The sequence below is a fragment of the Mesocricetus auratus genome, unplaced genomic scaffold (genome assembly GCF_017639785.1).
Source record: "Mesocricetus auratus isolate SY011 unplaced genomic scaffold, BCM_Maur_2.0 Super-Scaffold_100004, whole genome shotgun sequence".
Taxonomy (NCBI): Eukaryota; Metazoa; Chordata; class Mammalia; order Rodentia; family Cricetidae; genus Mesocricetus; species Mesocricetus auratus.
Window position 1 is genome coordinate 110,382,150 of NW_024429189.1, and position 71,059 is coordinate 110,453,208.

The 71,059-nt window shown below is 44.3% G+C and overlaps 2 protein-coding genes and 1 non-coding gene across 7 annotated transcripts; 1 reads left to right on the forward strand and 2 right to left on the reverse strand.

Moving 5' to 3' along the window:
- Positions 1-26,721: 26,721 nt before the first annotated feature.
- Positions 26,722-45,661, reverse strand: Snx5 (sorting nexin 5). Of its 2 annotated transcripts, XM_040746400.1 has the most exons (14): positions 45,524-45,661; positions 45,207-45,289; positions 36,967-37,071; positions 36,308-36,418; positions 35,168-35,289; positions 34,323-34,446; positions 33,656-33,751; positions 32,401-32,506; positions 32,241-32,316; positions 31,156-31,195; positions 30,971-31,057; positions 29,576-29,735; positions 28,204-28,289; positions 26,722-27,407 (listed from the first exon to the last, which is right to left on the reverse strand). In XM_040746400.1, the coding sequence occupies exons 2-14, from the start codon at positions 45,255-45,257 to the stop codon at positions 27,357-27,359; spliced, it is 1,215 nt and encodes a 404-aa protein (XP_040602334.1). In that variant the 5' UTR covers positions 45,258-45,289; positions 45,524-45,661; the 3' UTR covers positions 26,722-27,356. The 2 variants fall into 2 exon arrangements, with proteins under 2 accessions (XP_040602334.1, XP_040602335.1); XM_040746401.1 differs by lacking the exons at positions 45,207-45,289; positions 45,524-45,661 and adding an exon at positions 44,065-44,094.
- Positions 41,391-41,628, reverse strand: LOC121140601. Its single transcript, XR_005877525.1, has one exon. It is a non-coding gene; the product is annotated as a small nucleolar RNA SNORD17 (small nucleolar RNA).
- On the forward strand, positions 45,603-55,684 carry Mgme1 (mitochondrial genome maintenance exonuclease 1). Of its 4 annotated transcripts, none has more exons than XM_040746404.1 (5): positions 45,603-45,719; positions 46,547-47,112; positions 51,844-52,060; positions 54,338-54,470; positions 54,792-55,684. In XM_040746404.1, exons 2-5 carry the CDS (start codon positions 46,608-46,610, stop codon positions 54,951-54,953), a joined length of 1,017 nt encoding a protein of 338 aa, XP_040602338.1. In that variant the 5' UTR covers positions 45,603-45,719; positions 46,547-46,607; the 3' UTR covers positions 54,954-55,684. The 4 variants fall into 4 exon arrangements, with proteins under 4 accessions (XP_040602338.1, XP_040602337.1, XP_040602336.1 ...); XM_040746403.1 differs by having other exon boundaries at positions 45,631-45,760; XM_040746402.1 differs by lacking the exon at positions 45,603-45,719 and adding an exon at positions 45,773-45,890.
- The last annotated feature ends 15,375 nt before the right edge of the window (positions 55,685-71,059 follow it).

Genomic DNA, 71,059 nt, shown 5'->3' on the forward strand with positions numbered 1-71,059 from the left:
TAATTACATATCTTTTGTCCTCTGCCCAAACTTAAAGCTCCAGTCGGTACACTGGAGACAGAACAAACCCTTTATTTCTTCCTCCTTTCAATCCATTCATTAAATCTTCTGTCACCAGGGGGAGGTAGCCACTCTGGTCACCCCTAGGATCCCAAATCTTCCTGGGACATAGCTTGAGGCACAAGAACAGGCAGAGTGACACCAGGAGCTTGTGGTTTTCTGCTGTGGTGCTGAGCCCTGCCCAGACCTCCAGGGAACTGCTGAGCTGCCTGTTAGAGGAAGAAACCTTCCAAGGGGCAGCCAGGTCCTCCTGGCTGAGGTCATAACAGGCCAGTCAGCCCTGGCTGACCACCAGCTTCGTCCACAAGAAAACCCAGGGAATCAACAGAACCCAAGCAGAGACCTTACTGGCCGACTTGAGACTAAAAATAAGCTCAAGTGCTTTACCAGTGAGCCACTCCCACCCCCACAGTGGTTTCCTAAGAAGCATTCCTGTGCCAGTGGGTAACCAATAACGTAAAACAGGACAAGGAACTAACAGTTTCCAACCCGGCACCTGAGGCGTGTGATCATCAACTCCGTCTTTTTTTTTCCTTCATCAAGCTCCTTCTTACTAAGAATGAGCGAAGTGAGCACGAACAATTCTTCTCAAATCTGTCACAGAACTGAGGCTCCAAGGCAAACTACCCTACCCATGGGACAGTCAAGGCTGGGGACCCAGCTCAGTGGAGCAGGGCTTGCCTCACATGTGCAGGGCCCTGGCTTTACTCCCCAGCATCAGGGGAAAAGCTCAACACACAACAAAGGCAGGCCAGGCTCTCAGTGTGCCCTGCTGCGGTGAGACCACCAGCGGAACCTTCCACGGCAGCCAGCACGAGCGCAGGACGACCTGGAGGAAAGCGTTCTGAGCCTGCGCATGGGTGGAGGTGTAGGATGGGAAGCTCGGTCACTCTGAAATATACCAGAGCATTTTGTCCTTTTGAACCAAGTCCGCCTCCAAGAGAAACTATTTTACCACAGACTAATCTACTGAAGCCCAATCAGAACCCAGGTTGAACTGACCCAGGGGAAGGAAAAAGGCCAACCCCAGCCTCCTGCAGACATCCTGTTCCACTAAATCAGAGGAGAAAGCTGAAGCTGGCTTGTGCATTCACAGCCTGGGGCACAGGCCCACTAAAAGCCAGAGACCAATCATGGAAATTCAGAAGGCCACCTCCACCCCACCCCACCCCCACCCCAAACACTTAAGCACTGTGCTATTAGAGGCCTTCTGCCACAGGTCCTTTTACCTGGTACGTCATGCCCGTTTCCAGAAAACCCTACAAGGCTGAAAAGGCTGAAGAGATGAGAGCAAACATCAGAATCTGATATGGCAGAAATGTCTCAATGACCAGACCAGGGCCTAAAAAACAAATTGTGGAGCTGGGCTTGGTGGAGCACATCTGTAATCTCAGCACTTAGGAAGCTGGGAGAATAGAGAATTAGAGACCAACCTAGGCCACACTGAGGGACCCTGTCTCAAAAAACCAAACACACACACACACACACACACACACACAATTAGAAATAATAAAAATAAATCTTAAAAATAACCCACTGTGCCGGTCGTTGGTGGCTCACGACTTTAATCCCAGCACTTGGGAGGCAGAGACCAGCCTGGTCTACAAGAGCTAGTTCCAGGACAGCCTCCAAAGCCACAGAGAAACCCTGTTTCGAAAAAACCCAAATAAATAAATAAATAACCCACTGTAACAGAAATGAAGAATATCTTTAATGTCACATTAGTAAGCCGGGTGTTGGTGGCGCACGACTTTAATCCCAGCACTCGGGAGGCAGAGGCAGGCGGATCTCTGTGAGTTCAAGGCCATCCTGGTCTACAAAGCGAGTTCCAGGACAGCCTCCAAAACTATACAGAGAAACCCTGCCTCGAAAAACCAAATGTCACATTAGTAGACTGGACATGGCTGAGAAGAGCCTCTGAGACAGCCAGGCATGGTGGTGTGTGCCTATCATCCCACAGGAGGAGGTTGGAGGACCAAGAGTTCAAAGTCATCTTCAGCTACACACTGAGTTCAAGACCAGCCTGAGCTACATGAGACTATAGAAGCCACCAAAACTTGAAAGAAAAAGGTTAATAAAACTGGGGGTGATGAGGGCTCAAATAAAACAAAGTATAGAACTCTGGGTCAACCAAGCAAGCTGTGGTGTGTGTCTGTGTGTGTGTGTGTGTGTGTGTGTGTGTGTGTGTGTGTGTGTGTGTGTGTGCACATGCGTGCGTGCAGGGCTATCAGGGAAAGAAAGAACAGACTGTCTTAAATAGTATCAAGTATGAATTTCTCCACTGAAAAATACAGATCCAGAAAGCTCAGAGAATGCTGAATAGAAAAAATGTCTTAAAAACATTTTTTTTGTTTGTTTTTCGAGACAGGGTTTCTCTGTATTGTTTTGGAGGCTGTCCTGGAACTCACTCTGTAGATCAGGCTGGCCTCGAACTCACAGAGATCCGCCTGCCTCTGCCTCCCGAGTGCTGGGATTAAAGGCGTGCGCCACCAATGTCCGGCTCTTAAAAACATTTTTAAGAAAGAAAAGAAATAGTATAACCAAACTGCAGAGAAACAATCTTGGAAGAAAGCAGACGAAAATGCTGGGAAACCATGTAAACAAGAGTGAATGAAATGGGGATGGAGAAACTGCCAGAAAGAGCATCCACATGGCAGCTCACAACTGTCTGTAACCCCAGCTCGGGGGATCCAATGCCCTCTTCTGACTTCCATCGGCACCGGGCATGCATGTGTTGCACAGACACAAATGCAGGCAAAACATCCGTGTGCATAAAGTTAAAATAGTTTAAATTTGCCGGGCGTTGGTGGCGCACGCCTTTAATCCCAGCACTCGGGAGGCAGAGGCAGGTAGATCTCTGTAAGTTTGAGACCAGCCTGGACTACCAAGCCAGTTCCAGGACAGCCTCCAAAGCCACAGTGAAACCCTGTCTCGAAAAACCAAAAAAAAAAAAAAAGTTTAAATTTATTTGTAAAGGAGTGAAACACCTAAATTGGTCAAAGGAAATAAAACTAACTTAGAGTCCTTAGTCTTGTTAAATTATTCTTCAAAAGAGGAGTATCCTAGTTGGCTTCTCTGTTGCTGAGATTGAAAAAACAAACAAAACCCTGACTAAAAACAACTTGAGAAGGACAGCACTCCTCCCTCTTATAGCTTCCTGTCCACCACTAGTGAAGCCCAGGCTCGAGCTCAGGGAGGCTGGAAGGAGGTGCCCTCTTCGCAGAGGACTTCAGTGTGTGTTGAGCTGACCAACACAAGCCAGCACAAGGACAGAAAGCATAGTGGTTCACACAGATATCCCAGACTCCAAAGGGGGAGGCAGGCGCTCCGAGTCATCCTGACGACATACCGAGTTCAAGACCAGTTCAAGACCAAGATTCTGTCGAAAGAAAGGAAGAATGAAAGGAAGAAAGGAAGGAAGGAAGGAAGGAAGGAAGGAAGGAAGGAAGGAAGGAAGGAAGGAAGGAAGGAAGGAAGTCTAGAGAGATGAGATGACGACTCAGGGATGACAAGCACTTGCTGAGCCAGGAGGATCTTGAGTTTGAAGCTAGTCTGGTCTACAGAGCAAGATCCTCACTCAAAAAAAAGCAAAACATAACAGACAACAGGAATTTCTCAAAACTGCCAAGAGCATATAAGCCACTTGCCAGGAGAAAATATTTGTGAAAGATGAATTGGAATTTGATAAATGATATATCTAAAGTACACAAAGAACTTTTAAAACTTAACACAAATAGCCAGGCATGGTGGCACATACCTTTAATCCCAGCACTCAGGAGGCAGAAGCAGGTGGATCTCTGAGTTCAAGGCCAGCCTGGTCTACATAGTAAGTATCAGGACAGTGAGGGCTATGTAGAAAGACCCTGTCTCAAAAAACTAAAAAACATAAAAATAAAAATTGCTGGGCAGTGGTGGCGCACACCTTTAATCCCAGCACTTGGGAGGCAGAGACAGGTGGATCTCTGTGAGATCGAGACCAGCCTGGTCTATAAAGTGAGTTTCAGGATAGCCAGGACTGTTACACAGAGAAACCCTGTCTTGAAAAGCCAATAAATAAATAAATAAATATAAAAACCTCAACAATAATAAAATAATTGAATTAAAAAAGAAAAGAGCCTAATGCTAATGCCTTCACAGAATCATCACCAACTAAGATAGATAGCAAATAAGTGGTGTATCACTGTGCAGACTGGGAGAGCCAGTCAGAGCAAGAAAGTGCCGTCTGGGTCAGATGGCAAAAAACGTGGCTAACTTTGTGAGAAACCGCCATGTTGTCTTCCCAAATAGCTGTGCCCTTTCCCAGCATGCTTCACATGTCCTAACAGCTTCTGACGTTCCTATCAACATTTCACATTCAAACTATAGATGCTCAAAACAACAGCATCAAGATTAAATATGAAAGAAACCAGTTGACAGAAAAAGACTAGAAGGCCTACACCACCTGGGCCTCATACTATAAACAGAGCATGCGCAAGAAAAACCTCTCTCACACACACACACACCCCAAAGAGGCAGGCACTATGTAGGCGACCTAGGTGTAAGGGGCATGGACTTGTGGCACATCCTGCTTTGAACTTTTCTTCAGCTCACTGGTCCCCTTCCATTCCTGGGGGTGCCGTCCCTCCCTTCCTTCCTGTCTGTCTTTCCTCCTTTGGCAGATTTATTGTTATTCTTTTTAATTGTGTGTATGTATGTGTGTCTGTGTGTGTATGTGTGTGTGCCTGTGTGTATGTATGTGTGTCTGTGTGTAAGTGTGTCTGTGTGTGTATGTGTGTGTCTGCGTGTATGTATGTGTGTCTGTGTGTATGTGTGTCTGTGTGTTGGTCTTTAATGTATGAGCACAGATGCCCATGGAGGTCAGAAGTGTTGAATCACCCGGACCTGGAGTTACATAAACTGTGAAATGTTCAGTGTTGGTGCTGGGAATCAAACTCCAGTCTTCTGCAAGAGTAGCCTGCACTCTTAACCACTGAGTTGTCTCTCCAGCTCTCTTTTTTCTTTTTATAGCAGGTCGATGATGGTGCATGCCTTTAGCCTCAACCCTTGGGAAGCAAAGGCAGGTGAATCTCTAAGTTCAGGGCCAGCATGGTCTACAGAGCAAGTTCCAGAAAGTCATCACTACACAGAGAAATTCGATCTCGAGAAACAAAAATAAAACAACAAAAAATTTTTTATCATTTTTTAAAATTGTGAATGTGTTTGTCCCTTGGATTATTGTGTGCATTGCTGATGGGAACATGTCATTATACATTGCTTAAAATCCAGAGACTGTACACCAGTGTTGTGGCTATTCTTGTTTGTCAACTTGACTACATCTGGAATTAACTAAAATTCAAAAATGGAGTGTGCACCTGTGAGGGATATTTTGCTTAATTTGAAGTCTGTAGACGCACTTCCAATCCAGACCTCTGAGGCAGGAAGACACACCCCTTTAATCCAGTTCTTGAGGTGGAAAGACACGTCTTTAGTCTGGGCTGCCTTCTGCTGGAAGCCTGTAAAAGGACCTGGAAGGAGGAGCGTTTGCACTTTGCCTGATTGCTCTCACCTTTCTAGCAAGTTCATTCCTTCACCGGCATCGGAGCCTACACCTCCGCATTCCAGCTTCTACGGAAGACCAGCTGAGACATCTATCCTCATGTACTGAGCAACTACTAGATTCTTGGACTTTCACAGCCGGCCACTGTTGAATTAGCTAGACTAAAGCCTATAAGTGATTCTAACAAATCCCCTTTCTACATACAGCAAAATTCATTCTATAAGTCCTGTTCCCGTGGAGAACCCTGACTAATACGCCAAGAATGAATGCTAATGCAGACTACAGACTGCAGATGCTTCACTTATAACAATCTGCTGCAGGGGGCCCTGACCATGTACAAATCTTTGGAGGAGGAGCTACACAGCAACTCTGTATTTTCCTCTCAGTTTTGCTGAAATTGCCCTAAAAATTTTAAATCTATTTAAACAAGGTGTGAAAAAGTCTATAAAAGAAACAAATCAAGTGCAAGGAGATTAGAAGGAAAAGAGACAGAGGAGGCAGAGCCCTTGGAAATCTGGGAGTTTTTAAGGTTTTTGAGAAAGGGTCTCAGTATGTAGAGCTGACTAGCCTGGAACTTGATATGTAGGCCAGGCTGGCCCCAGACTCACGGTGATCCACTTGCCTCTGCCTCACAAATGCAGGGGTTAAAGGCCTGTGTTATCATGCCCAGCTCTCTGGGCTTTTCTTTTTGCCGAATGAATTCCAGAACAGGTGCCTGAGAAGACGAAATCTGTACATGCAAACAAACAGGTGCACTAGTGGGGGAGGGGGAGGGGGAAAGAAATACAACACGGAGAGGAAGGGGGCGGGGGAGAAGGGTTGCTCTCTTTAGCCAAACTATTAGAGGAAGAGTCTCACAAGAACAGTTGGGAAATAAAGTATACAAACCTCCCAATCTGAAAAGACTTTTTTTTAAGGAAAAGGACCAAGATGAAAGTCTCAGAGACCCATGGGACTGTGATCAAAGAGCTGACATCCTCGCCACTGAAGTCCCGAGAAAGGATGAAAGGTTGAAACTGAAAAGCAGCTGAAAAAATATGGCTATACTTTTCCCAGTTTGGTTAAAAGGGGAAAAGAAGCTAAAAGCATACTGTTTGCAGCTCTGTGTGCTGGAGAGATGGCTCAGCAGTTAAGAGCTTGTTAACTGCTCTTGAAGACTGAGTTTACCTCCTACCATCCCTGCTCAGCTGCACCAACTGTCTGTAACTCCAGTTCCAGGGGGTCCAACACCTCTAGCCTCAGAGCACACCAGAACTCACAAGCATATCTCTCTCTCTCTCTCTCTCTCTCTCTCTCTCTCTCTCTCTCTCTCTCTCTCTCTCTCTCTCTCTCTCTCTCTCTCTCTTTATTTTTATTGTTTTGCTTTTTCGAGACAGGGTTTCTCTGTGACTTTGGAGCCTGTCCTGAAACTAACTCTTGTAGACCAGGCTGGTAGTGAACTCACAGAGATACACCTGCCTCTACCTCCCCAGTGCTGGGATTAAAGGTGTGCGCCACCACCACCACCACCCAGCTACAATCTTTTTTAAAAAGAAACTCCATGAACCCCAAACAGGATAAACACGAAGAAATCCATGATACACATCATAGTAAAACTTCTAAAAAGCTGTTGGGTGGTGGTAGTGCATGTCTTTAATCCAACCACTTGGGAGGGAGAGGCAGGCGGATCTCTATGAGTTCGAGGCTAGCCTGCTCTACAGAGCAAGTTTCAGGACAGCCTCCAAAGCTGAGAAATCCTGCCTCAAAAAACAAAAACACTTCCAAAAACTAAGGACCAAAATACTAATAATAGTGATGATAATAAGATTGAAAGGAGCAAAGCAAGGGTGCATGGCCTTCAGATGAACAGTTGGAAGATGGGACATTTATTACCAGGAACTCGGGATGCCAGCAGAAAGTAGCATATTTGTCAAGCATTTAAAAGAACTACCAACCTAGAGTCCCATGTTCGTGATATATTCAGAACTTCAGTGGGGGCACTCTCAGACGCAGGAAACAGCATTTGTTCCCTGCAGGCCTGGACTGGAAGAACAGTTAAGTTTCTGAAGGAAAGAAATCGGTCACAGAAGAAACCTTGGAGCGTCAGGAAGAGGAAAAAATACCGCAAGCAGAACGCATCTGCAGAAACACAATGGATCCCATTTCCTCTCCTAAATTATGTCTGACACTCCAGAGGACATTGAGAGTTTCCTGATAAAAGACTACACTTGTCTCACAGACGCCAGAAGTCGTTTCCACCCTGTTAAGTTGTGGCATCCCATCTTCTTTTGTAGGTATTTTGGGCATCCGCACACGTGGGGGACAAAAGTGCCCCCTCGCAATGAATAAACAGATCCCACTTAAGGTCAGCCCAAGCCTCTGTCCACCTTGTCTCTCTTCAGCTGCTTGTAAATCCGCTAACGAAGTAAGCCTGTCGTGTGAAGGGTGCATGGAGTAGGGTGTGCGAAGGCGCATTACAGAAACCGCTGAAATGCCTCTCCGTGGGTGGAAAAGAAAGTTTTTTCACATTGCCAAGGCTATCTCTCAAAGGAAAAGCAGAGAGAACGGGACAGGGTAAATCTTGAGCGTCATAAAGAGAACCAGAATCTGGGAGGAGGGCAGGTTAGCGGGAACAGTCTGGGATGGGGCTCTGATCTGTTGGAGGCTTGTTTGAGCTGACAGAGAATTAGATGGCCTCTCCATAGGTTGGGGCTGTCGGAGCAGATAAGAGAGTAATGGCTCTTCCTGACAAACAGAAACCCATTGTACAAGGTTTCTGAAGAATATTGAGTGCTTGCTGGCTCTAGCCTCAGCGGAGCCCACATTGTCATTAGGGGTGGAGGACCTGACAGTAAGTGTATACAACCATGTTATAGGGAAAGGGTAAGGGAACTAGCTAATTAGCCTTTAATAACGAACGTATCTGATGCAACTAGAGCAACCATGGGAAAAGGCATGCAAAGAGGAGGATTCAAAACCAGAAGCCAGGGCCGGGCGTTGGTGGCGCACGCCTTTAATCCCAGCACTCCGGAGGCAGAGGCAGGCGGATCTCTGTGAGTTCGAGGCCAGCCTGGTCTACAGAGCGAGTTCCAGGACAGCCTCCAAAGCCACAGAGAAACCCTGTCTCGAAAAACCAAAAAAAATTAAAAAAATAAACAAAACCAGAAAGCCAGATCTCTTTAAATAAACAGATAATACATGACTGAACATGCATGAATCCGGTAGCTTCGATGAAATGTGTGGTGTTATTCAGGCTTCTACTCCTGTAACCACTTCTCAGGTGCTTTCTTTCCCTCAGCATTTCAGAGCTTCCAGTCATGGTCAGCTGTGTTGACTGCTTTGAGCCTAAGGCTAGGCTGAAGATCATAGCAACAGGATTGTAGGACAGGAAAAAAAAGCTCACTTCATAGCTGCCAGGAAACAGATGCACCTGTGCTCGATGTAATCCTCCTTCTTTAAGTCCAGGGCCTCCGGATTATTGGGTGTGCAATTCTGTCGCCTGTAAGATGCAGCACTCTCAGCTGCAGCACCACATCTGCCTGCATGCCGCAATGCTCCCTGTCATGATGACAATGGACTGAACCTCTGACACTGTAAGCAATGAAATGTTTTCTTTATAAGAGTTGCGATGGCCATGGTGTCTCTTCACAGCAATAGAAACTCTAACATAGACAACAACAAAAGAACCCGAATAATAATTCCAAGAAAGACAAAGCTGGAGAAACTGAAGATCTACAGCAGTATTGGGGAGGGGATAGACAGACAGGGGAGTCGAGCACAGCAGAGAACCAAATGCTCATGGCCCAGCCAGCGGCCTGTTCAGGGAGGTAGAGAAGTGACACGGGAGCAAACCGGCACCCACAGGTCACACATGATACAAAACTCACCACACACTACTGAGCTAGAGAGGCAGAGCACAACAGCAACCATGCTTGGGAGGTTTCAGAGGACCCTGAAGTTCAACGCTCACCAGGCCAACATAGCAAGACCTTGTGCAAGAAATAAATTAAAAATGGGCTACTGACTTATGTGAAAAGTGTAAATCATAACCCTTCAGCGATAGCCCAGAACAGCTCTGGGGTTCAGCACCTGAGCTTTATATGAAGGTCACTATCCACAAATGGTCTAATTGGACCTCGCTGGCACTAACAACATCTCCTCTGTGAAAGACCTTGTTAAAGGGATGGGAAGCCAAGCCACAGGGAGTGAGATAATGTTTCAAACTACTTAACCAACCAAGAACAGAATTCACAGAGCTCCACAGAAGGAAAACAAGCAGTTCAATTAGAAAATAGATTTTAAAAAAGAAAAAGCAGACATTTCTTTGAAGAGGATATCCAGACAGAAAACAGGTACATCAAAACATGTTCTGCACTATCAGTCACCAGGGAAATGCAAATTGAAACCACGGAGACACCAGCAAACACTGCTCCTCTGTATGACTGTAAAATGAGCAGCTCCCCCGGAGAACAGGTGGCAATCTCTAAAGAATTCGAGCGTCCCCACTTAACAAGAGGAAAATCATGCCTAGCACTGGACACCAGCTACCCAGGGCTATGGAAATCACAGAGGAGAACCTCCAACTGCCACCTGACATTTTACTAAACCAGCATAATCCCTAACTACGTTCTAAACACTTGTCCGTGTACCCGCAGACGAGTGTAGTCCTCACCCCTCATCAAGGAAACTTCTCTTTGTAACAGACAGAGACCATTACAGAAAACCACACCCATGAAAATGCAGCTCAGTCCCAACGGATACATCTACAAAACCACCGCTCCTATGGCTCAAGGAACATTGTAGAGCCAGAGGAGCAGGGAGTCTGCTCTAAGGTTGTGTTTCCTAAGAATGTCAGAAGCTACACCCATGAAACCTCACCAACATGGCTGCCAAAGCTTCCCTGAACAAGGATGACAACAGACATGGCGTGTGGATGGTGGAGAGCGCATGAGGCCTCAGTCTACACAAAGAACTGCTGGCAGCTAAGGAATGCTGAGAGTGAGAGAAAGAGTCTTCTCCAGGGCAGAGCACACAATTGTCATCCGGTACCAAATGTCAGCCCTGAGTACATGCAGTAACATTATACAGACTGCAGCTTGTACTCATGTATGTAGGCATTTATATGTACATGGGTCTTTAATCTCAGTACTTGGGAGGAAGAGGCAGGTGGAACTCTGTGAGTTCAAGTCCAGCCTGGTCTACATAGTGAGTTCTTGGACAGCAGGAGCTATGTAGAGACCCTGTCTCAAAAAGAATGAGAAAAAAATATATTTTTAAAATAAAAGTATAATTCAAGTGCCAGGGATAATGATGTACACTCTTCTAACCTCAGCACTTTGGAGGCAGAGACAGAAAAATTGCAAGCTGAAAGCCAGCCTGGACTGCATAGTGAGACATTGCAAAAAACAAAAAATGTAAACATGCAATTTATATTTGACCCAGTGATTGCAACTGTACTTTTGTAATTATTTTAGAGAATAAAAAATTTATGTTCAGGTATAAATTATACAGTAATATCAATTAAAAAAGTGTTATTTGGAAGAGCCAAAATTAGAAACAAGCCTATCTCCTTTAAGAGGCAAGCTCTTACAGGAACAATGGTACACCCATGTCATGGAATATTATTCTGCAATAAGAAGAATTAATTCTTGATAACCTGATACACTCCCCGGAGAATTACACTAAGAGAAAAAAATTGGGGGCTATACAGATAACTCAGTGGTTAAGAGCTAATGGTGATTTACCACAGCAATAGAAACCCTAATTAGGACAGAAATTGGTACCAGAAGTGGGGCATTTCTGTGACAGACCTGACCATGGTGTTTTGGGGAGGGTTGTGGAAGAAACTTTGACTTGGGCTAGAAAAGCCACTGAGTCTTCAAAGCTTGATAAACTATTTTGTGGGAGCTTGGGGGATAAAAATGATGAGAGCAATGTGGATGATGGAGGTCTGACTTGTGAAGTTTCAGAGGGAAATCTGAGAGTCCCTTAAAGACTCTACCAGGGGCCATTGAATATTATGAGTTAAGAATCTGTGGTTCTGGCCGGGCGTTGGTGGCGCACGCCTTTAATCCCAGCACTCGGGAGGCAGAGGCAGGTGGATCTCTGTGAGTTCGAGGCCAGCCTGGTCTACAGAGCCGATTCCAGGACAGCCTCCAAAGCCACATAGAAACCCTGTCTCAAAAAAACCAAAAAAAAAAAAAAAAAAAAAAGAATCTGTGGTTCTGGAGTTCGAGGCCAGGCCGGACAGACAGCCTCCAAAACAATACAGAGAAACCCTGTCTCGTAAAAACCAAAAAAAGAAAAAAAGAATCTGTGGTTCTAGTTAGCTGAGGCTGAAGAATCAGCTGTGATTAACAAGCGACCAGCACCACTAAAGCAAAACGTTGCTTTACTGGGACATATGATGCTATTAAGCAGGAGCTGAAAGATTAATGGTGATTGAAAAGAAACCAGCAGCAGGGCAGTGGTGGCACACGCCTTTAATCCCAGTACTTGGGAGGCAGAGGCAGAGGCAGGCATATCTTTGTGAGTTCAAGGCCAGTCTTGTCTACAGAGTTCCAGGACAGCCAGGCTACACAGTGAAACCCAGCCTCGGAAAAAAAAAAAAAACAATAAATGATAGATAGATAAAACTAAAAATAAAAGAGAGCAGCATTATTGAGGCAAAATCTTATAGTGTTTCCTCAGAGTCAGCACACAGAAGCTGTGTTCCAGAGGTGGTCAAGATTGTACCTGGTGCTGGCAGCCAAATGTAGCCATTTGTAAGAGTCTCCTAGGGGTACTGGTTTTGAAGACATGAAAAGGCTATAGAGAGAAACTGTACACGGAGAGAGGCCAGGAGAGGCCATTAGTGAAAGTGCAGCCTCCATGAAGGGGTCACACAGAGAGATGAGGCTTGGCACCAAGAAGAGGCTAGGAAAGGCTATTGGTGCCGAGCCCAGTTGCATCAGGAGACCCCAGAGTTTTTGAGATGCCAGTACTATGGCAGGACCAGCAAGAATCACAGTAACCATTGAGACTACCCAAGCTTAGGAGACAAGCTATGTGGGCTGCAGAGGATGGAGTCAAGTAAGTGACTCAGGCCCTTTGGATGAGCCCAGATGATTATGAGTGGGTCCCAGACACTGGACACTGAGTTATTTATGCTACTGGAGTTTCATTTTGTTTTGTTCAGGATGTGACTGTGCCCTGCTTCTTCTTTCTTGAAGTAAGAAAGTATATTTTACAGGAGCCCACAGCTGATTGAGAGACTTTTGGTTTTGGTTTTTTTGTTGTTGGTGGTTTTTTTTTCTCTCTCTCTCTGTAGCCCTGACTGTCCTGGAACTCACTCTGTAGATCAGGTTGATCTCAAACTTACAGAGCTCTGCCTGTGTCTGCCTCCTAAGTGCAGGGATTAAAGGTGAACACTACAAAACTGATTGGTTCACCAAGCAGGAAAAAAAAAAGGGGGTGTACACTACTGCCTGACACCACTTTCTTTAAAGAGAAAAAGGAAGAGTTACCATTTTGGAAAGACTTCATAGGACCACTGTGTACTGTTGTAGGCATAGTTTTTCATAGGGACCACAATCAGCTCTGTTCTACCAGCTGCTTCCCAAATAACCATCCAGAGACTTACTAATAATTGTAAATGCTGGGCCAATAGCACAGGCTTATTACTAACTAGCTCTCACAACTTAAATTAACTCATTTCTATTCATCTATGTGCTGCCTCGAGGCTCATGGTTTTTACCTCACCTGCATGTTCTGCTTCCTTTCCATCTAGTTGGTAACTCCTCTGACTCTGCTCTTCTTCCCAGCATTCTCTCTGCCCCAAAAATCCTGCCTAGCCATTGGCCAATCAGCTTTTATTAACAAGGAAAGCAATACATATTTACAGTATACACTGTCCCACAGCATATTGTTTCTTAGAACTATATGTAAATCCAGTTTATCTATGTCAAAATAAAAATGTCAATTGAGAAAAAAATCAAATGGAAGCATTAGAAGCTAAAGACAATATTTTTCAAAAGTAGACGTTCACAGGACTGGAGAGTTGGCTCAGTGATTAAACACACATCCAGGTCTTACAGAAGACCTGAGCCTGTTGGCTCTCAGCACCCACTTAGGGCAGCTCACAGGTGCCTGGAACTGCAGCTCCAGGGAGATAGCAAGTCTCAGGCCTCCACAGGTACTGCACTCAGGCACACAATTCATGGGGGAAGTCCTTCTGTGTATGTGTTAATAAAGCACTGTTGGCCAATAGGAAAGCAAGGTAGGTGGGACTAGGAGACCAGGAGGATTCCAGGAAAGAGAGGCACAGACAGTCACGATGTAGGACGCAGGTGAAGTAAGAGGTCTGGACCCTTTTCTACGGTAAGACCACATGGAAATACTCAGGTTAGCAAATATGGGCTAATAATAATCAAGTCAGAGCTAGCCAATTAAGAAATCACAGCAAACGGCCAACAGCTTTATAGTTAATATAGTGTCCTGTGTGTTACTTGGGGGCAAAGACAGCAGTGGGACCCAAGCAGCTGGCAGGAAGAATACACATTACACACAATAATTAAAAATAAAGTAAGTCTTTTTAAAAAGTTACTAATAAAACTAATTTTTTTTTTGGTTTTTTGAGACAGGGTTTCTCTGTATTGTTTTGGAGGTTGTCCTGGAACTCGCTTGGTAGTCCAGGCTGGTCTCGAACTCACAGAGATCCGCCTGCTTCTGCCTCCAGAGTGCTGGGATTAAAGGCGTGCGCCACCAACGCCCGGCAATAAAACTAATTTTTAAAAAGTAGAACATCATAAAAAACTATTTTTAAACAAATCAGAAAGAAAATACAAGCAGCTGGGAGGGGTGATGCCTGACTTTAGTCCCAGTACTCAGGAGGCAGAGGCAGGTGGATCGCTGGGTAAGGCCAGCCTGATCTCCAGTTTCAGGACAGCCAGGGCTACTCAGAGAGACTCTGTCTCAAAAATTCTACCCCCCTCCAAAAAGCAAGATCCAGCATTAACCTAGGTGGTCTGACCTCCCAAAAGTTCCATTACATGTCAGTCTCACTTGAGCTGTGAGCTGCCCAGACAGTTGCAGGCAGAACATAATGTCTTGGTGTTTTCATAAGTGATTGGCATTTACAAGTGGATTGGGTAAAGAGGTCACCTTCATTGATGCAGGCAGATGGACAAGGGATAAATTCACTGTCTATCTGTAAGTGAAGGCATTCATTATCTGACCTTGGACACAAGAGAGGGGCCAGGAGAAAGAGAGGGTGCAAAGGAGACTATCTCAGAACTTGGCAGAGATCAAGAGTCATCTAACCCAATTTTTACCCAAATCCGTAGGTTTAAGAACAGCTCTGCCCTATTTCTAGCCCTGGGAGAAGTCCTTTGGCTTCTCAGCACTTTGGTTTCTTGGTTTGCAATGGGAGTCTGTCTGTAGTGGGACCATCAGTATCTCCCCCGCATGCTGGCCTTCATGGACACAGGAAGGGAGGATGCAGCACACTCCAGAGCAGCCCCAGCCCCAACCAGGGACCAAGAGGAGCTATAACAGACTCCTGGACTCCCGAGGGCAGGCGGGCCAGAAAAGCTGTCCACATGTGTGCCAGTGCCTGTTGCTCATAGTGATGATGCATTTGATCACTCTCTTATCAGCTGCCTTCTGTCTTGTTTCACCTCCCCGTGAACCCCCACCCCTGTCATATAAAGTGAATTCCTGTCACAGGGTCAACTTCTGGAACATCCCAAACCAAGAGACTTCCCTATGATCTCACTGTTTGGTTGAAATCTTGGCACTGTTCTGTATGCAGGCAGAAGGAGCTGCATTTGAGTGGGTATTTGGGAGTTTTTCCATCCACGATGCTATGTAGAGACTTTAAGAGGGATATATGCAACAGAACATGGAGACTGGGCACGTAGCTCAGAGGTGGAGCTCTGCCTGGCTCCCACCTAGTTTAATGGCTCCCAACAGACTCATAACTTCAGCCTCTGACTTTCAAAGACCCAGCCCAACAACACACCAGACAGCTAATGGATGTGCTGAGCAGCTCTGAGGCAGCATTACATTCGCTGTCAAGTGAGTGATATGATCTGTAGCCTGGAGAGAATTATCTACAGCCAATCCTGGAGCCTCACGTGGAATCAGGAAGAGATGGAGTTTGTTGACAGGGAGCAGAAGCCCCAGGGGAAGGTTCCCAATGGCTGGGGCTGAAGGACTATGAACAAGAAAATAAATGACAGCATCACACTGTGACCCATAGGATAAAATACGTACCCATGAGTTCACACTCAGATACATTAATATTTGGTTAAATAAATTGCTAGAGAAGTGACAGATCTTCTTTGGGGTGGAAATACAATCAGATAATGTGGAAGGATGGAGGAAAGGGGAAAATCGACATTAGGCAAATCACGGTAACTGGGGACAGGAAGGTTTGAGAAGCAAAGTAATTTGCAATGTCTCTTCCAGGACATTGCTGGCAACAGCGGCCAGGACAAAGGGGAGGCAGAAACACAGCACAGAAGCCCCTAGGAGACCCCTTGACCAGGAAACAAGGCTATCATCACAGAAGTGTGACCCCAATGCCACATGACACAGTGCACATCTGCAATGCATGACCAAGATGCGTGTACCTAATGAGAGAGACCACAGCAGAGTATTCAGCAAAGCAACCAATCACTTCTCTCCAGGGGTGCTAGGTCCTAAATGTACCAAATGACAAAGGAAAAGCTGCAGGAGGCAGCACACCAAAGGGGGAAAACAACTGCATGGCAAAGGGAGACTCTGTGCACGGTTGCAGGGAGTCTGGCGAAAGAAAGGAATGGGCCGGGCAGTGGTGGCGCACGCCTTTAATCCCAGCACTCGGGAGTCAGAGGCAGGCGGATCTCTGTGAGTTAGAGACCAGCCTGGTCTACAAGAGCTAGTTCCAGGACAGCCTCCAAAGCCACAGAGAAACCCTGTCTCGGAGAGATGGTAATGAGAAAACTGGTCCAAGGCTTGACTAAGGGTGCTGGTCGAGGATCATTTCCGGGATCTGATTCTATTCCTGTGGTTTGTGAGGTTAGAGGCTAAAAGAGGAATGTGCTTTCTTTTTGGTTTTCTAGACAGGGTTTCTCTGTATTAACAGCCCTGAATGTCTTGGAACCCAATTTGTAAAATAGGCTAGCCTCTGTCTCCTGAGTGCTAGCATTAAAGGTGTGTACCCTCACCCCTGGCTATTTTCTTAAAAAAAAAAAAAAGATGTTATTTATTTATATGTGTGTGTACAATTTGTGTTCAAGTGCCACGGAGACCAGAAGAAGGCATCGGATCCCCTGCGCTAGAGTTACAGGCAGTTCGAACCAGAGTTACAGGCAGTTGCGAACCACCATGTGGTGCTTGAAGTGGATCCCAGGTTCCTGCAAGGACAGCAAGCAATCCCAGTCTCTGAACCATCCTCCAGTCTCCAGATTCTTGCAGCTTTTCACTTCTTGTTTTGTTTTCTATGTGCCAGGGATAGAACCTAGGGTATTGTGCATGTAGGGAAGGGTTCAACAGCTAAGCTACATCTCCAGCCTTCCTGTTACTTCTTTTACTACTATTTTTCCCCAAAGTACAAATGTAATAGACATGAAGAGGGAGAAAACCCAGCAGCGGTGGCCCAGTTTTCCAGCAGTGTCTCACTGTTTGTGTTCAATGGTGCTTGACACCAGGGCAACAGAGCTCAAAATATTTTGACTGTGGGAGAGAAGAGGTCAGAACTTAAAAATTTTCTCTTTAAAATCACTCCCTGGGCTTGGGAAGAGGCAAACTCACAAAATTCCAGCTGAACAGATGGGGTAGAAAAGATGCTGGGGTTTGGTCTGGGACCTGTCACTCACTTTTCCAGAGCGTTGATGACTCCACATTCCCAAGTCAGGGCATCAGCCACGGCCAGGTTCTGATTCCCCAGGTGTCTGCACATCTTCTGTAAACTGTGCATCCCTGGCCATGGCCTTGTTGCAGCTCGTTCAAATTTGGATCCAGAGCCTATGCTGCAGCCAGCAGTGTCTCTGGGGTTGTAGGCATATTCTGAGGACCTCTATTCTAGGCCATGTGGATAGAGTTCAGCTTCTCAAGCGTTTGTTACTCACAACCCCTTTAGCTTGGGAAAAATTTTTTCTGGTCTGAAAATTTTTTCTATGATCCTGGGTGTGTGTTATCAATAGATATGGAGGTAGAGAATTAGGTCAAAGATTAAGGGGAACTGCTTCTCAGAGGACCCATGTTTAGTTCCCAGCACCCACATCAGGTGGCTTACAGCCAGCAGCCACCTGTGACTCCAGATCCAGGGGGTCTGACGTCCTCTTTTAGCCTCTATGGAGACTGCACTCATGTACACAAATCCATGTACCAACACACACATACACATAAAATTTAAAAAATACAATCTTGAAAATAGGTATAGAAATCAAACATTTGCTGATAATAAACCACAGACAAATTTATTTTAGTCCAGGCATAGTAGTACACACCTTTAATCTCAGCTCTGAGGGGACACAGGCAAGTGGATCTGGGAGTTCAAGGCCAGCACGGCTTATATAGTAAGACACTGTGTCAAAATAAAAACGGAAGGGTCAGGGTAGAGCTGGAGAGCAGGCTCAGCACTTAAGATGCTTTTTGTAACCTCTAGAACTCCTGCATACACATTGTACACAACATATACTCACAAAAAAAACCCTAAATATATATATATATATATATATATATATATATATATATATATATATTTTATGAGACAGGGTTTCTCTGTATTGTTTTGGAGGCTGTCGGTCCAGCCCGGCCTCGAACTCACAGAGATCCGCCTGCCTCTGCCTCCTGAGTGCTGGGATTAAAGGTGTGCGCCACCACCGCCCGGCAAAACCTAAATATTTTAAAAATAATTTTATTTAAAAATTTTATTTAAAAAATCTAGGGGCGGGAGAGATGGGTAAGAGATTAAGAGCACTGGCTGCTTTTCTTAAAAAATAAAAAAAATAAAAACAATCCAGTAGCAGGTAGATCTCTATGAGTTCAAGACTAGCCTAGTTCCAGTCAACGCTACATGTTGAGATCCTGGATTAAAAAAAAATTTCTCCCAAGGCATCCAGTCCTCCTGACTAGAAACACAGGCCTGCTTTGAAGCCTCCCTGCAGAGAGTAGATGACTCCTTCCTCACCCCAAAATACCCAGCAGGAAGTAGTTGCAAGACAAGAAGAAGGAAGGGTAGCCAGGTCTGCCCCTGCCCTTTACACAAACATCAAGTTGTTTGAGGCCAGAAGAGAAATAAATATTGACAAAAGACAAAATAGCATGCTGGAAGGGACTGGATTCTATAAGGCTGTCCCAGGAGAACCCAGGAGACACTTGAGGCCTGAGCTGCCCTCCCCAGGGACCTCTCTTACTGAGGCCTTCTGTGCCTTTGGATGGCACTAGTCCCTGAGGATTTGGAGTCAGGCCTCCGGGTGCTCAGCTGCTACTGCTGGGCAAGGGTGTGGATCCAGAATCTCTGGGGGATGCCATGGTGAGACGGCCTTGGGATAACCTTGCCCTGCTGTAGCAGCAGTGAGTGTGCCCCTCCACCCACAGACTGTGCTTCTTGATGCCTGGGCTCAAGGCATCCGGGTTGCTGGGTTAGGAGGTACATTCCAGAGTGTCTCCACCCAAGCTCTACGCTCAACCTCGGGATGCACCTCAGGATGCAACACTTCTCAGGTAGGCTTCTGGACCATTAGCAGAGGGCCTAGAAGAGGAGGCCAAGGTGCAGAGAGGGGACAGAACTTTCTGTAGCTCCCTAAGCTGTGAGGGGCTCCATGTGGCCTCACACAGCCAGGACAACAGGAGGCATGGGTAACCCATTCACTTCGGAGCAGGTAATGTGTCTTATTCATCCAGAAGGTCTGAAGACCCAGCTTTCTGCTCACCTAAGTGTGACTACCCACCAAGTCTGCCCTACCCCGGCACAGTGGCCACCACAGGACCCAGAAGGTTGAGGGAAGCTCTAGAGTCTCTCTGGGATGTCAGCCCTGACTTCCCTACTCTGGCCCTGCAGCTTTGATGTCCTAAGCCCACAGGCCCAACACAGGCTGCCTCCTCAGTGTGATGGGTGACACACAGAACTTTCCAGGGAAGAACACTTCGGCCAGGCCAAGCGCTCTGATCTCGCCTGTGTGCAGGGGGTAAAATCAAGGTCACCAGTAGGGCCAGGACTGGTAACAGTGGACAGACATCCTTTAAGAGAATCAGGGTGGTTATCCCCTCAAACAGGACAACACCCGAGTCAGCTGACCCAGCCTCGGTCCACTTAAGACCTCATACCTCTGCCCACCGCATAACCAGAAAGCTTGCTGGAACGCAGGCAGTGTTGTGATGCTGCCTCACTGTTCACCAGACAGCTCTGAACGTTTGCTGGCTGCTCTCATGACCCCCAAACATGGATTTCAATGCATTATGGGATTTTCATACATACAAGAAAAACATACTTTGACCAAACTCTCCCCCTCGTCACCTTTCCTTGAGAGAAACCATGTAATATCTATCTTTCTGAGTCTGGTTTATTTTGCTTAATGCTAATGATCTCCAGTTCTTGCTTATTTACATGGGTTCTGGGGATTTAACTGGAGTCCTCACATTTACAAGGCAATTTACCAACTAAAGTATCTTCCCAGTACCCCATTTTTTGGGGGGGGTTCGAGGCAGGGTTTCTCTGTGGCTTTGAAGGCTGTCCAGGCTGGTCTCGAATTCAGAGACCTCTGCCTCCCAAGTGCTGGTATTAAAGGCATGTGCCACCAATGCCTGGTTCCCCAGTACCCCATCTTAACCTTTTTAAAATTATGCTCCATGACCTTCACACTCTCTCTCTCTCTCACACACACACACAAAGGTTAAGGTGTCAGCTTGTCTGAAAATGTTATGCTATCCATCCCTCTGAAATCATGTCCTTAAATTGAACATGCTCTTAAATGGGCCCAACTTCACATGACTCTATACAGGCTTCCTGAATAAAATTCCCACTTCCTGTTAGAGGGCACTAAATTGAATTAACACTGCAAATAGATATATTCACCAAGACGCAGTACAGTGCACTCAGTGTACTGTAACACTAACACCTCCATCATTAAGCACTGCTGGGGTGGCAGCCATAGCTTTTTACGTATGTACTAGGGTTTTGCCTGCATGTGTGTCTATGCTCCACATATGTGCTTGGTGTGGTGCCTGACGTCAGAGGCCAGAAAAAGGTATTGGGTCACCTAGATCTGTAGGCGCTAAGAATCCAAACCCAGGACCTCTGGAAGAACAGACAGTGCTCTTATGCCGAGCCACCTCTTTAGCCCTTACTGAGGCTTAATTAGTTCCCTTTCAGTTTACAGCTCCTTCAGTGAAACAGAAATACTGATACTGTCACCCGAGATAGTACCAACATCCCTGAGCCTCTCACCAAGTAGGAGCCTGACCCTTCATATCCTGATACTCTTTGTACTTAGAAATGGAATAGGACAAGTACCAACGTCCCAGAGCCTCTCACCAAGTAGAGGCCTGACCCTTCATATCCTGATACTTTTTTTTTTTTTTTTTTTTTTTTTGGTTTTTCGAGACAGGGTTTCTCTGTGGCTTTGGAGGCTGTCCTGGAACTAGCTCTTGTAGACCAGGCTGGCCTCGAACTCACAGAGATCCACCTGCCTCTACCTCCCAAGTGCTGGGATTACCTGATACTCTTTGTACTTAGAAATGGAATGGGACAATTCCACATGGCTCACTGAAATCAGGGAGAAGCAGCGACAGGACCAAGTCTAGATGGTGTGAGCACTGAGTTCTTCATGGGATCCTAATTTGTAGACGCCATCACACAGGCACAGGGAACACCTTGAGGATAAGAAGTAAATGTAAGACCACAATGTGAAGGCAGCAGGACAAGAAAGGGCTAGCATTCCACACACAGTCATGGAGGCCATTACCTTCTGCTGCCTTCTAGAAATGCCCTACCACCCACTCCCTTTATGTCCTGGAGTTCAAGGAGTACATAAAAAACATACTGGAAGGGGCTGGGGGTACTCCTCAGTAGAATATTTGCCTAGCATGTGTGAGGGCGTGGGTTAAGCCCAGCATGGGGTGGAAGTGATTAGAACAGCATTTCGTGGGTAGAGGCAGTGTCCTCATACCATTCCTACTCTTCTGGGCTTTACAAATGAGCCTCTCCATTGGGCAGTCAGCAGCAGGGAAGCTGACCCTTCCTGAAGTCAGAGAGCAGCTTCCAGGGGTAAGAGACAGCTGAGAAGGCAATGAAATTAGAGACCAGCACTATGAGTAAATTACAGAAATGAAGCTGCAGGCCAGGGAGCCTTTCATTAACTCGCTGGAAAGAGGCCTAGCTAAGGGGAGGAAACCAAGAAAAAGATTGTTACATACCTGGGATAGAGGGGAGGTGATTGGGAGTCCCTCCAAAACCTAGAGGTCCATAACTGTCTAGTTAGATCCTGTCCCTTCACTGCTTGGGCACCTGGCCTAGTCCCCACATGTCATCTTTATCAGCTGTAAAATGGAGCTGACAAATCCCATCACATAGCAGATGATGACACTGAGGGAGCCAAGCGGTCCAGGCCCGGCTCACAACTGCACGCCTATCAACCCAGCAGACATACCGGTGCCCATCTGTAATCCCAGCACTAGGGAAAGGAGGTCAAAGTCTGTGAGGCTACAAAGTGAAGCTGTCTCAAACTACCAACACCTAGGCCGTCTCCTCTACCACTGAAATCTAGATCCTGAAGGGTGGCAAGCATTGGAGCAGAGGCTCAGATGCACGAGGTGTCTTAGGAACCTGAGACTGTGGCTAAAATGAGCATGGGTGGGGCTAGCAGAAAAAAGAGGGTTGAGGATTTCCAACTACACTTGCTAAGAAGCCACTGAGCATGAAACCGGCACTGCTTCATTATGACATGACCATGTGGATGGAGGCCACACAAGGCTGAGTGGAAAGGTTTGTCCGTATCACTCAGTGTTGGGGGCTTCAGTTAGGAAAATATGAACATCACAGGATTTAAGTGTGCCTGGATCAGACACACTGGGAATCTATATCAACAGCTGGGCATATACTCAACAAGCATAAGGTCCTAGTGCACACGCACAAACACATGTGCCTCCAAATTAAAATGTAAACTAAAAATGATGGGCTGGAGAGATGGCTCAGGTTAAGTGTACTGGCTGCTCCAGGTCCTGAGTTCAATTCCCAGCAACCACATGGTGGCTCACAACCATAAGATCTGGTGCCCTCTTTTGGCCTGCAGGAATACATCACTGTATACATAATAAATCTTAAAACAAAAACAAAGAAATCTAAACTTTTGCTCAGCTGCACTAACTACATTTCAAGTCTCCAGTATAGAATTGTCACTCATCAAATAAAAAATACAAAGAAAAATTTAAATCTCAGATAAAAAGCAAATACTACAATAGGTTATATTACACTAAAGAAACACTCTGTGGTTGAGCAGTGGTGATGCACACCTTTGATCCCAGCACTAGGGAGGCAGAGGCAGGCAAACCCTTGTGACTTTGGGGCTTGACTGGTCTACAGAGTGAATTCAGCCAAGGTTACACAGAGAAAGTCTGTTTTGGAAACAAAAACAAAGACGGGTGTTGGTGGCACATGGCTTTAATCCCAGCACTCGGGAGGCAGAGGCAGGTGGATCTCTGTGAGTTCTAAGGCCAGTCTGGTCTACAGAGTTATAGGACAGTCTTCAAAACAATACAGAGAAACCCCCCCAAAAAAAGACTGTACCTCCAGAAAATTTAATCTAACAGGGTGTTCTGGATTTTTTTTAAAGATTTATTTATTACATATACACCAGATTGAATTGTAGATGGTTGTGAGACACCATGTGGTTGCTGGAAATTGAACTCAAGACCTCTGGAAGAGCAGTCAGTGCTCTTAACCTCTGAGCCATCTCTCCAGCTCCGGGTGTTCTGGATTTTTACAAAATCCCAGCATTCCCTCTCACAGCAAGGGACTCTGCTATGGAGATCTCATCACTCACCCAGGATGACCTATAGCCAGGACTCCAACAGGAGACAGGTCTTACCCACACACGTGATCAGCTCCTCACTGGGTTCCAAGAGGAAATAACCTCAAACAAGGTTTTCTCTGCTCCTCCCCGATTTCCCTTCATGGCTTGCATTCACGTCCCTAGAGCAGACCCAGATTCTAGGAAGTGGGGTCTGGAAGGTAACTTAGATTGACGCCAGCCTTAGGCTAGGCTCAAGACTGAAGCCAAGTTGTTGGTAAAAGAGAAGTTGGTCTGATCCCACTTTTTTCTAGCCCACTCCGATAGGACCCTTCCAAGTACAAGTGCCCTCAGCCCTCATCCCTCACTGAGACAAGTAGGGGGTAGTTCCATTCCTCCTGAAAGGAGTCACAAAGCCTTATAGACATCATGCAGACTTGGGACAAACACAAAGTTCTTCTGGAATTTATTGCAAGCTTTCAGTCTTTTCTCTCCAGTGGTCTTTTCACACAGCCTGTGTGCATTCTCATTGGCTCTGCCCTGTTTCTATGGCGGAGACATCCTTTCTATTCTTGACAGATTTTCTGCCCAGTCTCCCACCTCCTACTAAGGATCTTGATACTATCAACAAACCCAAGGAGCCTAGAGGCCCTGTGGTGGCCTCCGCTGGATCCAGCTTGGGGATTCCACTCTCCAGTACAGCACTAAAGGCATTGCAGGAATCTCCCTAAGCTAATAAACAAGGCAAGGCAGATATGAAGTAGGATTTTTAGTATGCCAAGAATTACAAGCTTTGGGGCTGGGTCACTAATACACTGCCTGACAAGGCAGCAGTTTGCATTTGCTGCTTTGGCTCTGCCATGTTTTGGGGCTATCCATCAGAAGTACAAATTATTGTTCCCCCCTATGGTTTTGCAACATGAAAGACCCAAGGCCATTTCTTTTTCTTTTTTTGAGACAGGGTCTCTCTATTGTTTTGGAGGCTGTCCTGGAACTCGCTCTGTAGAGCGGGCTGGCCTCGAACTCACAAGAGATCCTGTCTCTGCCTCCCGAGTGCTGGGATTAAAGGCCACCGCCGCCACCAGGCAACCCCAGGCCATTTCTAATCTCACCCAAATTATAGGAAAGCCCTGTGGCAAACTACAGTCAACAGTGCTAACAAGGAGCCACCCATCACATTATCTTCAAACTCGCTAGCTGGAAGGGCAAACTCTCCAACCACCCCTCCATACTATAAACCCCTCTAAAAGTTGCTTTGTTCTGTTCACCAGATGAATTACAGCACAAGGGCAAGAACTGAAAAACCAAGCCTGGCATTTGTAGCGCATGCCTTTACTCCAGCACTGGGGAGGCAGAGACAGGTGACTTTGTGAGTTGGAGGCCAGCCTAGCCTGGTCTACAGAGCAAATTCCAGGACAGGTTCCAAAATAGAGAAACCCCAACTTGGGGGAAAAAAAACCCCAAAAACCCACATCAGGACTACATAAGAGACCTTTTCTCAAAAACTAAAGTTAAAAGCCACCTGCCTGTGCCACCACTTCCCAGCAAACTACCAAACTTTAAAGGTTTGAGAGTAGGAAGAGTAGACAGTTGCTAAGTGTTTGAGGCAAGCCTGGTTACTTCCCTTCCCTCCTGACAACTGCAAGGATATCCAAAATCTTGAGTTGTCTTCTGACCTGTGACACATGGGCCGAAACCCACACAAGTTCCCTAGGCCTCTGGAGACATTTTTGGGGTTACTCCAAGGGGTAAGGGGCTTGAGGCAGAGCACAATGGTAGACCTAGTTTATACAACACCCTGGGTTTGATCCCCCACCCTTTTCTCCAAAATACCCTCTATTCCATACGGAGGGAACAGTTGGAAACATGCAGAAACTATGCTGGTACCATAGACCATCTTCTCCCAAGATGTGAACATGGATAGCAAAGAAGTCTGGCAATATTTCAAGCAGTGTATCTCCTAGCAAAGCAACATGGTTTTACTTTGAATGTCTGGTACCTTACTGCCATTTGAGTTCCAGAACAAGAGCCTTAGCCAGGAAGACTCCTTCTTGCCTAGGAACCTCAGACTCACTAGTCATTCACAGTAGCCTGAACTAGTGGAAGACGCAGGTGATTGGGCATTTCCCTTCCTGTTATGACATTACATGCATACCAAGACCAGCCAGCCCTAACTGGGCTTTGCCTGCTGCCTACAGGCAGAAAACTGAACTTGCAGAGTACTTGGCACCTAACTTCCTCTGCTGAAAACAACTTCCAATGAATGGTAGGCAACTCAAAATGAACCACCAATGCCCAGCAAGTTAGGCAAGACTCTTGTGGAACTCACACTCACTGGGTGGAGCATGGTGTAACTGACCCTTTTAAATATGAAGTTTTGTGTACAAGCCATGTAGTTGCCATTGAGTTAATCCAGAATTGGGATGCAAGCACCTTGCAAGCTGTCTGATGCACTACATTTTTTGGGAGGGTGGGGATTGAAACTGGGTTTCTCAGTGTATAGGCTCTACCTGTCCTGGAACTGGCTCTGTAGATCATTATGGCCTGAGAGGCAAGTACCACCAATGTGCTGTATATAATTTAAATTTGTAACTGGAGTTAGAGACAGTTGTGAGTTGCCATGCAGGTGCTGAGAATTGACCCCATGTCCCATGATCAGTCAGTACTTTTAATCCCTGAGCCATCTCTCCAGTCTTTTTTTGGTGTTTTAGAGAGACAGGGTTTCTGTGGCTTTGGAGACCAGGATGGTCTCGAACTTAAGAGATCCACCTGCCTCTGCCTCCCGAGTGCTGGGATTTAAAGTATGCGCCACCACTGCCCAGGACACACTGCCCAGTACTCAAAATTGGAAGTCAGTTACATGAGAAGTCATGAACCTGAGGTCAGTGAGTGAGCTCTGCTGGTATCTGACACTCATGGGACCCCAAGGTGTGTCTCCTTCCTCCTAGCTCTTTATGCCCTGCCTTCTCACACATACCTGTGACCATACCGGGAGCTGAAACATTGCTCAATGGCAAGGCAGCCATAGCTTCCTTGAAGCCCTGGGCTCAACCCCCCAGAACAGGTAAAGACTACAGGCTTGACAAGGAAGCCTTCCTATCTGTGGAAATGCCAACTGCAATCAAGGGACGTACCCTAGAGTCTTGTTTTCTGCAAAAACACTCCATATGGTAACATGAATTATTTTATTATATACTTTATATAAAAACATTCAAAGCACAAACACAGATACATGCCCCACCATCAGGAAGTATCAGAATCCTAGATTCTCCCTTTCCCTCAAGCAATTATATCCCAGTCACAAAAAAGCTCTAAAGAATGAAATCTTGCTTGCTACTGTACAAGCATCTGAAGTTATCTTGACAAGAGGGAGTAAAATCTACCTAATAAAGAACAGTGTCTGCCACCTACCCACAAGCAGTTACCATTTGTTGTAACTGGTACCTGACATGTTTGTAGGGGCACAGGAAATGTTGAGACAGACATGGGCCAGGCTATTGCTTTCTCTATACCAGAAGGCACACATCTCCATACCATTTATTAGTAATTCCTGACAACCTATAGGAGAATCTGTTAGATTCCACCTACTTTGAGGTATTAAATGCATAAGAAAAAGGATTAGTTATGTCCAAGTAACATGCAATGAAAATATTTTTAAACCAACATGGTTAAATGTTAAGATTTTTAGAAATCAAAATATTTATTCACATGATTTTTAAACTAGTCAAAGCTATTTCTTTTGCAATAGTGATTTAAGTGCAAGTGATGCTGGCTTTCACATTGGTATTCTTCAGAGTAAAGACACATCAGTTGTTCTTGAATAAGTCAATGCAGCTCTGCAAGAGGGAGACATTGTTCTAGGAAAAGAAAAAAGGAGGGGAGTATGTGTGCATAAATGAATGAAATAAATGTAGACAAAGTTTTCCCTCCTGAATTCTCAATCTGAAGTAGTCAAAGCAGGCTGACACTCTTCCCCAGCACCATCCATCATATCCCATCTACCCACTCCTACTTCCAACATGATCATACCAACCACACACTTGTTCTAACAACTTATTCTATAATGCTGAAAGCTGAGAAAGACTTGATAAAGGCCTGGACAGGTTGCCCCAGACTAACCAACCACAGTATACTGAAAAGCTTTCCAAGGATTATTGCTATTAGTGGGAACCAAATCTATGCTCGTCATTTGCTAGGGCAGTGATTTACCACTGAGCCCAACCTGAACCCAATTGGGAACAATGCATTTTTAGTTTTTACATTTAGTGCAAACACTTAAAGAGGCTGGAGTAGGCGAACCTGAGTTCTACACCAGCTGCCAAGGCTACTGGGCAAGTTTCCAGCTATATATATATAGTTCAGACATCTCAAAACACAAACAAAAAAAGAAACTATAAAGACACTAAAATGCCCTTTTGATGTGACTGCATGACAGGCTCTCATTGTATAGTCCAAGTTGCCCTCAAACTTGAAAATTCTCTTGCTGATATCGGCCTCTTATTACTCAAGAGACATTAAGGTTTGAACTACCACACCTGGTTCTGAAGTGCTTACTAATAAAACTCACAGCAACATTGACCACAATAAACAGTTGGACAACCAACTGGCAAATAAACAAGCCCCTTAAACATCTGGTTTAATATAGGTACTCACTCTGGCATGCTTTATTTCCAGTTCAGACATTTCAATTAGGTTCTTTCTAAATGCTGCCACTCTCTTCCGTTTGAAGTTTACCAGTTCTGTGGGAATATAGAGTCAAAATCACCAAACTATAAAAGACCAATTTTCCCACTCAGAGCTCCCAAATAACTCCTTTCACAAATGACCACCAGCACCTTCTTACACAGCCAGTCAGGACACACATTATACGGGCCACCACCACTCAATCACTAAGCATGCCTTGGCTAGACTGTCCAAATTTGGGTTAATCCTTATACTTGGTAGGAATCCAGACATGGTTTACCTTCCTTATGAAAACTTGAGGGATAAGGATGAATCAAGCCCACTGTCCTATCGTAATTCTATTTATGCATTTGAGGAGATACATTCTAGTATTTCAACTGGCTTTGTTTCATGCCCACCAAGACAGGATACATAAGTCTCCCAGGAAGACCATACCCTGTATTCAAGACATTGCCAGTGAGCTCCAGGATCACATCGGGAAGTGTGCTTAACAAAGGTGATGGATCACATTTCTGCCTCACTGGCCAATTCCTCCTATTGTGTCTGGTGTGGAGGCATGAGCTCTCCCCTCAAACCCCTCTCATGTTGATATTATCAGTCCACGGCATTAGTAACATTCTTGTAATACATTCCTCATTCTCCAATAAGTAACAATCTTTTTGTATACTGTAAATATGCATCACTCATCGGTCAATAAAAAGCTGACTGGCCAATAGCTAAGCAGCAAAAAGGCTATGTGGGACTGGGAGACAAAGAGATGAGAGCAAGTAGAAGAAAGGTGGAGTCATGGGGAGTTGCTAAGATGCAGAGAAGCAAGATGAATAAGTATGCCATACTGGAAAAAGGCATCATCACATGGCAGTGTAGATAAGAAATAAGTCGTAACAAACCTAAGCTATCAGCTGAACATTTATAATTAAGTCTTTGTGTGGTTACTTGGGGAGCTAGCTAGTGGGACAAAAAACAAAACAAAAAAACCCTCAACTTTGTGTTGAGTCTTGACTGCATGTATGTGTGTTCATCACATTCATGCCTGGTGAAACCAGAAGGGGACATCAGTTCTCAAGACTAGAGTTACAGATGGCTGCTGTCAGCTATCATATGGGTGCTGGGAACTGATCCCAAGTCCTCTGCAAGAACAAGTGCTTTTAACTACTGAGTCAACTCTCCAGCCCATGCAATCTAACAGGAACAATTGAGTTTTCTTTAGTGTTAAAATTCATCTTTCTTGTGTTACTCGGGACAAGTCCATAGCCCCACAAATGCCAGGGCGTCTGTCAATGAGAACTGTACACCAGCCCAGGGAGTTTCTTCTCTATGAAATATACAAGAAATGCTCAACCTTCTTTAGCAGATTCAGAAAGCTGCTCAAACTTCTGGCAGCATTCCTGCTGGTGAGTCTCAGCCAACTTGACATCTCTGCTTTTTAACCGGGCCTTGTCCAAAGCTTTGTTTGAATTTTCATAGTCAATTAGGGCTTTTGTGCGTCTGTATAGGAGATCCTGGGAAGAAAATTAACAGCCATGACATAATCTCCAGAGAACCAAAGAAAAATATCACTTACTGAAAATGAATGTTTAGGCAGACATGCACACAAAGTCTAAAAAATACCCACAGTGCCAACACTTTGAAATGGCAAAAACCAAGACTGTAGCCCATTTTCTCTAGCATTAAGATTTTATTTTGAGAGCCAGGCGGTGGTGGCGCACACCTTTAATCCCAGCACTCCGGAGGCAGAGGCAGGTGGATCTCTTGTGAGTTCAAGGCTGGGCTGGACCAATAGCCTTCAAAACAATACAGAGAAACCATGTCGCGTAAAAGATTTTATTTTGAGCCGGACTTTGGTGGTACATGCCTTTCAACCCCGCACTTGGGAGGCAAAGGCAAGAGGATCTCTGAAGTTGTAGGTCACCCTGATCTACACAGAGCAAGTTCCAGGACAACCTCCAAAGCAATACAGAGAAACCTTGTCTTGAAAAACAGAAAGATTTTACTTTTTTAGTTATATGTGTATCTTTACACGTGGGTCGGGAGGCACCAGGTCCTAAGAGAAACCATCTGACATGAGTGCAGGACAAACTCTTAATTGTTGAGCCACCCTCCCTAGTTCTTTATTCATTCAGTATAATCTTAAAAACTACACAAGGGACTGGGAATGAAGCTTAATGGTACAATACTTGTCTAGCATGCTCTATGTTTGATCCTCAGTAGAAATAGAAGGGAAGGGGTGGTGGTGACAAAAGAAACCCCACCTCCAAAATGAGGGTGACCAAATCAACATTTTAAGATGTTCGTAATCATTATAGATGAAAACTTCAAGTTGAAACAATAACTGAAGTTATACCAGATATCTATTTACTGCTAAGTTAAGCACTGAGACACTGAGTCATAACCTTGGGGGAACATCCTACCCCTTAAATCCTAGCTCTGAAAATGTGCACCAAGGATATACCTATCTTGAACTAAAAGCCATGTGTCGTTATCCATGAAACCTATTGTTTGAGTTCTAGGCCAGTAAGACCCCTGTTTAAAAGAGCTAAAATGCATGACACCAAATGAAAAATAAAATTCACAAGGTTATTCACAAACATGCACACACAAAAAAAGATATCTTGAACAAGTGTACCCCAGTATAAAACATCCCTTCTTAGCCCAAAGGGACTACCTTAAGCATTAAATTTCCAATTGAGCAAGGTAAGCTAGTGCTACTAACTGGCTAAATTAATTTCTACCTTACCTTTGCAGCCTCTATATTCAGCATGTAGTATCGGAGAAGCTCTGTGAGTTTTAAATCTTCATCTGATGAGACTCGACCTTCCACTTTCTAGTTTAAACAAGTAAAGGTCACCAGTCACCACCTAGGCAGAAATCTAGAAACTTTAACTAAATAAATATTACCAAGATCAACACAAAACTTCTTACCCTCAGCTTTTCAAATAGCTCTGCAACCTTCAATAGGTACCTGGAAATATACAGAAGTCACAATTCTCTATGAAAATTATCAATATACTTAAGAGCACCAGTCAAGAATCATACATAAGGTTAGTTGAGTGGCGGTATAGCATTTGAGGCTCACAGAACTCATTGTTTGAGAGTCACCCTGGACTAGAGTTGAGTTCCAAGACAGTCAAGGATACACATTGTCTCAAGCCTGAGAGAATTTATCAAAGTAGCTCTTTATTTCAAACAGAGAGAATGATTGTAAAACTGAGTATATCAATGATTCAGTTATCACTCTCAATCTCCTTTAGTCATTCTGTCTTGAGATGATCCAAATCCTAATAGGTTACCAAGATGAGTGTATTGAGTCACCATCAGAGGTGCAAAAAGATTTAATAAATGCACTCTGCCATTGAGATTTCTCATGAAACTTCTATTATAAAAATCATGTGTGTAGCAGGGTGTTGGTGGCACACGCCTTCAATCCCAGCACTCGGAAGGCAGAGGCAGGGAGATCTCTGTTGAGTTTGAGGCCAGCCTGCTTCTGCAGAGTTGAGTGTCAAGACGGGCTCTAAAATACAGAGAAACCCTGTCTCGGAAATAAAAAAAAAAAAAAAATCAGGTGTGTAGGGAAATATCCCTCCTCACATCTGAAATGTTCAGAATGACTAAGAATCTATCAGTGTCATATATTCTCATAATCAAGTCTCCTAAAAAGTCCATCAAAAAGAAGTCAAAGAATAATACCCCCAATAAAGAAGGGAAGGGCATTTAAGACAGGGATGCTAAAACAGGACAGAACTTAAAACCAGCATTTGTGTCAAAAGAAAAGGTCAAGTATCTACGACTTGCCCTAACCAAAGGAGCGCTTTGAATATCTGATTCCCCTGCCTCCTGATGGTAGACGCATAGGCATGAATGCTAACCAGCCTGGCACCCTCTTCATTGTGCCTCACTGTAACATTTAATGAGAAAATCGGGGACGAATAAAGGCCTATGGATTAAATAAGGGCCATGAATAAACTAGGGAAGCACTTTGAAATATAACCTCAGTCACCCAAACTTACTTTTTGATTACTGTGGGTTCTTCTAAAGCCAGACTATGCAAGCACGCTGCAGTGTGGATGTAGTCATCAGCAACACCTAGAGAAACAAGCACAATCTTGTTACCTGAGAACAACACATACACAGCAGAGCTGTAAGGGCCAAGTAGGTAAAGGTATTTACTTTTGTGAGATCTGGTCATTTTGTCAGCTTTAGCACAGGAATCCTTGATCCTGTTGTAATAGTTAATAAGGAAGTTCTTCTCTTGTTCAAAGAAGTCATCCACCTCCTAAAAAGGAGGAAAAGAGAGCTTCAGCAGAAATGTCAAGAAGAGTATGCATTATATTGGAGAAAATGAGCAATTCAGCACACTCAGGGCTGAGACACAACCCTGAAATGAGTCTAGCTGGCACTGAAGTGAGAACCTGCCTACAAACCAAACAAAATAGTTATTAATAATCATAATGTTACCCTGTATAGACTAGACTGTCATAAAATCTGCATATTTATAATTCCCAAGACTGGCAAAAATAATCAAGTACTAACAGGATGCATTCATTACATTAGGAGAATCACTTTCAAGAGCACTTTAAATAGACGGTAAATGCTGATATCCTCCACAACCCAGTGAACCTTGTGCAGCAATTGTCAGCTTGGACCTGCCACCTAGCCCTGAATACTGTTTGTATTCACTATTTTGTTTTTAATTTGGCTGATTTCAGACGGACAATTTGGGTATGCCTGGTAGGAATGCCAAAAGACCCTCAATGCATAAAAACATAACCCACAAGATACTGCCTAAGTAAGAAACTCCTCCAATCTTCCCTTTCTCTCAGCACCTATGTTCTATGCTCCCTTACCAAGTCCTGGAGAAGCAAGCCAGACAGACATCAGATAACTGTTAAAATAAATAATATTTACAATAACAGGAAGGCACTAAGTGTGAAGAAATAAGGCACTCAGTGTGAAGAATGGGACTTGCTAAGTAGCTCTGCTCATTCCCCCAAACAAAAAAGCTAGTTCCCACAAGATCTGGTGGCAAAAAGCTTTAATATCAGTGCTTGTGGGGAAAAGGCAGGCCAACCAAGCCTGCAAAGTCGAGGAGAGGAAGGGAGAGGAGGAGGAGGGAGGGAGACCCTGAGAACTAACACTGACTTGCATATTAGGTTCATTGCCTTGTGACACCATGTTCTGGATAGCTTATTTTCTTTTTAAGTGAGTAACCTACATCCTTCCCCAAAAGATTCAAGGATAGAAAAGTTCATGTTGTAGAAAGAGTAATCTGAGGAAGTAAATGAAGGTTAAGTTGCCGGGCATGGTGACCCACACCTTTAATTCCAGTACCCAGGAGGCAGAGGCTAGCAGGTACTTAGTCCCAAAGAAAATCTATCCATTCCCATGAAATCAAGAATTTTCTGAATCAGCCCAAGCTTCTTACCTTCACTCCAGAAAAAAGGACTTCATCAGCACTCTTCACCATACTTTTAAAAAAGCCACCAAACATCTCTTTGGTATTTTTTCGCCTAACACTTAGCTAAAGGAAGGAAATTCCAAAAGAACAGTTTATGATGATATATGGCGTGTTTCTGTTAGCATCACAAGTAACATGTTTTAGTACCATAGACACACCCAAGGTACTTTAATCCTTCTTCAAACCACTAAATCTAAAACATTAAGTGGCTAATAATAATAAACAGATTGTCATACTCTTAAAAAGCTAATCTGACATTTCCCAACCATGGAGGCACCAAGTCCTAGGGGCTTTTTCAATTCCTGGTAGAATTGTTATTTGTTTCTATTGAAACCGGGCCAAATAATTTAAAAATATTTTGCTTTTCAAGACAGTGTATGTAGTTCAAGCCCTCCTAAAACTCAGTATATACTCACTGGCCTCACAGAAATCTGCTGGGATTAAGGCTACACAAATTCTTCCAAAATTAAATAGAAGGGGTGTTTCTTTCAGTAGTCTTTAAAGGTGACCTTTATAATGAATCTAAGCAGGAAGGGAAAACATTGCTTCTCTACCCCTTTTTCTGTATTGGTAAATAAAAAAAGAAGCTCATTTTAGAACTATTTCAACTATGAAAATGAAAAAATTGCCTTACATCCTGATCATATTCCAGGAAAACATGAAAGTTTCGGTCTTTACTAAGAACAGGGTGAGAAGAAAGTCGTTGAAGAAAGACTTCATGGGAAGACACAGTCTTCTTAAAGACGGCGAGATACTCACTGAAAAAACATGTGCACAAAAATTCAGTTGGTTCAATTCCTGCCCAATACAGTTCCCTCCTTAACTCCACTCTTCTGCTCATGACCACTAAGGCAAACAATGTAACTAGATGATTCAACTGATGATTAAATAAGGCAGCTGCCATTTTGGAATTTGTAGATTGAACCAAAGAAGGTAAAAAGTGCTGCTAGTGGTCACTGAACCCAGTCTAAGACCCAAGCTTATACGCAATTAATGCTGTGGTCAGCAAGAACAAGACATTGTTTTAAAGTAAGGAACATCTATTTCATTTTGCGGAAACATGAGCACTACTGTTAGTACAGGCTTGGTAATAAGAGTTCCTGATGGCAGAAGGGAGGTGCGCTTCTCAACCACGATAAAAAAAATCTAATTGGTAACACCCCTAAGGGAAAAGAGCATAAGGTGCTTCTCTAACATTTCAGACACAGAAGTAGCTGGCTTGTGTGCAAACTTTAAGATGCTACAATCTGTGAACCTGGCCTCCTCTTTCAAGGCATCTATGTGGCCTAAAGAACACTGCAACAGCATTTGCTACAATCTAGCAGTTTCAGGAGCACATCATAATATGTCACACACTCTACAAAAATGTAGTTTTAGAAAATGGCACTAGGCAATAAATGGTTCTATTTTTAACATCAGGTCTTTCCCATTCTGTCTGTCCCTGTGCACTTTTTATAGACAGCAAGAAAATTCACTTACGCTTCCAGTTCTTGCTTCATCTTAGCAAACTCTTCTTTTGTCATAGACCCTTCCCCTTCTCCCAGTTTCTGCATCTTCTCTCGAGGGCCATCAAAGTCTGGCTTTGTAGGAGCGGGAGGGATCTGTAGCAGAGGCAGGTAACCTTATTCCTATGGCCATATATATGGTAGTTGTCACTTCAACATTTCTGCCAATACAGATGGGTACCCCAATGGAGCTAAAAAAATCAAAATCCTCACAGTAGAACACACACATGCTGCTTAAAATAGGCACAATTAATGCTAATGGTGACAATTATTCAGAATGAGGCTTCCACATATCCAAAGTAATTAATTCTTCACCCCATTTCCAAAGGCTCTCATTTTGGTGCTGGAGATCTATCTCAGGGGTAGAGCTCCTACCTAGGGTGTTTAATCCTCCGTATCACAAAATTTAATCATCTTTTAATTAACAGAACATTCCTGAGCAACAAATTATCTAATCAATGTATGAAATTACAGACAGCTATGGTGTACAGCACCTGGAAGCAGACAGGACTTACTCAAAGAATTCCATGTTTTCTTGGGCTATGAGGTCCCATGTCAAATAACCAGAGGGAAATCAGTAATTGGCAGTCTTCATTCTACCCAGCTTGACAGGATGCACATTTCAATTCATTTAAAAAAGAGCCTTGAGCTCTGTCTCCTCCACTGAGGAGTTTTACTGGATCAATTCTACTGGTGCCTTGGTGGTTGTGGAGGGAAGATACAGAGGGCCAGAGAAATGGCTCAGTGGTTAAGTTCACTTCACAGCACCCATTTGCTTACTCACAACCCTGTGAACTCCAGGTCTAGGGCATAAGACACTTGCTGACTTATGGGCATCCATATATACTCACAGACACATAACTTAAATAAAAACAATGAAGAGAACAAAAAGGTAAGACTTTGTCTTACGATATGCATAAGCATAGACTTAACTGTACTCTTATCATCACTTACGTACACATATTTTAAATATTGCCAACAATTTATAGACAAAAATAGGCAGAAGAAATGAGATTTTACAAACCACTGTAAAAATATATAAAGTCTCCTTAAATAAAAAGCAAGGTACAAGGAAATAGTTTAATTATCTGATTTTCCTTTAAAATGAACTCACAATTAGCCCGGCATAATCTGTTGTTTCAGTAAGAGTGTCATGCAGCCACACAAAGTCTTCATGTTGCCTTGTAACTGAAAATTCTGGGCTCTGGAATGTAGGCAGTGTGGTCTGTAAGGAGAGAGAATAAGTGGTAACCAAATATCTGATAAACAAATGGCTTTAGATTTCCTAGGCTATACTTTGGGAGTATCACAATCAGTATCACAAACCTAGGTAGCTAAAACAATTTCATTTCTAGGAAATTAAGACCTTTTGAAACTTACTACACATAAAACAGCAAAGATCAGTAAAGTTTTAGGAAGTTAACAGCTTTCACACTGAACGTTCCCCAGTCATAAAAACAGAACAGCAAGCATACCAATGTTAAATGGCTTCCTCTTCATGCCAGTGATTTTAACTCATATGCAAATGGAAACCAAAAGGGAGAGGGTTAAAGCTGAGGCCACATACTTGCTTGTTAAGGGCTCCACCCCAGTAGAAAGGAACTATCAGCACATGACATGGAGCCAGAAACAGGAAAGACAGAAGCTAAAGTTCTCAGGGGTTTCCCACACTGCTCTTAAAAATAATAACCATTTCAGCTCAAGAAATCTTTCTATGGTCCCCTGAAAATGCAACCTAGTAGTAGGTAATACTAAGGTTATTCTGTTACTTACCTTGGTGTGCACTGTAAATTTGACCTTATCTCTTTCACTGAGTGCATCAGGTATGTCGATCTGAAGTGAAGGGTCAACATTCAGGTCTACAGACACAGATCTCAGCTGAAACACATTATTAGTCACATGTTTAGTATTTCCCACTGGGAGAGCTATCAAGCATTCTTTAATGTGAAACACAGGCCAGACCATCCAAAGATCTTAAAGGTCTAGTTGAGCAGGACATGGTGGTACATGCCTTTTTAACCCCAGCACTCACAGATCTGTTGAGTTCAAGGCCAGCCTGTTCTACATAGTTATGTTCCTAGACAGCCAGAGCTACATGGTGAGTGAGACCCTGTCTCCACCCTCTATTACCCAGTAAAAAAGATCTACAAGAGAATGGCATAATCTTGAGATGTCCCTCTCAGGTACGAGCATCCTGGGTTAACTAGGTCTCTATTTAAATCTGGAAGTTGAACCTCCATCATCACCAAAACAAACTCTTTTCAAAATATTCATTAAATCTAGCTGAGTTTGGCAGACCCCATTCCCAAGATCAGCTAGCTAGTTAATACAAACTGGACTTGATGCAGGGAGAAAAAACATCTCAAAGTTGGGTTTGGCTATGCTAAGGAAGAAGCAGGTAGGTCTCTGTTGAGTTCAAGGCAACCTGGCCTACAGAGTGAGTTCCAGGACAGCCAGGGCTATACAGAGAAGCCTTATACAAATGCTACCATACCACCATATACAAACAGTTCTGACATCTTAGCAGAAGCACCTTTGTTTTCCCAAATGCACTGTTCAGTTTCTTACATGCCCACGAGATCCCTGAAGACAGTCTGTAGCTAAGCAACATGCATACAGATATAAGTTTACTTTTAGAACAAGTTTTCTTCTATATCCAGAGTAAATGTCAAGAGACTGGATACATTTGAAAGCCCGAAGGCCAAGAATTTTTAAAATCACAATTCTGCTTAGTTCTGACATTTCTGATAAAGCAACCCTTGCTTCTGTGAATTACCATAGCATAGGCACAGCCTCCAAAAATTATCAACATATAAACTGCAAAGGCAAACTGTCACCCCGTATTTCTTGACTGTTACGATCAAATGGGCTCTTACAATTAAGAATTAATCCAAGTCAGCCCTTAGAAATGGTAGCACTGGTAGGTACACACAGAGTAGCCAATCTTTGGGACGTTCTCTCTCTTGGCTTGAGACAGGATTTCTCTGTGGGGCCCTGGCTGTCCTGTCCTGCAACACACTATATGTAGACCAGTCTGACCTTAAACTCAAGAGATCTGCTTGCTTCTGCTTAAAGGTGTGAGCCACCACTTCCAGGTGGTTCCCGATTTCTAAAGAACTCACAAACCCTAGTTACTAGCATAGTTAATGTTATGCAGCGGTTATCAATCTCCCTAATACTGCAACCCCAACATGAAATTATTTTGTTGCTATTTCATAACTGCTATTTTGCTACTGTTAATGAACTGGAATGTAAAAATCTGGCATGCAACCACTGTACATGACACAACTAGTCAACCTTTGCTCACGACACTACCAAAACCAGTAGCCTATGAAAACTCATAAGACTACCTTTGGTATTATGGTAGGATGACCTAGGGGGCAAGTGATCAAGTAAATAGGGTTTCTCCTAAGTACTGTAGGCAAAGTAACCATGGAGTCCACTGAGTTAACTATCATCTGGTTTTATCTTCTTACACTGACACCCACAAAGGGGCTCCTACCACTTAATTTACATGCAGCAGTAAAAAGTTGTGCAACACTTAGAAGTCAGCACCACCAAGCAGATTAAAATTTCAGCATTCCTGTTTATGCTTAGCTAGCAAAACCAACACCCAGTAGTTAAAACCATAGACAGCATTTGCTAAATAAACCAGGCCCAAGGATAGAAAACGGTGGTAGACATCTTGTCCCCTACTTCATCCCATGAATCTTTTAAAATTAGAATGCAATTAACATACCTCCCCTTCCTTCCTCCAAAACAGTCCTATATAGTCCTTATTCTTCAAATACATGGCCTCCCTTTTCAACACACTCAGCCTATGTTACTTGTGTTTTCAGGGCTGATTATTTGGTATTTATTGGATAACCAATTGGTGTGTTCCTCCCCAAAGAAAGACTATTTCTTCACTTAGCACTCCTCAGTTTTCTCTATGTAGTTCTTTTGGTAGGGCTGAGGACTCCTGGACTTCCCGTCCGTATTAAACATGTCTATTGTTCAAGTCATGTTGGTGAGGCTTCATAGATGTAGCTGACATTCCAAGGAGACACAATCTCAGAGTAAACTCACTGTTGCCTAGGATCTTAGCTTTCTGCGCCTCTTCTGCACTGAATGATACATATCAGTCTTACAAATATAGCAGTTGGGACAGGCCTCCATAACTCTACATTTTGATTGGTTGTGATTTTTCTATTAATGGCCTATGTATTGCAAAAATTAATTCCCTTAATGAGGGGTGAGAGTACCCACACATACCTGTGGTTACAAGGACAAATATTTAGAATGTACTTAGGGATTGTACTGGTTTAGTTTAAGTTGTAGGTATTCCTCAAATTCATGACTTCACTGGCCCTGAGTAGATTGCTAGGTTTCCAATATCAGAGAGTGCCACAGCTAGGTTGGAATGTTGATTGCTTCCCTCCTTTGGAAACTTGCACAGCACCAGCTGGTACCATGAAAGCTAGTTCTCAAAGAAGTCCTCCTTATCAGGTCATTTCCAGCTCATTGGGCCTCTGGTGTCTTCAGCAGTATGGACTTACCTTCCACCCCTGGAACAACCAAGGACAACATCAATAGCCTGTATTTTGGGGAGTCTCTTAAGATAAGCCCAATTAACCTCTCAAAGATGGTAGGCATGCTTCAGAAACCAGGTTTCTCATGCCTGCTGGTGTTGCAACAAGACTCTTGGGGGTATCACCAGCTCCGACCTCATGAATGTTCTAAAGAAAAGTTAATTTTAGTGTCTGTCAATCCTCTTGTTCCTAAGGCCAGATCAGATTCTCTGGAGCTAGTATCACAGCAATGAGCTGTTGACACGGATGCTGGAAACTTAATTGCTAGACTCTGAAAGTAAGCCCTATTCCACCAAGCTGAGTTAGCCCCTTTCCCTGAATCTTGAAGCATGAAGGTACTGGCCATTTCACAATATTGACCAACTATGGGCCTAATTTGGGCCAAATGCTTTGGGGACAGAGGGGGAAATTTTTTCTTAAATCAGAAGATGCTAAGCATGCTTCAGAACCAAATCCAACCTTGGGCAAGTCAGACTTTCATCATCTTGTTAAGACCCCTTAAACTATTTGTAAAACAATATCCACTTCCACATAAACTTTATACTTACCCACCACGCCTATCTCTCAGCAAGTGTTAGTAATATTCACCCATTTAACCAGGGTAAAGAAACATTATTTTTGAGGAAGGTCTGGTACTTGCTATTTAGTCCAGGCTGGCCTTAAAAATCAAAGAGATCTATCTGCCTGCCTCTCCTGGGGTTAAGGATTAAAGCACTGATAAGTATTAGTTCTTGGTAAAGGAAATTTAAAACTGTTCGAAGTAAATAAAAGGCACATATGTCTATAGTCTTAGCACTTAGAAGGCTGTGGCAGAAGACCAGGGATGAGGCCAGCTTGTCCAAGTAGCTGGGATGTCTTAAAGCATGACTTCAGAGAGAGGAACAAAAATGAGAATGGTAACTGCTTAGGTTGTCACAGTACTTGCAAGTTTTCCATTAGAACCGTGCCATTCACTCAAAATGCTTTGTTAATAGAACCACACAGAGCCAGGTGTTGGTGGTGCACCTTTAATCCCAGCACTGGGGAGGCAGATGGATCTGAGTTTGAGACCAGCCTGGTCTACAAGAGCTAGTTCCAGGACAGCACCCAAAGCCAGAGAAACTCTATCTCGAAAAACCAAAAAAAGAAAAGAAGAAAAGGAAGAAGTCACACAGATAGGCAGTATGTGTGGATTCGTTAAAAGCCAGCCTGATATGAGCATGTTCCAGCAGTCAGGGCTACACAAAGTCCTGTAACTTGCTTTGTAGACCAGGCTGGCCTGGAACTCACTGAGATCCTCCTCCCTCTACTTCCCATTTCTATGCAGGGAAAAAAATGTATACACACAGGAAAAACAGTCCTAAATTCAAATGTTGGTATTAAGTGAATCAAATCATCAGTTTACTCATATTCTGAAGATAACTAAATGTCGTGTCAGCGGGTCTCTGCTCAAGGTCTGGTGTCCCCACAACTAAATTTACGGTATTTATCATGTCAACAATACATGTGGTACTAGTGCACAAAAAACTGAAACTCCCCATTTAAATGGCTCAGCCAGTCAGGTCATCTCTTACCTCAACAGTGGGAAATGTACACTCACACAATATAAGAAATAATTATGAACATGAACTAGAAGGGCTGCAATAAGTGATCAGATTTGCACCACTCATCTTGGTGAGATGGAACCCAGAGAGACCCATCCCTGCTGACACCAGCCATTCTTACCAGTAATAGTCTACCAACACACAAGCAATCGCAGTAGAACACTGCAGACAGCAGGGCATTGGAGGCTACTCAGCCCCAAGTTCCCAGAACAGGAACTGAGGCTGGGAAGAAGGTCAGTGCAGCGCACTCAGCGAATGGATAAACAAAATCATCATTTCACAAGGCTGCAAGCCCAGGCACTAGAGATCTTAGCTATCTGAACTATACTCAAATAATCACAAAACTTCCATTTCCCACTCTTAAAAGGATCTTCAATGGCTCACCAGAAAATAGGTGCTGGGGTCAGCAAAAACTGCACTTGTGGCCAAGCCTGATTACCTGAGCTAGATCCCTTGATGGCCCACACTGGAGGAGAACAAACTTCCACATGCCCACACAAACTTAATTGAAAGGGGGGAAGGTACATACATGTTGGCAATTAAGTCACTTTTGGAAGGTTAGATTATACAGAAAAATCTCTCAATTGAAGTGTTACTTAGGTTTACTACATACAAGATGTTTGCCCTGTATGTAGTTCCCTTCTGTCTAAAAATAATGAAAACTGCCCTCTCAAAAAAATTGAGATATCCTAGCACCTTCCAGAAGGAGGCAAGTGGATCTGCAGGTTTGAGGTCAGCCCAGTCTACAGGCCAGCCAGGGCTGTTTCTTGAAAAAGAAACCCTCTCTTGACAAAACAAAATGGAGATGTCAGCCACTTGCAGCAACAGCAAGACTTTATACAACCAATCAGCAATCCATTTCTAGGTGAATTGCATAGAGTTCTGTAATACAAGAACTTCAGGTTCCCCAAATCCAAACCTAGCATCACTCACAAAGATAGCAAGCACAGCTGTACTATTGTAATGCCAAATAAAATGCAAAGAACTTGAAGTCCACCCTTTATTACCTTTGATGAAGTTCCTCATATCTGGAAAAGGTTTCAAATGCTCAGCAATTCAAGTTTAGCATAGCCTGTTATTTTCTTTCTCAACCCATCAATCATAGATTTAAACCTCTGCAATAAACCAGCAACCTTCACCCCACTATCACACTATTTTAGAGAGCTGCTTTAATCTCATGATTGATGCTCAACTAAGGGTAAATTTGCTCAGTACCAAAGAACACCTGAGAGTGTTTTGCAGCCAGGAGAGGTGCCTACTGCCAACTCCACTGAAACTATTAGCAGCCTACAAAGGAAAAGACAGGCCCCCAAAATGGGTTTGATAGAAAGCCTGCCTTAAAATTAAGACTCTAGACTTATAAAATCTCAATAAGCACTTAGATAGATCATAGTAATCCAAACCCAGAAAATCCAGTTGGCAGGCTACTTTCTGAGGCCAAAACCTGAATACAGCATAACCAGCTGAAGTGTTCACAAATGGGACGGTCACTAAGACACCATGTGCAAGTTGCTGATCCAGAACTAAGGCGTGGGCCGCTTGGAGAAGTCACACTTCCTGAGTCATATGACTACACTGCAAAACTCCACTCCACAAAATTGATAAATTTACACTCACTACAGTACTGATCAAAGTTCAAGGCTGTCTATACTAACAATCAGTTAACGTAAGTATTTATAAAAAGTTTAGTTTTTGCCACTAGGTCTGAGCACAGACGTCCTTTTTATTAAGTTCACATAACCAACCCTCCAGTCAAAGTTCCAGTCAAATTATAGGCACTAAGGACTGGATTCAGGGCATTGCTCATGTTAGACAAACAAGCTACCACTGCTACATCCCCAGCCCTCCAACAAAGAGAATCCCTAGTTTTAAATGGCTGTAGAATAGCCATTTGAACTTATTTCAAAGTTTTCTTTTTTGGAGACAGAGTATCTATACAGCCCCACCAGGCTGGTCTCCAGAGATCCTGCCTCTGCCTCCCAAATGCTGGAAATTAAAGGCACAGGATACCATACCCTTTCAGAGCTTTCTTAGGAGACATGTGTCACTATCTAGTCCGGGCTGGCCTTGAAGTGAGCCTTCGGGACTGTATGCAAACACCACTTCCATCTAGTCAAAAAACAAAATCAAAAACAAAAAAACAAATACCTCAAACTTTTCAAAATGGAAGAGATACCTGGGACAATGAGAACCCAACACAAACAATACTGTTGCACTTGATTTACCCTAAATTAGAAGGACCCCACCAAGACACAATCTGGTATGTCAATTCTAATGACTATCAGTATCTGGAAGCCTGACCAAAAAGGTTCAAGACACATGGAGATCTAGTCCCAGAGTTTCATTCCCACCACCATCCTCAAAATCTTAAGAATCAATTCTAATTCTTTATTAGTTTAACTCCGGGGACTAGTCACTAGATGAAATACAAGAATTACACCTTCATGCAAATGCCAAGCTAAATAATTAAGAATATCTAAAAATAATAAAATATATTAGCTGACAATTTTTCTCAACTTGAACTCCAGTTCCATTTTGAATTTGCCAATTTTCTTCAGACTTCTACCACCTAGACCAGCTCTGCCACAGCCTAGAACAGATCAGGCAACAAAAAATGAAACCACGTGCTGTAAGCAGTAATTTACCTCAGGGCTTCTCTAACTCAAATGAGAAGGAAGCAAAGTTTTCTCCGCTACAGGTTATGTGTTTGTACTTACTAAACCCTTAATCATCTCCAATTCTGGTGGATCAAGGTTATGGTGAACTCATTTTTAAAATCTATTAGCAATTAATAGGTGGTCAAGTCATTTTACATAGCTGATTCTGCTTGCTCCAACCTATAAGGAAACAAGTATCAGAAAAAATAGCCATCAAAAACCCATTCAGAAAAAAAAACAAAAAACAAAAAAAAACAAAACCCATTCAATATCTATTTAAATGCTAGAGAAAAGGTGCTAATTCTTCTAGTGTAAAACAAATAAAACATCACCTACAAAGCTCTATTTCAACACAGCACCCTTGTTCCAACGATACCGTTATTGGAACAATCCAACTGGAGCTCCAGACTGGTATTTACTTACTAGATGACAGTTTGTTTCAAAGATAGTTTTTAAAAATCTAATTCAGCTCTTTAAAAAAAAAAAACCTAAGAGCTCCTAATATACTTTTTAGATTCCTTTTAAACTCACTTGTTGGAAAAACTATACTGATGAGTCTTCATAAATTATGACTCTTAAATTACTACTTGTGCAATGGAAAATTCAAATTTAAAGTACCAATAAAACTGGGATTTTTAGTAGCCTACATATTAATCTCCGGTTATTGCATCAGACCAAGATATTTGCAGCTCGGGGCTTACATCAACCACAGACAGGATTTACTAAAAATTACAACTCTCGCAAGGACACTAATAGCTTTGAGTTGCAAGAAACATACTACAGATTCCTGATGGAATTTTCCCACTTGCTTAAATGAAAAGGCCGTTTTCTTAAAAGGGGGGTAGGATCGCCAGCGAACCTCCGACTCACTTTCCAATTACCAAAAGCCAAGTTTTGGGGGCCTTTAAATTTGCTCCAAAGGTCTCCGAGATTAGCCGCACTCAAAATGACTGGCAGAGTGTCTGTCGGTTCCGCACCAACACCAATCGGCTGTCTGGTTCTCCTCGGTCAGAGAACGAGGGTGCTCTGAGACCCCACAATAAAAGCATTTGTAAAGGGCGGTTGGGAATGGGGTGGAGGGAAGAGCGGGTCTGGCAGATACTTTCCTAGTGAAGACCTCCCGCACCCCAGAGAAGGAACTGCCAGCCCAGGGAGGCCGGCGGGACCTGCGACTCGAGGGAGCGAAGCAGGGAGGACCTCACCTTGCTGCGGTCCTCATCCTGCTGCTCCAGCAACTCGGGAACCGCGGCCATGGCGACGCGGGCCTCGAGCGGAGGCTGTCTGGCTGTGCGAGGAAAGAAGAGGCTGGGCCGCCGCCGGGGCGCCTTTCAGGGGCGGCCGCGGCCCCGCCTCCGCCGGCCTCCCTGCCGGACGGCGGCTGGAGGCCGCCGGACTCCGCCACCATCCCAGCAGCCCCGGGCGCAGGCCAGCGGCACGCCACGTGCTCCCCCAGAGCGGCCTCCCCCGTCCCCGCTGCCGTCCATCTTGGAGCCGGGCAAAGAAGCAACGCGGGGCCTACCCTCGCTCCGCGCCACGCGGACACCAGCACTGCAGGGGGACGGGGACGCGGGACACGAGCCCTCTCCCAACGAGGAGCGCCTTGAGAAAGGGCGCGGACCGCGCCAGGGCGAATTTATTGCTCAGCCAGAGTCCAAGATGGCGGCAGACGGTGACGTACGCAAGCTCTCGTGACAGCGAAACCGCGAGACCTGGAGGTGCCCACGCTTCAGCTTCAGGGAGGGAGGAGCGCCTCCGGGTGAGGCGGGGACCGCGCAGTGCATGATGGGGCCTCCTCTCTTTAGGGAAAGCGCGGGAGCCGTAGAAGTACGGGTCCCGAGAGGCGAGGTTGATCGCGCTCTGGGCTCAAAAACGTGGTGGTGCCTCAGGTACAGACAGAACTCTGCAGTAGACTGAGAGTTAGTTTAAAATAGCCCCCTCCCTGTGTTCGAGGGGCCACAGTTGTCCTGTCCCCGCCATGGGAGACACCTGCAGAGGTCGCTTTCTGAAATTAGGTTGTTACGCCCTGCAGACCTACCTGAGACAAGACTCCCGCCCTAGTCTGGACCACAGGGTCATAATAGCACCCATTTTAAAAGGGTGTGAGGATAAATGAGAAATGCCCATACTGAATGTTTAGTAAAGAGTTGGTATGTAGGTGTCGGTGTTTAATTGTTAACTAGGATTTGTGAGTTTGGTTTTGGAGTGTGTGCGGTGATCGGGGTGTTTTGTTTTTGCTTTCAGAGACAAGGCAAGCTAACCTCAACCTCGCATCCTGTCTCAGCCTCAGGAGTTTCCTGGCCTGTGCCACCGGGCCTTGTCACGTTACTTTAGACTAAAAGTTTAGGGTGTCTTGTCCCAAACGGCCGACACAGTGACATTTAACGAATGCTGTATAATTTTGATGAATTTTTCTTAGGAACGATTTTTCTCCAAAGTCAGAAGTTTGGTGTGTGTGCGTTTGATGCTTGTTGTGTGGCTTTTCACTTTGATGGTTTGAATATATAAAACTTCGTAAATCTAACACCCTCTTTTTGCTTTTTAGACAATACAGTATGCTTGTATGCTGTACAGACTAGAAAAAGTAAGTGGGGACGAGTCTAAACATGAAGCCATTTCTGACCATCTGCAGGCGTCTTAGAAGTTTAAACAGATTTTCTGTAAAATCAAGCCCTCTTGCGAGTTTCTCCACTTCCCTTTATTTGTGTGGCCAGAAGAAAAAAAGCTCTTACGAAGCAGTAGACCAAGCAAAGTACTCTCGATTAGTGCAGTCTGTGTTATCCAGAGGCCCGGTCCAGACCCCAGAGTCATTGTTCCAGGAAGATGATATACTCTATGGTCCTGTGAGCAAGCAGAAGGCCCTGGAGCGGGAGCAGCGGGCAAGAGTCCCACAGAACTGGTTTCCTATCTTCAATGAGGAGAGAAATGTGAAACCACACTCAAGTGCTTCTTCAGGCCCTTTGAAGATCCCTTTGCAAAGAAATGTGACACCCAGTGTGACCCGCATCCTTCAGCAGACCATGACACCAGAACAGAGTTTCTTTTTGGAGAGGTGGAAACAACGGATGGTTCGGGAGCTGGGAGAAGATGGATTTGCAGAATATACTAAAAGTAATTCTCTTGTTTCTGGTTATATGTGGTCACTGGTTTTTAGGGTGTAGAGCGTTCCTGTCAAAAGAATGAGGCTTAAAAAACAACTTACTGAAGAACTGCTTTCAAATAGCATTTCATAGCTGAAAGGCCAAGTTCTCAGCACAAAGGAGATCAGTTTGCCCCAGAGGGCAGAGGATAAGAGATAAACCCAGGAAAAGGGGGCAGGCATGTTTGTCCAGGAGAGACAAAGGATTGCCTCTGGATAGAGAGACAGATGTGACACATAGAAAAATGGTAGGGAAGTAGGCACCAAGCAGTCTGACAAACATGCGTAAAATGCGTTGATTTGCAAACAAACTACCAATTTACCAATTTTTGTTTTGTTTTGTTTGTTTTTTGAGACAGGGTTTCTCTGTATTGTTTTGGAGGCTGTCCTGGAACTCACTCTGTAGAACAGGCTGGGCTGGATCTCACAGAGATCCGCCTGCCTATGCCTCCCCAGTGCTGGGACTAAAGTCACCACCACCTGGCAAATTATTAATTCTTTTCCATCTCTTGACAAAAGTATAGTTTTTTTTTTCTCAGAATCTAATTATTACTCATTGTTCTGCTTATCAGTGTCAATTGAGCAGTAAATTTGAAAACTGGCCACAATCCAGAACACATAATCCCCATTTATGTTTTGACTAATTGGACTGATCAAACATTCTTGATTAGAAACTGGTTAGACTTTTGTCTTTAACTTTCTTATTTTTAAATTTTTTACTAGTTCTTAGAGACTTTTGCACAATGTGTTTTGGTCATACTGAACAGCCTTCGACTCTTATTAGATAAATGAGAGTAGCTTCCTAACTATGACTTTTAAGCCAGTCATAGTAGCACATACCTCTAATCCCAGCACTAGGGTGGTAGAGGCAGGCAGGTCTACAGAGTGAGTTCCAGAGCTGCATAATGAGACCCTGTCTCGAAATAAAGGAAATTCTTTTTAAAAATAGACTTGAGCCAGACATGGTGATGTATGCCTATAGTCTCTTTCCTGGGGAGACTGAGGGACAATCACATGTTTGGACCAGTCTGGACTACATAAGGAGATAGATCTTGGTGGTGGTAGAGTTGGGAGCAAACCATTGGCATAGGAGAATGAGCAATTCTTTTAGGGATTACATGGATGTCTTTGGTTAAAATTGGGGCTTACATAGACATTGCTTAGCCTTTGTTTCCACCAAGAATATTATACGTACCCATAGTGACATGAACACTTTTATTTTAAGATTATTGTCCTTATTTTTAGATATCTTAGAAAAATACCAAAATAATGTAAGCATGTAATTAAGTAGGTGGTACCTGGATATGCAAAAGTGACTAAGGCTTTGCTTTATAACATTCTTCAGCTGTGAGGGACAATGATTATATGCCAGGTGTGCCTTCTTCCTTTCTTTTTTTTTCTTTTCTTTTTTTTTTTTTTTTTGGTTTTTCGACACAGGATTTCTCTGTATTGTTTTGCAGGCTGCCCTGGAACTCGCTCTGTAGACCAGGCTGGCCTCGAACTCACAGAGATCCGCCTGCTTCTGCCTCCCGAGTGCTGGGATTAAAGGTGTGCAACACCAACACCCGGCCCCAGGTGTGCCTTCTAATGATTAATGATAACCACTAAACTGTTTTAGTTGTCAGAAATCCTAAAATTATTGATAATAAATGTAAAGGCAGCCTCAGCAAGATGACTCCACAGGAGAGACGGCCCTTGCTGCCCTGTCTGAGGACTTGAATTGCATCCCCAGAATTCTCACTGTAGAGAGAACCATCTCTGGAAAGTTATCCTCTGACCTCCACACACAAGTGCACACATACAAAACTCTAAACTAACTGGTTAATGTTTTTAAAAATGAAAGACAGAAACTGCTGGGTCATATAGGTAAGCGTTGACATAGGGTAAAGAAATGCACTGGTTACTTGCTTGATAATGGAGAAAGCTTCTGTTTGGAGCTGAATGAGCTCACTGTCCAGACAGTCAGTTTCCTAGTCAGCTTTAGACTGAGGCTCTGCTGTGTTTCTCTGTTAATATGGACTTTGAGCAATGAGCAAATTCACTTTCAAGTAAGGGGGTAATTATATGTGGATTCATGCCATGGTAGGAGAAAAGAAGCTGACCTTAATCATAGGATTGTCCTGCCTCCTCCCAAATGCAGGGATCACAGGCGCACACCATACCCGTTAACCTGTTTTAAATTTTATAACTTGACTCATGTTTAATGTTTTCTGAATCTGAAATTCATGGGATCCTCAGATCTAGATGTCCATGGCTGCATATTTATGAAGAATCTAACCAGGGTATGTCTGTGGCTGGGAGTTACCTATTTGCGTGGCCATGGATGAAGTATTTTTTTATTTGGTGTCGCTGGTGGTTAAACTCATGGCCTTGTGTATGCTAGGCAAGTGCTCTGCTACTTAACTACCCCCACCTGTTTTTAACAAGTTTGTCTTCTGATTCATTTAGTGTGTAGGCTAACACTGCATCTCTTTAATTCCACCAGGGTTCAATTTCTTATAGGCCTTTCACATGCAGGTAATTTTAACAGAGCCAAAAATGTGTAGAGTAAAATAGTTTACCTCCAAAATTGAATTGGCATTTAACTCTCCAAGTAATTTCCCAAAAGCAATTTCAATTTTTGTTTATGTAGAACTGGCCTTTCAAAGTCTTTGTGAACTTGACAAACAATATGGTTTACTGTGACCCCGTGTAGATAAGATTTTTTTCCTCTTTCTGTGAATCTGTTTGCAAGCATGCACCTCTGTGTATCTGAATCATGCTCCCTGGACTTAGCCCCTTGCTCTGCTGGGAAGAGACTTGTGCCAGGGTACTCCTACTTTGGGAAAACTAACAGGACAGCCTAGGCTAGTGGAGAAGCCACATTCATTGTCTTGCTGAGTTGTATGAAAACTAAGTAATGCTTGAAAACACCAAGCCACTACCTAGCCTAACAGTGCACACCCTCTTCTCCTTTACCAACAATAAGTGTCAATACAGCATTTCTTGTGTTTATTAAATATGTTTATGTTTCCTTTTCTTAACCTCAAAGAATATAGGAAGGGCTAGGGAGATAGCTTAGCTGTGCCTGCTAGACAAACATTGTCACAGTAGCCTTGATCAGGTCTCCATTAAGGCCTACTAAGAGAAAGCTATTTCCTTCTGTTCAAGGGTATGAAATCTCCCTCCAGCCTGGGTAGAGACCTAATATTACAACCTACCCAAAAGGGAAGAATTTATCCAGTTGGACTGGTCAGTCAGCCTAACTAAGGGGTCACACCCCTCAGGAAGGTTTATTCACTCAACACTAAGAAATGGAAGGACAGCCGGGCGTTGGTGGCGCACGCCTTTAATCCCAGCACTCAGGAGGCAGAGGCAGGCGGATCTCTGTGAGTTCGAGGCCAGGCTGGTCTACAGAGTGAGTTCCAGGACAGCCTCCAAAGCTACAGAGAAACCCTGTCTCGAAAAACCAAAAAAAAAAAAAAAAAAAAAAAAATGGAAGGAATAATTGTCCCCTTAATGAAACAATGGTCTCCATGCAGTTGCCACTGGGCTACTTTAGATTTGCCTGACTCAAAATTATAAATTTTCCTTTTTTTCCTGTGTGTGTGGGTGAGTATGGGTGTGGGTATGTGTGTGTGTGTGCGTGTGTGTGTGTGTGTGTGTGTGTGTGTGTGTGTGTGTGTGTGTGTGTGTGTGTCCCAGTCTGTCCATCCTTTGGACACTGACCAAAGCCTATGTATGCATTTTTCTGGTACTTTTGGCTTCTCATTCTTTCCACATGACTGCTTGCCAAACCTACATGGCTGTCTCAGAAAGGAATAGCTGTCTCCCTCCTCTGGGAAGTCGCCAAGATTTACAAACTTGTAAATGGGAGATGCTCTGTATTTGAGAGGACTTGTTGCTCTTTCAACACCCATGTAGTGACTCACAACCACCTGTAACTCCAATCCCAGGAGTCCTAATGCCCTTTTCTGGCCTCCATGGGCAACAGGCACACACATGTGGTACACAGATATACATTTAGGCAAAACACTCTTGCACATTAAAGAAAGAGAGAAAAAAATTACAGCTTTCCTGCCCTGTAGTTTTTTTCAAAAATAGTTTTTAAAGATAAGCCAGGTATGCCTTTAATTCCAGCACTTGGGAGGCAGAGGCAGGCAGATCTTTGTGAAGTCAAAACCAGCCTGTTCTAGTAAATTCTAGGACAGCCAGAGCTACATAGTGAGACCCTGGGGGGTGGGGTGGGAGTGGGGAGTATGAAAGTGCATTCTTGGGTTTCATAGGAAACTGAATTTTGCTGGGTATAGTTATTTATTCCAGTATATGGTGCTTAAGTGAGCGGATTATATGTTGAAGGTCAGCCTATAGTGCAAACAAGACCCTGTCTGCAAAAAAAAAAAAAAAAAGATGAGAATTTGTGTCTCAGGTTGCCATTTAAAGTTAACTTGTGGGACTGGAGAGATGGCTCAGAGGTTAAGAGTACTGGCTATTCATTCAGAGGTCCTGAGTTCAATTCCCAGCCAACTACGTGGTGGATTACAACCATCTATAATGAGATTTGTTATCACTATACATAGTACATAAATAAATCTTTAAAGAAATTTTTGAAGATAACTTGTGTATTATGTGTATATATATTATATATATAATACATATATGTGTATAGTTTAAATCTTGGTTTTGGTTGGTTCAGTTTTCATTTTCCTTTATTTTCCTTTTAGATATCTTTTTTCAAGGCAAACAGTTTCATGAAGCTTTGGAAAGCATACTGTCACCCCAAGAGAACTTAAAAGGGACAGAAGAGCACCTCCAATGTGGCTATATCAAAAGTGTCCAGCATATTTTGAAAGAAATCAGTGGTGTACAAGCTCTGGAAAGTGCTGTCCAGCATGAGGCCTTGAAGTACGTAGGACTGCTGGACTGTGTGGCTGAATACCAGTAAGTACAGGAGAGTTTCCATCACAATGGGCAGTGCAGTGATGTCTACAGGCAGGCGTCTCTTAACCCACTTCAAGATGTGCTGGAGGAATTGTAGCCTCTAACTTTTTATTTTTAATTTTTTTAAGATTTTACAAACTTTTTTTTTTTTTGCCTCTACCTTTTTAAAGTAAATAAGAAATGAGACTAGAGCAGGAGGTGGGAGAGATATAGCAGGGAAAGTTGTGTATCCCTGGCTGTGACAATAGGAAAATCAAAGTGAGGGAAAAATGTGCTTTTCAATAGCCCGGGCATGGCTCCTTCTCTAGTCTTTCCCTTTTCTCCAAGAAAGATGCCAGCTGCTGGACCCTGTCGAGTACTGCCTGCATTTTTGTTTTTCTTTTTAATCAGTGTTGTTTTCTTTTACGTCCCCCCCCCTTTTTTTTTTCCTGTTTTGCCTAAGATTGTACAGTGATCTGTTGGCCCTGAACATCGCTCTCTTCCTGGCTTCCAGGCAGTGGCTGATATGATAAGGGCTCTACAGTTTCTGAGTTGCTGCTGTTACTGTTTTCCCCAGTCAGCCCAGATTCCAAGGGTGGCTATCTTCTGCAGATACCCCATTCCAAATAAAGCCTCCGAGCAACAACAGGATGTGGGGGAAGAGTGTGGAATCTGTGTGCGTGACATCTGAACCTCTGACTGCATAGTTTTTTGAGACAAGGATCTCACTTTGTAGCCCTGGCTGTCCTGGAACTCACTCTGAAGACCAGGCTGGCCTTGAACTCAGAGACCAACCTGCCTCTGCCTCCCAAGTGCTGGGACTAAAGGTGGGTGCCACCATGACCAGCTTCTGAACTTAACTTTTTAGAGGCCACATGTAACTGACATCATTTCTGTCCCTGACTTATTTCACTTAGCATACTGTCCTTTATCCATCTGTGTTGTCCCAAGTGACAGAATTGCCCTCTTTACTTCTTTTTTGTTGTTATTTATTTGTTTGGTTTTTGTTTGTTGAGGCAGGGTCTCACCACATAGCCTTCACTGACCTAGAACTCACTTTGTAGATCAGGCTGGCCTCTAACTCATGGAGATATGCCAGCCTCTGCCTCCTGAGTGCTTGGATTAAAGATGTGTGCCACCAAGCTTGGCCCTACACGCTGATCTTCTGAATGTCTGAAGTTAGTGGGTATAGTATACCAGAATGGATAAAGTAAGGAAGTGCTCGTCTACATATGCAAGGATCCATATCTCCTTACTATGTTTATATATCATAGGTTCCTACTGATTAAACCTCAGCTTTTATTTTGAAGGACCATGATGTGTAATCATTATGAGTTCCTTATTACTGATATAGTGTGCTTCAAAAAAAGTAACCAAGACCATGATAGGTGTAATTTCAGTTACTGTCCACAGTTAAAATAGAGGAATCCAAGGAATAAAGAGAATTATTATTTGAACTTCAAAGTGTGTTTCCTACTCCTGAATAGCTTTGTATGTGACAAAATTCCCCACTGCTGAGCCTATCCAGCCCCACCCATCATGGCTTTTCTCCCCTATGAACTCAGGCTATCATCCTGCCTCCATATCCTAGCTGCTATTCTAGGCATGAAGACCATACCTGTCATGCTTTTTTTTTTTTTTTTTTTTTTGGGGGGTTTTTTTTTTGGTTTTTTGAGACAGGGTTTCTCTGTATTGTTTTGGAGGCTGCCCTGGAACTCGATCTGTAGACCAGGCTGACCTCAAACTCACAGAGATCCGCCTGCCTCTGCCTCCTGACTGCTGGTATTGAAGGCGTGCACCACCAACACCCAGCACTGTCGTGCTTTTTCTAACCCTAAGAAATAAAGCATGTTTTGGAAAGTGGAGGATAGAAGCAACTGTTGTTGAAGAACCACAATTAAAGTACATAAGAGAAAAAAGAGAAGAGTTAACTTAGTAGTTTTTTCTGTTTCAGGAGATTCCCAATTCATTCTATTTTCTTTGCTTTTTTTTCCTGAGGTAGGGTTTCTCTGTGTATCCCTGGCTGTCCTGGAGTTCATTCTATAGACCAGGCTGACCTTGAACTCATGGAGATCTACCTGCCTCTGCCTGGCTTCAGGGTATTCTGAAATTATATTTTATTACATTATATTTATATCTGAGAACAATCTTGCCAGTTTGCTCTCCTACCATGCTCTCCCAGGTGGTGAACTTGGGTTGTCAGGCTTGGCGGTGGGCACCTTTACCCCCTGAGCCGTCTTGCTGGCCTGAGTGTTTTAGTTTGAACTGTTACAAAGATTTCCTCTGAATTCTCCTTAGTGGCAAGCTGTGTGTGATTGATTGGAAGACATCGGAAAAACCAAAGCCTTTTATTCGAGATACATACGACAACCCACTACAAGTTGTGGCGTACATGGGTGCTGTAAACCATGATACCCACTACAGTTTTCAGGTCAGAACCTTGAGCTCCTGCTCGATAAACTTTTGTGTGTGTGTTGTTTTTTACTCTTTACTCATAACACTGCTGACTGTCCCTCAGGGTTTTCTCGCCTACGGAGCACTTCTGCCCTTCCTGGGCCGTTCCCCCACCCCCGTTCTTGCTTAGTGAGCACAGTCCATTCTCCAGTGTTTTCTCTGCCATTGTTGTCCTGGTGCATTCTTTAACCAGCTCACCTCAGAAACTGATTTGGAGATACCACTGTAGAGTGCTTAGCACTGGCTAGTTTGCCCTGGAACAAGAGGAAATATTGTGCTGTGCTGTGTTCCTTTCTAGGTTCAGTGTGGCTTAATTGTGGTGGCCTATAAAGATGGGTCTCCTGCCCACCCTCATTTCATGGACGAAGAACTCTGTTCCAAGTATTGGACCAAGTGGCTTCTTCGACTAGAAGAATATACGGAAAAACAAAAAAATCAGAGTATTCCAAAGCCAGACTAGAGGCCAGGATATTACTTGGGAAGGTTCAGCAAGTCTTGAGAGTTATGTTAACAAGCTGAAGATGTAATGTATTGCTACTGAGAAGCCCAGGAGTCCAGAAGTCAGCAGTGGACCAGCTGTACTACCTCTGTTACCTACCTGCCAACAGGACACACAGGATTGGCAGTCATGTTGGCAAATTCTGAACTCTCTTGCAAATCTTTTTTTGTGTCCCTGGCAGGATGCCCGGTCTTTGAACTGAGATCAGAAGGCAGTGAAACTTCCTGTGCCAAGCATTCCTGTGCCAAGCTTGTCCCTAGGGTTCTCAGGGAGAGGAGCGGTCACACACTACCTGGGTGTATAGAGGGAGAGCACATCAGCCACCACCACTGTAATAGATTCCTAAAAGGTGCTTTATACAGTAGAGAAACTTCTTCTTAACGTTGAATCCATTCTTGTGTGAGTATTCAGCTCAGAGTAAACCTGGCTAACTAGAAAGCTGGAACACCCACCACATCATTGGCCGGATCCTTTTCCATACCAGCTAAGCCCCAGCAGAAGTCACCATTGTTAGGGTTTTAGTATCTGTTTTTGGTGTCAGTCAGCAGGCTACGTACTAGAAAGAAAAATACTGTCATGGGATTTTTCAATTAAGAGTACTGTGATCCTTTTTTTTTTAATCTGTATTTGAAATGTAATCATTGGTTGTCTTTGGATTTGGGAAAGTTAAATAAATGTCATTATTTCCTTGGGGTAAGGTTTTTCCTTTTTTTGTTGTTGGTTTTTGTGTGTGGTTTTTTTTGTTTTGTTTTGTTTTGTTTTTTGTTTTTTTGAGTCAGGGTTTCTCTGTATTGTCCTGGAGCTCACTCTGTAGACCAGGCTGACCTCGAATTCACAGAGATCCACCTGCCTCTGCCTCCCGAGTGCTGGGAGCACCAACACCCGGCTTGTTTTTTTTTTTTTTTTTTACTTTTTGTTTTTTTCAAGACAGAGTTTCTTTGTGATACAGTCCTGGCTATCCTGGAACTCACTCTGTAGATCAGGCTAGTCTTGAATAAGGAGCTTTTTCAAAGAAAAAGAATAATAATAAGAGTAATAAAGTGTTTTGTTCTTATTTAAATGTGTATTTATGGAGTAATTTCATAGGCCTGAAAATTGTTTTAACTTTATTTTCATTATGTATGTTTTGTGGTGCTGGGATCAAACTCATGGCATGTGCTGGGCATGCGCCCTACTCAAGCTTTGTGTCTAATCCTTGTTCCTTGTTTTTTTTTTTTAAATAGATTTTTTTCATTTAAATTAGAAACAAGCTTGCTTCACATGTCAATCCCAGCTCCCTCTCCTTCCCTTCCTCCCCCACCGCCCCAATCAGGCTCCCTAGGGATTGTGAGGCCCTCGGTAGAGGATCTCCAGAGTCTGTCATTTCGTCCTGGGCAGGGCCTAGGCCCTCCCCCAGGAGTCCAGGCTGAGAGAGCATCCCTCATTGTGGGATGGGCACTCAGTCTATTTGTATGCCAGGGATAAATACTACCCAAGGCTGCATAGATTGCCGAGGCCTCCTCACTGACACTCACATTCAGGGGGTCTAGGTCAGTCCCATGCTGACTTCTCAGCCATCAGTCTGGGTGTACTTTGTTTTTAAGTCCACAGTTTGACCAGCAGCCCTGTGGCTTACTGAGTTCTACATGTATGATAAAAGAAGGTTCTGAGTGACAAAGTGAGTGAGATGCAGATAGAGAAATGTGTTAGGTTCGCTAGAGGAAGTGAACAAAGAAATATGGAAAGATTGACTGGGTGGACTTAAGCTATAAGGCTGGATAGCAGATAGTGATCCATGCCGGAGGGCCCCAGAACACAGTAGCTGCTCACTCAAAAGCTGGATGCCTTGTCAGTTCCTGTCGGAGCTGAAAGCCTCAAAGCTCCCTGGATCGCTGCTGTGCTGAGTCCTGTTTAAAGGCTGGCTTGGAAAATGATAATGGTGGTACAAGTTCTGTCAAAGCACAGCTCCAGGCAGGCTTCCTTAAGGGCTCACACACAACTTGTCCCCAGTATTGATATTCAAATGACACCACTTGCAGTCTCAATCTGATGAAAGGGAAATGGACATTTTAAAGATTTCTTCTTTAATGTCTATTTGTATGTATATATAAATGTTTCTGGGCCGGGCGGTGGTGGCGCACGCCTTTAATCCCAGCACTCGGGAGGCAGAGGCAGGCGGATCTCTGTGAGTTCGAGGCCAGGCTGGACCGACAGCCTCCAAAACAATACAGAGAAACCCTGTCTCGAAAAACCAAAAATAAATAAATAAATGTTTCTGTGAGTGTGTGCCACAGGTCTGCAGAGGACAGAAGAGGAGGTCAGATCCCCTGGACCTGGGGTTACTGGCAGCTGTGAGCTGCCAGACATGGGTGCTAGGGGCCAAACTCTGGGGAGAGGTATTAGAGAGAGTACTGGATGGCTAAGAGCAGTGGCTGCTCTCCAAGAGGACCCAAGCATCCACATGGCAGCTCACAATAGTCTAACTCCAGTTCAGGGAATCTGATGCACTCTTGACCTCTGAGTGCACCTGTGCTCATATCTATATGCCCACACACATGCGTGTTTTTTTTTAACCCTTAAAAAATTGGACATGGGCCAGGCGGTGGTGGCGCACGCCTTTAATCCCAACACTCGGGAGGCAGAGGCAGGCAGATCTCTGTGAGTTCGAAGCCAGCCTGGTCTACAGAGTGAGTTTCAGGACAGACTTCAAAGCAATACAGAGAAATCCTGTCTCGAAAAACCAAAAAAGAATAAATAAATAAAATTGGACATTGTGTCACATGTATACAGTTCTGCTGCTCTGAAGGCTGAGGCAGGAAGACATCTTGAACCCAAAAGGTGAGGGTCAGCATGGAAAAATAGTGAGACTCTCAAGAAGAAATGATCACTATTAATAGCATATAATAAAATCAAACTTGAGTAACAATATTACTCAATTTTTGAATGCCTCCTTTCCCTCTAAATGGTATATATTAAAATCCAATGAAATAGGTTTTCTGAGTATGAAATACTTTATGTATTAAAGTTTTTATTTTATTTTGAGGTGGGGTCTGGCCTCACTGTATAGCCAGCCTTGAATATTCTGTATCCCAGTACCTAGTTGAGCCCATGGCAACCCTCCTGTTTCATCTTCCTGAGGGCTGGGATTACAGGTACACACTGCTCTGCCACACTTCATTAAAGGTTTTAAAACATTTTACCTTTTTAAAACTTTCATTATGTTATATATGTGCAGATGCACACAGAAGTAAAAGGCCTGCTTTGTGGAGTTGGTTCTCCTCCTACCACGCAGGTCCTGGGAATTGTTTTCTTTTTGAAAATTTGACGTTATGGGGGCTGACGAGATGGATGGCACAGTAGTTAAGGGCACTTCCAGAGACCCAGTTTTTGTTTGCTGGGACCCACATAGTGTTCCCAACCATCTGGAACTCCAGTTCCTAGAGATCCGATGCCCTCTTCTGACCCCCAAAGGCACCAAGCACACATGTGGTCCACACACATACATGCAAGCCAAACACACAAAAAAGAATCCAGGGGCTGGAGAGATGGCTCAGCAGTTAAGAGCACTGGCTGCTCTTCCAGAGGTCTTCAGTTCAGTTTCCACATGGTGGCTCACAACTATCTGGAATGAGATCTGGTTCCCTCTTCTGATCTGCAGGCAGAATGCTGTATACATAATAAATAAATAAATCTTTAAAAAATATAATAAAAACATTTTTAATGATTTTGCCTTCAAAACCACAGAGAATCCCTGTCTCAAGAGAAAAAAAAAAGATTTTATTCACATGTGTGTGCATGTGTTGAGTATAGAAGAGGACATCGGTGCCCTGGATGTGAAGTTCTAGGTGGTTGTAAGCCCGGTATGGGCTCTAGAAACTGAACGTGGGTCTCTCCACAAGAACAGCAAGTACTCTTAACTACTGAGCCATCTCTCCAGCCCGAGTTCTGGGAATCTTACTTAACTCAGCTTGTCTGACTTGAGAGCAAGTGTCTCTGCTCACTGAGCCATCTCGGTGTCTGTACAGCAATATAAGATATGACTTGGTAGCTCTTAGTTTTTGAGACAAAGCTCACTATATTCTCTTTTCCAATATAATTCAGGGCTGGTGATAATAGCTCCACAGTGGAGGATTTACCCACCATGTACAAGGGCATAGGCTTGGCCCCAGTGCTACAGAAACAACCTGAGGTAACTCTACTCTTTCATTGCTTTAGAATGGGGGAGACACTGACAATAAAAAACAATTTCAATTTAACCCCAAGCTACTCCCCCTTTCAGACCTGACCTCTTCATTGCAGCCATTAGCCTGTGATGATGTGAAAACATTAACCTCTAAGAACCTATTTTTAAGTTATAGGGAAACTTGTCAGCTTGTGACCCTGTGGTTTTATGTGTTGACCTTGGCAAATACAGGAAGAGGATTGGTTAGTGAGACTGTGTTTCTAGGTAACCATTTTGCCTACCAGCTTTAAGAGGCGCTAGAAGGGAGTAATTTGTTCTAATCACTGCAGCTTTCCACCTGAGCAATTAACATTTGATTACAACTTACCCTGCCCTCCCCCAGATGCAGAAAAGTGAAGCAAGGGAATAGCCAAACATGTATTTTTAAAGAAACGCTTAACATGTTTTGAGCCAGTACCTAAAGGAAACCATTCTAAAGCAATCAACCCTAAGTATAGGGCAGAACTGACTTCCTTCTGCCCCCACCCCCACAAGCCTGATAAATAGAAAACAGCATTCTGGATTGGGGTTAAGCTTCTCCCATTTTGCTTAGGAGCTATAAATACATAAGAACTATAAAGTAAGAACACTAGCAGATGAGTCCACTGTATTTGTTTGTTTCCCTGACTCCATTCCCCTCCTCAGTGAGACAAACATCAGCATGTTTGGATCTTCCTAATGTATACTTTTATAGATTTAGGACATGGACTGGTCTCCATGAATAAGGAAGTTTTGCTTTCTGTGTTTTTGGTTTTTAGTTTTTTGTTTTGGTTTTGGTTTTGGTTTTTCGAGACAGGGTTTCTCTGTATAGCTTTGGAGCCTATCCAGGCACTTGCTTTGTAGACCAGACTAGCCTCAAACTCACAGAGATGTGCCTGCCTGTGCCTCCCAAGTGCTGTCATTGAAGGTATGCGTCACCAACGCCTGGCAGATTTGTTTTTTAAATCTTATTCTCAGTGCTGGAATTAAACAGGGGCCTTTCATGTTCTGTTCAAGTGCTGTGCCCTTCCCCTCAGCAATTTGTTTGTGAGATCTATCCAGATTGATCACATGTGCATTATTCATTATTATTATTATTGTTATTTGAGACAGGGTCTCCAAAAAGCCCTGCCTGTCCTGGAACTCACTACATAGACTAGGCTGGCCTTGAACTCACAGAGATCTTCCTGCCTCTGCCTCTCAAGTGCTGGGGTTAAAGATGCGTGTCACAGCCAGCATTGCCATTACTTTTAACTACTCTGTGACACTCCGTCAGGACTTGCTGCCATGCTAATGAATTATTACATTAACTGTTGACTGTGCCCACAGTACTTCGGTGGACACGTCTCTACATGCAATGCAGTACAAAGTAGACTTGTGACTGTCATTTGCTAGCTCTGTGACCTTGGACAAGTTATCCAGGAACTTACTTAGAAACATACATAAATGAATATAACATGTTCATGTAACAATAAAAAAGACAGTCCATGAATTTGAAAGAGAGCAAGGAAAGGAGGGGTATATGGACAGGTTGGGAAGGGGGAAATGGTGTAAATATAATCTCAAAAATAAATAGTTAAAATATTTCTCTTCAAAATGACATTATGCTGAAACACCCACAAGCAGTGTCTAGTTTTCTGACTTTTCCAAATCTTTATCAACATAAAAGTTGCAACACTTTCCCCCAAGCTGATAGGTTGAAAACAATCCATTTGAAACACTAGTCATGGACTGCTTGCATGAATTCGCTTTAGAACAGGATTGCCATCTAGTGGTAACACATTGCACTGCAGGAGCCAGAAATAGGCCGACCTTTGGGTGTCTCTGCATAATTGGGTGGACAATATAGGTCTGCCTTGATTTTATTTACCTTTTTGTTTTGTTTTATTTTTGTTTCAGAGTTCTTAAGCTAGCTTCATACTACTGATCTCCCTGCCTCAAACTCCTGTTTCTACCACAAGGACCAGTTCTCTGATTGGAATAAGATGGGCTAAATGAGTTTTCAATAATCTACTCTCTATTTTGTAAGCAGCTGTACTTTTCTCATTTTCCTATCATGGTGGCAGGAAGCCTTTTCTCCAAGTCCCAGATGAGAGAAGTCCTGTGTGCAAGCCCAGTCAGGCCCCTTTCAAATGAATGCATCTGGGTCACAGCTCAGACCAGGGATAAATTAGGAATGAGGCTATTTACCAGGCCATTGGGAGACTGTAGTTCCCACCTGGGTGGGCTGGCTGTCGCTGAGCACCACTAACCTGAAATCAGGGAGATCACCAGGAGGGTACGACTCAGGGCTGGCCCAGAGAGCATCACAGAGGCCTGAGCTGTGTCCTGGAGAATCCTGGTTCACATCCTTCCAAATCAGCCCTAGTCTATCCACTGTGAACACTTTGTGTCATAGTCTGAAAGGATCTGGGGTGCTTAAAATGCTGATGGCAATCAGAGGCACAGATCCAGTTTACATTTATTCATGAATTCTGTGCTAGCCTATCTTCTGTCATCATCTAAAGAGTCTAGAGTGCTGAAAATACTGGTAGCAATCAGAGGAACAGATCCAGTTTACATTTATTCATGCACTCTGTGTATGTGTGCCCCTGCATGGTCATGGCACACATGGAGGTCAGAGAACCACTTTCAGGAGTCATTTCTCTCCTTCCACTGTGTGGGTCCTGGAGGTTGAACTCCAGGCTTTCCAGCAGGCACCTTTTCCCACTGAGCCATCATGCCAGCCCATAGATAGATTTTTTAAAGATATGTACAAAAATGCTCATGGAAAGTAAGGTGTCAAAAATAATATTGCCAAAATTCATATAACATAGCTTTAAATTCTGTGAGTTAATGGGATGGGAGAAGGCTGAAAGAGGACTAAACAGCAATTTAGAGCAACTTGTAATTAGAAACATCCAATCTAGCCAGTCTGATCATCTCACTGCTAGGCTCATGCACATTTTGAAGCTTTTGTTTGTTCCAAAGTCTTTTTTAAGGCTGGTCTTGAACTCACAGAGATCCATCTGCCTCTGCCTCCCAAGTGCTTGGGATTAAAGGCATGCACCACCACCACCTGACTAAGATTTGTTTTTATTTTCTGATTGTTTGCATGTATTGATGTGCATGTCTGGTACCTTTGGGGGCCAGAAGAAGACATCAGATCCCTTCACTGAGGTCATAGAGGTGGTTGTGAGCCACCTTGTGGGTTCTGGCAACCAAACCTGGGTCTTCTGCAAAAACCACAGTGCTTTTTTTTTTTTTGGTTTTTCAAGACAGGGTTTCTCTGTGGCTTTGGAGGCTGTCCTGGAAATCACTTTGTAGACCAGGCTGGCCTCGAACTCACAGAGATCCGCCTGCCTCTGCCTCCCAAGTGCTGGGATTAAAGGCGTGCACCACCAACGCCCGGCTAACCACAGTGCTTTTAACCACTGATCTGTCTCTCCAACCTCTGGACTGGTGCTCTTAACCTAGAATAACTTCCCTTCCTACCCTTCTGCAGCCACATCTGGACTGTGTAAGTGTGGTGTAAGTGGGCCCAAACCCCAGATGGTGGAGAAAGGAAGCAGGAGCTGCAGAAGCAGAGGCTCAAACCCCAGCCCTGTGATGCTGAGCTACTTCAGTGCTCAGGGCTCTCACTGACTCTGGCCTCAGCATTGCTGGAAATTTAACATGGGAAGATGAATAACACTGCAAAAATATTTCTCCCGCCAGGCAGTGGTGGCGCACACCTTTAATCCCAGCACTCGGGAGGCAGAGGCAGGGGGATCTCTGTGAGTTGGCGATCAACCTGGTCTACAACAGCTAGTTCCAGACAGCCTCCAAAGCCACAGAGAAACCCTGCCTGGAAAAACCCAAAAGAGAAAATATTTGTCCCTTTCTGGTCAGAACTGGCTCAACCCTTCCCTGAACTCCAGTGGTGCTGCTGGGTTTTTTGTTTTTTTTTTTTGCTCTACCCCCGCCCTGTATCATTGCAGGTATGCGTGGCCTCCCAGAGCGTGGGAAATGCCTGCAGGACTGAATAAATGCACAGCTTTAGTACATACCTACTGTTTGCTATATGAAACACACATTATATAATCTCTGTGTGTGTGTAATCTAATGGGCAAGTGAGATGACTCAGTGGGTGAAGGTGCTTGCCACCAAGCCCAACAACATGAGTTCAACCTCCAGAACCATTCACAAGGTAGAAGGCGAGAACTGAGTCCACAAAATAGCCCTCTGACCTCCACACGTGAACCGTGCGCTCCCTATACTAATTAAGTAAGTGTAAAAAAATTAAATGAAACTTGAATAACTACAGAATGTGTTGCAGGAGACAGGTGGTCATAAATTCAAAGATTTGGGTACATTTTGAGTTCAAAGACATATTCAAAGCCACATAGACCATTGTCTTAAGAGAAAGATAAAGTACACACCTTTAATCCCAGAACTCCGGAGGCAGAGGCAGGTGGATCTCTGTGAGTTCGAGGCCAGACTGGTCTACAAATCGAGTGTCAGACAGCCAAAGCTGTTACATGGAGAAACCCTGGGGAGAGAGAGACAGACAGACAGACAGACAGACAGACAGACAGACAGAGACAGACAGAGAGAGAGCGAGCACTGAAAAGGGCTAGAGAGGAAGCTCAGAGGTTGGGAGCATTGGCTTCTCTTCTAGAGGACGTAGCTTTGATTCCCATCACCCACATGGCAGCCCACAACCATCTGTAACTCCAGTCCCCAGGAATCAGACGCTCTCTTCTGGCCTCTGAGGGAACCATACATGCACATGGTGCACAGACATACATGCAAATAAAACATCCACATGTACAAAGTACACTATTACAAAAGAAAGATAAGAAAAGGGACAATCAGCACAGGAAATGCCCCTGCCCCAGGAAATCAGGGAAAGATTTGGAGACCAGAATGGCTCACTAGAAAGTGCATTTAGTGTTGGTCAGTACTTGGGAGAGGCTGCAAATGAACTCATTGTGAACACAATGATTTAGACAGTATGTGCAGCACTAGAGACAGCAGACAGTGGATATGGAGACGAGGCTGAAAGTCAGACTACTGTAAATTATATAGGGAGTTAGTCATGATTTGCCAGAGTGGCAGAAGCAACAGGATTTATTAGGGGAATTTACTCACACGATTTTGGAGGTTAAGAAATCTCACAGTATGTCAACTCTGAGCTAGGGAACCACGGAAACGGGAACTGTGGCTTAGCCAAGTTCAAAGTCCTGACAGCCAGGGAGACTCAGCCTGAGGCTGAGGGTCTGAAACCCAGGGGCCACAGGTATTAATCCACAGTCCCAAGGCCAGAGAGCCTAGAGTACTGATGTAGGACAAAGCTGGTCTTCCAACTCCCTGATAGACAGTGAATCTGCCTGTCCTCTGCCCTTTCCCCTGTGCTGACCATCCAGACAACTGGACGGTGCTTCCTATACCCACCAACCCCGCCCCACCAAACATACATACATACAATCTGTACCCTGTATACATATGCGCCCCACATACCTCTGTTTACCACATGCACACACACACAGACACGCACAGTGGGCAAAGGAGGAACCTCCTTAGCTCACTGACTAAGATGTCACACCCCACAACACCCCTACACAAAGCAATGCTTTACTAGCAATCACCATTCCAAATGTCAGCCTCTCACCAAGAACCCAAGAATCCCCCCCCCAAAGGGCTTTTTCTGAGTACAGATAAGACCAAGGTTGCATAGAATTAGCACACCTGGCCAGACCTTTATGCTGTTGCTTGCTTATTTTGAGACAGCCCTGGCTGGCCTAGAGCTTGCTAGGTACATACAGCTGGCCCCGAATTCACAGAGATCTGCCTGCCTCAGCCTCTGAATTGGCTTTTTTTTCTAAATCTTTTCTGTTTTACTTGTATGGGAGTTTTGCCTACTTTTATGTCTGCACACCACATGTGTGCCTAGTGCCTTCAAGGGGCCAGAAGAGAGTGTTGGATTCTCTGGCACTGGAGTTACAATTGTGAGCTCTCATGTGGGTGCTGGGAATCAAACCTGGGGTCCTCTGAAAGAGCAGTTAAGTTCTCTTAACTACTGAGCCATCTCTCAAGCCTCATTTTTTCCTTTGTCTTTTTAATTTTTATTTTATTGGCTTACAAGTATCAATGTTTTTTGCCTGTATTTGTTTCTGTGTACTATATTCATGAAATGTCCAAGGAGACCAGAAGGAACTGGATTCTCTAGAACTGAAGTTTCAGACAGCTATGAGCCACCATGTGGTTGCTAAGAATCAAACCCAGTCCTCTGGAAAGAGCAATTAATGTTCTTAACTCTCTTGCCCACTTGGTCAAATTTTTAACCAGTGAAAATCGGGAGCCAGTGACTGAGACCAGACCAAACCATCCTTGGGACATGTTCTTCTTGTAGTCACTCAGAGGTGCCCACAACAATGACCTGCTCACTAGCCACGTGTTGTGGCCTTGTCTTCTCTTATGACACAGTGCCTGGGACCAAACAAATGGCTGTATCAGGTCAACTTGGGGAAGCTCAAATTAATGCAATGGGTTGGTCATTGCATTGGTGTGTGGATGAGTATACCTCATAGGAAAGACATGAGCCAACCCTGGCTGTCCCCTACCACACACGGATGCTCCCACAGCGTGTCTAGACTACGTAGGAGCACGTGCACAGCCAACAGTTCTAGCACAGGAAAAAGCACTTCTCAGCTGTCCCCACCATCCTGCTATTTGTCATTCCATCCATCTGCTGTCCCTGAGAAATACTCACCCACGTCAGCTAAAATGGTACACTGGGCTTGGAACTGGCTAAGGAAATGTCAGACTGGCAGAAGAGAGAAGAAAACCAAAATAGCAATTGTGTGGACAGTGGCGGCAACACAGAGATGCCCTTCTGGATAGGGCAGTGGGAGCACAGGCGGCTTCTCAAGGGGCTGTAGGGAGGACTTGGAGTGAGCTTTGGGAGCCTCGCTGCTGACTCCGGACCTTCCCACCATCTCTTCCCTGGCACCTGGGCACCCTTGGCCGTTTCCTGGAACCAGTCCTTTGCATCAGCTACTGCTTCTTGTCCCTCTGCAAGAGCAGGGTTTTGACATAGAGAAAGAACTAGGATCCCAGCACCCAAGAGGCAGAGGCAGGATTCAAACTTAGACTGGGCTACATAGCAAGACCTTCTCTCTCCAAAATTAAATAACTAGTTGCTGTTCATTTACCAGTTGGTTTTCTGGTCAGTCTTCCTTGTATTAGCTGAACAAAAATTCATGAATTCTCAACTTAAGGTCAGTTAAAGAAGATGCTCCCAGGTCAGTGTGTGCCCACTCCTAGGGCTAGAAATCTGGGGTTTTTTTTTTTTTTTTTGGTTTTTTGAGACAGGGTTTCTCTGTGAAATCTGGGGTTTATCTCTCCCAGGGAAGGGTCATTCTCAACACAGCTGTTTGGATTGTACGCTAGATAATTACATTCATTTCATTCAACAAATATTTACTGAGCTTATTTTAAGCTATATGTTGTCCAGGACTCCAGCAATAAGACAATGAGCAAAATACATTGAACTTCCCACCATCTAGGAACTTCTAGTCCAGCAGGGAGACAACAGTTAACAGGTACAGCTATAGATGTAAGGACATTGAAAATGCTTCAAAGAAAAGCAGAGCAGAGGGCTGGGGTGTGTGTGGCTCAGTTGGTAGAGCGCTTAACTAGCATGCACAAGGCCTTGGGTTCAACCCCCAGCATGACATAAAATCAGATATCTTCAGCATCACAGCAAATTTGAGAGCAACCAGGGCTACATGAGGCCACATCTTACCTAGGAAAGAAAGGAAGAAAAGGAAGGTAGAGAGGGAAGGATGAAGACAGGAGAAAAGGAAGTAGAGATGAGCCTGCTGTTTGAGCTGGGGTGGTCAGAGACCTGACTTCCTGTTGTGCTGCATGACAGGCCATCTGAGTGAAACAGCTGTTATGTGTTAGATTTCCACACTCAGTTATGTGTTAGGTTTCCACATAACTGGGCTCAGGTGGATCCATGGTTCCTTGAGGGCTAGTGTCATCTAGGTCCTATTTGGCAGTTCAGTAACCTCGGAGGTCTTGGCAGAGGTCATCTGGGGCTGCAGATCACCGTGCCGCCTGCCATGTAGTCACCGTGCCGCCTGCCATGTAGTCATCTCAGGGCGTTTCCCTTTCTTTGGAACCAGTCCATGTGGACTTTCTATCAGGGTAGGCAGACTTTCCATGTGAGTGAGTGTGTGTGTGTGTGTAGACCAGGCTATCTCACACTGGACAATCTTCCTGCATCAGCCTTCCAAGTGCTAGGATTGCAGGCTGGGATAGTATAGCTGCATCTGGCTAGACTTCTTATCTGGCAGCTCAGAGTTCCCAAAAGTCAAAGCTCCCAAGACATCTGGAGACTTAGCCTGGCAATGCCTTCTGCAGTATTCTGTTGGTTAAATTGAGTTACAGGGCTGTATTAGAATTTGTATGGGAGCTGGGTGTTGGTGGCACACACCTTTAATCCCAGCACTCAGGAGGCAGAGGCAGGCAGATCTCTGTGAGTTTGAGGCCAGCCTGGTCTACAGAGCGAGTTCCAGGACAGCCTCCAAAGCCACACAGAAACCCTGTCTTTTTTTTTTTTTTGTTGTTGTCTTTTTTTGGTTTTTCAAGATAGGGTTTCTCTGTGGCTTTGAAGGCTGTCCTAGAACTAACTCTTATAGACCAGGCTGATCTCAAACTCACAGAGATCCTCCTGCCTCTGCCTCCCAAGTGCTGGGATTAAAGGCATGCACCACCACTGTCCGGCTGAGAAGCCCTGTCTTGAAAAACCAAAAAAGAAAGAAAGAACCACACAGGGAGAGAATGCTAGGCATGGCTCTCCCTGTGCTGGCCCTCTAGAAAGACTCATTGTGTATACAGAGGTCAGACTGAGGAGAAAAGCCAGGAACGGGCTGTGTGGAGGGCCTGAGACGAGGATGCGTGAGGAAAGAATGATGTAGGAGCTGAGTGAGCAAAGGTAGAGAAGCTGGTGCTGAGGTCAGCAAGCAGCCAGGAGCTGGACCACCTTGGCTCCACAAGCCATGGGAAGGAATGCTAGAGTTACTGTAGTAGGAAGGGGGTGGGCCCTAATCTGCTACTGGCATCCTACCTTGTTCCTACAAGCCGTTGAAGGGGATGCTACTGCTAGTGTAACAGGAAGTAGGTAGAGAGCTTCATTATCATCACCCTCTCTGCGGGGCTGAGTTTGGGTCAGATCCTCCCATGGACCTCTCATGAAGACCTCCCAAGGCCACCCTGCAGCCTATTCTTGGAATTTTCCACACTGCTCTGCTTGAAGAGTTCTCCATGGCATGTGGTATATACTCCATATTATAAGGATTTGTCTTGTTGGTTGTTTCCCTTCTAGAATATAAAGTGTTAAGTAGTCAAGGGCCTTTGCTTCAGCTGTGGGCCCATAGCTGATGGACTAATGAACTGGCCAGCCCACCTCTGCAGGCCCAGCTGAATCTATAGCAGTTTTTGGTGCATGCAAGGGCCTTACTAATTATGAATGTCTCAGCAGCGCAGCGGCTTTTAGAGTTCTGCTCAGCTTATACATAAGTCACCTTCCAGTGAGCAATTATGCAGGGGGAAAGAAAAGGAAGGCCTTGGAAGCAGTCCAAACAGTGACTAAAGGTCACAGGACAAACCCTCATTCACCTGATTCAGGTATACTTGATAAGCTGGCCACTGGACAACACAGCCTGGAAAGCCCTTATTGAAGGAGGAGGGCCCAGGCCAGGAAGGAAAGCAGTAGCTTCCAGCAAATGGAAAGCAGAAAACCAAAACGGGAACTGGGGGCACTGTTTCCAAGCAGGCCAGTCCAGAGCTGCATAGTGGGGCAAGTGGGCCTGCGCATGTCAACAGCTCCTGAGGCTGTGCCTGCAAACTGAGTAACAACAGTTAATATCTGTACGACCATCGCATTGATTTCTTTGTTTAGACTGGATCTTAGTAGGAAGCCCAGGCTGACCTTAAGCTCACTATGTATTCCAGGCAAGCCTCAAACGCAGAATCCTCCTGCCTCAGCCTCTAGAGTGCGAGAGGTATGCATCACCACCTGAATCATTACATTAATTAGAGTTACGCATAAAACAATACATTAAAAGAATTTTTTGTTTTGTTTTGTTTTGTTTTTGTTTTTTGAGACAGGGTTTCTCTGTGGCTTTGGAGGCTGTCCTGGAACTCACTTTGTAGGCCAGGCTGGCCTCGAACTCACAGAGATCCGCCTGCCTCTGCCTTCCAAGTGTGCCTCTGCCTCCCAAGTGTGCCTCTGCCTCCCAAGTGTAAAAGAATTTTTATGTGTATGTGTGAGTGCCTTCATGAATGTAGGTACACTGTCTGTGTACCTGATGCTCTTGGATGCCAGAAGCGGGAAGTGAACCCTGGTCTTCTTTGAGAGCAGCAAGTGCTCTTAACAGCTGAGCCATCTCTCTAGCCTCCATTACACCACATAAAAAAGAGCAAATTGTGTTCAGGGTTCTCAGTTTAAGACAAACGGGCACGTATTTAAGAGGGAATTCAAAACACAGAGAAAGTAACTCTGTGAACAGGGGTTTAGTCTGTTGTAGACAACATCGTTGAACATATGATGTCCCTGTCCTGATTGGGTTCTGTTGTCAATTTGACACACAAACTAGAGTTATCTGGGAAGAGGAACCGCTAATGAGAAAATGCCTCCGTCTGTCTTTTTTTGTTTTTCTTATTTGTTTTGTTTTTGTTTTTGTTTTTTTGAGACAGGGTTTCCCTGTGGCTTTGGAGGCTGTCCTGGAACTAGCTCTTTTAGACAGGCTGGTCCCAAATTCACAGAGATCCACCTGCCTCTGCTCCCGAGTGCTGGGATTAAAGGCGTGCGCCACCAACACCTGGCCCGTCTGACTGTCTTTAGGTAATTTGTGGGGGTTTTTCTTTCTTGTTTTTTTGGATTGTTTTTGAGATAGGGTCTCTTCTGTGTAGCCCTGACTGTCCTGGAACTTGGCTCTGTAAACCAAGCTGACCTCGAATTCACAGAAATCCACCTGCCTCATCCTCCCCAGTACTGGGACTAAAGGTGTATGCCACCATGCCCAGCTTGACCTTTTTCTTAACTAATGATTGGTGTTGGAGGCACCACTCACTGTGGATAGCATCACCCTTAGGAAGATGGTCTTGAGTTGTGTAAGAAAGCAGGCTTAATAGGCCAGTAAGTATGTTCCTCCTTGATCCCTGCTTCAATTCCTGCTTACAGGCTCCTGCCTCAAGAGCCTGCTGTGGCTTCCCCTGCCGATGGACTATAACCTGTAAGTCAAAGCCTTTCATCTCCAAGTTGCTTTTAGTCGTGGCCTCCATTCCTACAATAGAAAGCAAGCTAAGATAGTCCCCGCCCAACTTCTTCCACTCCTTTCCTACAGCAGCTCTATCTTCTTGTCACTGCGAGTGCAAACAAAGGTGCAACGATTGGAGAATGGTCCCCAAGGCCGTCGTTTGGGGAGTGGAACCTTTAAGAGATGGGCCTTCAATGAAATCATGGAGACAGCCCTTGGAAGGGATGGTGGAGCCCCAGATTCTCCCTTTGACTCCCTACTTGGTGACATGACCCATATCACACTTACTCGGGCTGATGTGACACAGCTGGGAGAGAGTGTGCCATCTAGGTGAAAGCAGATGCCAACATCATGGTCTGAGTCTCTCTAGCTTTGAGCGAATAGGGCATGGTGGTCCTTTAATCTCAGCACTCTGGGGGCAGAGGCTCAGTCAAATAAATAAATAAATAAATAAATAAATAAAATAAGCCAGGTGGTGGTGATGCACACCTTTAATCCCACCACTCCAGAGGCAGAGGCAGGTGAATCTCTGTGTGTTCAAGACTAACCTGGTCTACAAGAGCTATTTCCAGGAGCCACAGAGAAATCCTGCTTCA

Excerpts from the sequence above, each read along its gene's own strand:
- Snx5 (XM_040746400.1), bottom strand. The coding sequence starts at position 45,257 with ATGGCCGCGGTTCCCGAGTTGCTGGAGCAGCAGGATGAGGACCGCAGC. Across the intron at positions 35,290-36,307 it reads CAGATTATGCCGGGCTAATT|ATCCCTCCCGCTCCTACAAA; the intron begins GTGAGTTCATTT and ends CCTCTGCTACAG. Across the intron at positions 28,290-29,575 it reads TTCTGAATCTGCTAAAGAAG|AACTGGTAAACTTCAAACGG; the intron begins GTTGAGCATTTC and ends ATATTCCCACAG.
- Mgme1 (XM_040746404.1), top strand. The coding sequence starts at position 46,608 with ATGAAGCCATTTCTGACCATCTGCAGGCGTCTTAGAAGTTTAAACAGA. Across the intron at positions 47,113-51,843 it reads ATTTGCAGAATATACTAAAA|ATATCTTTTTTCAAGGCAAA; the intron begins GTAATTCTCTTG and ends TTTTCCTTTTAG. Across the intron at positions 54,471-54,791 it reads ATACCCACTACAGTTTTCAG|GTTCAGTGTGGCTTAATTGT; the intron begins GTCAGAACCTTG and ends GTTCCTTTCTAG.